Source organism: Manis javanica, chromosome 3, assembly GCF_040802235.1.
Source record: "Manis javanica isolate MJ-LG chromosome 3, MJ_LKY, whole genome shotgun sequence".
Taxonomy (NCBI): domain Eukaryota; kingdom Metazoa; phylum Chordata; class Mammalia; order Pholidota; family Manidae; genus Manis; species Manis javanica.
The window spans coordinates 148,278,605-148,350,693 of NC_133158.1; the positions used below are offsets into that span (position 1 = coordinate 148,278,605).

The 72,089-nt window shown below is 38.5% G+C and overlaps 1 protein-coding gene and 1 long non-coding RNA gene across 2 annotated transcripts; both read left to right on the forward strand.

The window, feature by feature from the left end:
* The first annotated feature begins 332 nt into the window (after nucleotides 1–332).
* Nucleotides 333–44,914, forward strand: LOC108409422 (uncharacterized). Its single transcript, XR_001856214.3, has 3 exons — nucleotides 333–568; nucleotides 41,059–41,140; nucleotides 43,780–44,914. It is a non-coding gene; the product is annotated as an uncharacterized lncRNA (long non-coding RNA).
* Nucleotides 44,915–50,677: 5,763 nt separating this feature from the next.
* STRIT1 (small transmembrane regulator of ion transport 1) lies at nucleotides 50,678–53,696 on the forward strand. Its single transcript, XM_037008305.2, has 3 exons — nucleotides 50,678–50,817; nucleotides 53,373–53,468; nucleotides 53,568–53,696. Exons 1-2 carry the CDS (start codon nucleotides 50,805–50,807, stop codon nucleotides 53,462–53,464), a joined length of 105 nt encoding a protein of 34 aa, XP_036864200.1. The 5' UTR covers nucleotides 50,678–50,804; the 3' UTR covers nucleotides 53,465–53,468; nucleotides 53,568–53,696.
* The last annotated feature ends 18,393 nt before the right edge of the window (nucleotides 53,697–72,089 follow it).

The window sequence follows — 72,089 nt, forward strand, 5'->3', positions numbered from 1 at the left end:
GGCCACTCCGCTGCTCTCCCCTCTCCAGCCCCAGTTCACTTCTCTTGTCCCCTATGGGGGGTAGAGCAGCAAGTTGGGGCTTAGCAGACATGGTCCAGGGAGTGAACTGCTCTCCAGTTTCTTGCAGACACTCCATCTTAATAAAAGGCTTCCCTTGCAACCGCCTCACTTGACTTCGGAGAGTAAATAATGCCTGACTCCTTGGGCACTGCATTCTCCCAAAGGACAGGCTTCTTCCCACTTCATGTCTAATGTGACAGGGAGGTGGCATGCCTTTGAGGTCAAGTTGGTTCTGGGAACAGCCTGTGAGCCTGCATGCCCGGCTACAGGCTCCAACTGAGGGCTGATGATATCAGATCTCTAACCAAGAAACATCCTTTAGTGCCTTTGTTCTTGGTCTGAGCCTCTGCCACAAGTCTGGGACACCAGGAAAAAATGCCTCTTTACTTTCTGTTGCACAGCCATTTGCTCTGCTCTCTGTCAAAGAACTCAAATCAAGACCCCTCGTGGTTCAAGGTGAGAAATGCAGTCAAGAATCCCACTGATATTGCCAGCACATAATTCAGAGGTATGGATTTCAGTTTTAATGAGTAAATGTGTCCAATTTTCTCTACAATTTCTGTATTTGTATAAAAAGCTAAATTTTGCCTTAGTACATTGTTTCTGTGTTTTTAACTCTGAAGAGAAATTTCCAAGAAATAAGATTTTCAGCATAAATTTAGTTTGTTGTAAATAATGACTGGTAATTTAACATTTGTTTGTTTTAATTAATTACTCAAAGATTCTGTAGCCAGGAGAACTGAGAGCTGTTCAAGGAGATCCAGTTGGATCAGTCAATGGCCGAGGAGGGCTAGGTTCTAAGGCTACTGACACAGGGGGGCTTTCTACCACACTGGGGCTCACAGATTTCGTACTGTAAGTGCTAAAACCTGCACAAATCATCCTGAGGCCTGAACCCCAAATTTGGTGGTTTAATTGCATGGCAAGTCTACCCACATTAAGTGCAAGGCAGCAGGTAACATTCCTTGAAGTTTATGTGATGGTCTGTTAATTATTTTGGTGCAAGTGTCTACATGGAACATATGAGCCCATTGTCAATACTTTTGCAATGATGTAAGATTCCTGCAGTGATGCAGAAATACAGAAATGATGGCTCCAGTGAATTTCAATGGAAAATATACATGCTTTTAGTGGTGGCCAGCCAAGTGCCATCACTACTCATAGACAGAGAGAAGATTGTTTCCAATCTTCTGCACACATGGATTTAATTGCAGGCTCCATTTCTATGTGTACACCGTTGAGGAACTTGTGAGGGCAGACACTTGTGTATTGAATGACCAAACACAGGTTTTAAAAACGTTTTAATATCTGGCTTCATTAACTTTTAGCCGACACATAAATAAGTTCTTTTTTGGATTAAAAGTGGGTGGGGGACATAGTCAAAAAGATTGATGGGAGGGAGCAATATTCCTAATTGCCTCTTCATGGAGTATAAGCAATAATTTTGTTAAAGGCCTCTCTCTGAAAAGAGGGAAGGATGGTATTCATTCACTTCTCAGACATTTCAGGGACCCAGAGATGCCTGGTGTCACGGTGGCTCTCATTTCCCAAATCTCCAAAGCGGAGCATAAATAGAATCAAGAAGCCTCGTGGTCATGGAGGTAAACAAGGCTGCTGATCTTGAAGTAGAAGCAGCCCGGTACAGGTCAGCCAGCAAATGGGTGAAGAATAAGTGAAAGATCCTAGACAGATGCTTGGAAACCAACCATTTAGGGATGCAGTGACCGGCCATCTTGATGTCTGAACTTCAAAAATTACCCTAATTCTTCCTCAGAGAGACACCCAGATTACGGATGGCCTCCATAGCTCCTCCTTCGCTTCGTGTGGGCGATGCCCCAGCCTCCACAGCTGTAGATGGTTCTTTCTCCCAGTGTGTGCGTTTGTCAGGCGCTGTCTTCCGCAGCCATCACGCCGTGTCTTCTAAAGAAAGACCAGAGTCCTACCCAGCACAGGGCAGGGCCTGGTCCTTCAGAGGGACCTGTGTTAGTCGGCTCGGGCTGCCATCACAGAACTCCACTGGTGGCTTCAACAACAGGCCTTACATTTCTTACAGTCCTGGAGGCTAGAAGTCCACAGTGGACTGAATGTTTGTGTCCCCACCAAATTTGTATGTTGAAACCTTGATTCCAATGTGATGGTATTAGAAGCTGGGGCCTTTTGAAGGTAACAGGGTCATGAGGATGGAGGCCTCATGTATGGGGTGAGCACCCTTACAGGAGGCCAGAAAGCTAGCTCCACTGTGTGAGGATGTAATAGGAAGCTGGCAGTCTGCAAACACCCTGGGAAAGGCCTGCACCCAACTTTGCGGGCACCCTGCACTCAGTCTTCCAGCCCCCAGGGATACATTCCTGTTCTTTATAAGCCACCCAGTCCATGGTACTCAATTCTAACAGCCCACACTGAAGATGAAGTCAGAGCTCCAGGTGTGCAAACTCAGTCCTGGTGAGAGCTCTTCCCCTGGCTTGCGGGCGATGCCTGCTTGCTGTGTACTGACGTGGCCTGCCCTTTGTGTGCAGAGGGGAGCGTGCAAGGAAGGAGGCGCCCCGTGTCTCTGCCTCTTCTCATAAGGTTAGTAATCCTACTGGGCTAGGGCTCCACCCTTATGGCCTCCTTTAACCTTAATTACCTCCTTATAGGTCCTGTCTCCAAATATAGTCACACTGGCAGATTAGGGCTTCAACATATGAACACTGGAGATAGACAGCTCAGGACCCATGTGGAACTTCCATGTGAATTGATGTCTGCCCTTGCTCTGTGGGGCTGATAACTTCGTCTCTCATCTGACTTAACGCATTCTGGGATTCACCTCCCAGACTTTTACAACAGGCTTTATCCACACATCAGCTTTAGCCCCTCACCTGCCTCCTTCCTGCACACACTGCCTCCTCTGTGGTCTCAGATCCCCCTACTATGCTAGGACTGAGAAAGATTTAATCTCTACTCTTGCAATTCACAACAGACTAGAAAATTCACAATTCAAAATTCACAAAATTCAATATTCATACTCTAACAAGAAAACCCCAAAGTGTTTTATTACACAGTAGACTTTGATAGCAAAATATTTGTGAATAAATCTTACCCCTTTGGAAACTTTAAACCTCCTCCTGTTGGGGGCGATGCATTTATTCATTCCTACATTCATGCAGCAGTCATGTATGTTCTTCACAGAGAGAGTTTAAGTGCCTGTGGAGGGCCAACCAGGTGAGAAAGGAAAGTCAGGCAGGGGTCAGGTAATGAAGGCCTGGTGTTCCGTGCTGAAGACTTTGTTCTGCTGGTAACGGCGGAGGCACGGGCGGAGGGAGTGTTTCCTGTGACTCTGGAGTTGCTGAGCCCACGTGAGGGCGAGGGAGGGCTCTGGAATGACTCTGGGCTTCTGGCTGGTGAGCCTGAGGGCCTTTCTCTGAGAAGGGGAATGCAGAAGCCAGAGCAGGTCTCTGGGACGGGTGACAGTTTGCTCTTGGAGCGTGGAAGTTGAGAGGCCCTGGGGACATGCAGGTGGGGGGTCTGAGGGTCTGTGTCTCCACTGAGCCTGGGGGCTCGAGAAACTCACTCTTCCTTCTTGCCCTCTGCCTCTTCAGTACTGACTCCTGTCTGAGAACCTTTCTCCTTCCAACCAGCTGGTTGTCAGGCCGTCTCTGGACTCCTTCCCTCCTGAGGGCCTTGGGGGACTCCTCCCCTGCAGAGTCATTTTTATTCACCAGATCCATTTTGGCTTTGGCCTCCAAGTGTGACTATATTGTCACAATTTCTGTTGTCCTGCCCAGATTACCAGGCCCTCTCCTTCTACGTGCCCATGGGGGACTCAGCTGTCCTGTCCCAAGCCGTTTCTGCTTCAGGATGGACAGCCAGCTGCATCTCTTCACCCCCTAATGGTACCTTTGATAAAACACTGCGGAGCCCCTTAGCTCTTCCAGATACAGACCCTCTCTGGGGACATTTAGGCCCTGAGAAAGCAGGGAGAGAACACAAGGATGCTGCCATCACAAAGCCTTTTTGGAAAGTAGACCCAGCAGGACAAATAAATACATGATAAAGAATCAAGCCTCAGGAGCTCTGGGCCCTTTCCCAGAGCGAAGAGTACAGAAACCAGGCCAGGTCTTTGAAATGCATTATTGGCCTATTCATCATTTTGTCAGACTGGGACCAGAGACTCCCTTATTTCAGACTGGTGGAAACATAAACTGGAAGGCCCTGTGTTAGAATTGCAATATTAACAATAACAACAGTAATAGTTAATATTTATTACAGTTATTATGTGCCAGGCATTAAGCATATTCCATATATTACCTTATTTTATCCTCACAATGAGGCTATGAGGCACACACTGTCCTCATTCCTGTTTTACAGGATGAAGACACGGTGCTTAGGCACATACTCCTATGTGCCTCTCACAGCTTAGTGGTGGTGGAACTGGACTCCAAGCCTGGCTGCTCAGCTCGGGTGTTGCTTGTGTAGTGGGACGAATAGTGTCGCCCCAGAATTCATGTCTACTTGGAACCTCAGAATGTGACATAATTTGGAAAAGAGGTCTTGGCAGATTTTAGTAGTTAAGGTTCAGTCACACTAGGTTTGGATGGGCCCTAAACCCAGTAACTGGTCTCCTTACAACACAGCTGGGTGTAGACATGAAAGTCCACAGAGGGGAAGGCCATGTGAAGATCGAGACAGATGGGAGTGATGCGTCTACAAGCCAAGGAATGTGAAGGATCGTTGCAACCACCCAACTCTAGGATGATTCTCCCTTCGAGCCTCAGGAAGGAACCAGTCCTGCTGCCACCTTGGTTTCGGACGTCCGGCCTTCACAACTGTGAACTGTGAGACCGTACCTTCTTGCTGTTTTAAGCCACCCGATTTGTGGTACTTTACTATATAATACCCCTAGGACATTAATACACCATACTATGGCTGAATGGTTAATTTCCCAAATCATTTCCTAATACTCAAAAAGATCTGGTTTTCCAGATACTAGCCATCTTTCTCCATTTCAAATGTCATGGATGTCTTGATTTCACAAAGCTTATTTTAATACAGCCTCATTTCCTCCCTCATGCAAATCCCCTGGTTTAGTTATGTGTAAGTGTGCCATCTAGCGGCATGAAGCGAGAAGTGCATGCTATTTTTGGAAATGGCCAAGTGTATGATTTATATAGTCTCTATATGCTCCCTGAAGAATATTAGACAGAAAATCCTGCAGTAGAACTTCCCTAAATACCTGTTGTAGTGACATGGAGTCATTTAAGTCATTTATCAAAATCTTATCAAGGTTTTAAAAGGTAAAATTAAAACATTTATTTTAAGTCAGACTTAAGGCAGAAAAGAGCTTTTTCTGTATTTTTTCATTTGTCTGTACAATTCAGAGTTTATGAAGTAGCTTGCATTAACTCTTCTGTGAATATTTTATAGTCTTGTTGTAAGTTAAAGACCACACAGTTTTTCTTTTCTTTTTTTTATCAGAGCAATGCTGTGAGATGGATATTTTTATCTTATTTGTAGAGATGGAGAAATTGAGCCAGAGCAACTTGCTCCAAATTACATAAAGAATAATATCGCCAAAAATTAACCCAAGACTATTATACTGTTTTGGCCACTGAGCTGCTATACTTTAGTCACATAATGCTGCTAGTTTAAATAGTGAGTGCTTGTTGCACTGTTGGTCAAAATTGCCCAGTCCTTGATGAGGAGCATACTATCTCCACTAAAGTATTGTTCACATGGGAAAAAGGTCAAATGTGTTTTACACTTATTGGCAGAAAATACTTCTACAGAAAATGTAGGTCATGCTGTTTTACTTTCCTGGAAAAAAAAAATTAAAGATGGTTCTAGAGCTTCAATAGTAAAGGCCCACTTCCTAAATACATTCTTAGAATAAGAATTTAGAAGAAAAGAATAGAAATGATGAAAATACCCATTTATATTTGTGGTTTAGATTGAGTGGGTGACAAAGTACTCCTATTTCTATTGGTGTATGAGTACCTCGATTAGTTACATCTTTCAGGGAATTGTTATTTGGGTATATCTTGTAAAAAGGGAGGTGGAAGACTCTATTTGAATGTTTCCATTGGTTAAAAACAATTCTAAAATGTATCATTGAGGTATTTTAGAATTTAGAATTTCCAGAAATTTCTGAATAAAATGAATTGGGGAAAAATTGTTTTAGTATTTAGAGCTCTTTCTTTTAGGATAAGTTAACATTTTGCTGAACTATGACACATACTCATACAAAGTTGACATAAACCAGCTAGTTGGAGCCAAGAGAATATTAATCTTCTTATGCTGTTGGCTTCCTCAAAATCTTAGTGTTCTCTCCTTGAAATGTGAATTTCCTCCAATTTCAAGAAACAGCAAGTTTAAGAGGGCCTCTGAGAAACTTATCTTCCCACCAGCAAGGGGAATGAATATTTTTAAATGATGAATCTGCTTTAGCTGTATTAGACTTATGTAGGAAACTGGGATTAGGACGTTGGAGGAGGTGAGGGGTATCTACTCATTACAGTAGTTGAAATGATTAATATTGACCTTTATGCCAGGATCTGAACATGTTTCCTTGATTGTTTAAAAGTTAATTCCATCTCCAGGAAGATATAATTGAATTTTTTAATAGTGCTGAAACTGCCTGGCCAAAAACTAAACTCCCCCCTGCCCCATTTTCTTACGTGTTCTTGTCAAAAATATAAGATACCTGTTCTGCTCAATTGGTATGCCTTTCAAATGGTGAGATGAAATGCATTTTACTAGTTACTTTGTTTTTTTAAACAAAAAGTTGGTTTCTTTGTAGAAATTGGTAAGATGGTTCTAAAATTCAAATGGAATTACAAAATAACTAGATTAGCCAAAACAGTCTTGAAAAAGAACAAGTTTGGAAGACTCACACTTCCCAATTTCAAACCTACAGCAAAATGATGGTAATCAAGACCGTGTAGTACTGGCACAAGGACAGATATACAGAAAACTGGAAAAGAATTGAGATTTCTAGAAAGAACCCATATATTAATGGAGCTTTGAGAAAGGTACCAAGGCCATTCAATGTAGAAATAAAAGTCTTTTCAATAAATGGTGGTGGGACAACTGGAGAGCCACAAGCAAAATAATGAAGTCAGACCCTTACTTCACATCACACAAAAAAGTTAACTCAAAATGGATTAGAGACCTAAACAGAAGAGCTAAAACTTCAAAACTCTTAGGAGAAGAAAACATAAGCTCCCAAAGAAAAACAGATAAATAGGGCTTTATCAAAATTAAAACTTCTGTGCTTCAAAGGATACCAAGAATATGAAAAAAACCCTCCAGAATGGAAGGAAGTACTACAATTTGTGTAGCTGGTAAGCAGCTAGTAGCCAGAATATATAAAGAATCCTTAAAATTCAACAATAAAAAATAACCTAATTTTAAAATGGCAAAGGATCTGAATAGACATTTCTCCAAGGAAGATATATAAATGGTCAGTAAGCACGTGAAAAGATGGTCAATATTATTAGTTATTATGAAAATTCTAATGAAAATCATGAGATACCACTTTATACCCATTAGGATGGCTAGAATCAAAGTCAGATAATAACAAGTGTTGATGAGGATGTGGAGAAATTAAAACCATCATACAAAGCTGGTGGGAATGTAAGATGGTGAAATCACTTTGAAAAACAGTCTAGCAGTTCCCCAAATGATTTAATATAGAGTTATCATATGACCCAGAGCTTCCACTCCCATGTATATACCCAAAAAAAATTAAAACATAATCTAGAGAAAAATTTGTACGTGAATGTCCTTTGAAGTATTATCCTTAATAGTCAAAGGTGGAAACAGCCCAGATAGCCATCAACTGCTGAATGAATAAAATGTGATACATGCATATAATGAAATATTATTCATTTATAGAAAGGAATGAAGTACTAATGCATGTTCTAACAGATATGAATGTTGAAAACATTATGATAAGTGAATGAAACAGTCACAAGAGATCCCATATCATATGACACCACTTATATATAATGTCTAGAACAGGGAATCTACAGAAGCAGAAAATAGATTAGTGGTTGTCTAGGTCTGGGAGTGAACTGGCAGGTAGGAGGTGATAGTTGAAGGGTGTGGGGTTTCCTGTAGAAGTGATGAAAAGGTTCTAAAATTGACTGTGCTGATGGTTGCACATATCTAATATACTAAAAACCATTAATTATACACTTTAAATGGGTGAATTGTATGTTATGTGAACTATTATCTCTAAGCTGTTTAGAAAAATACAGTGATATTAGTAATTTTAGTAATTTAATTAGCTCTCATTTCTCTAAGATTTAATGTTGTTATAGGGAGAATATTTTACAGTGTTAAGAGGCACAGTCACATTTAGCCTACATAAATAGGATAATTTTTCTACATGGAAATAGAATGATAGTGGATTGTGCTACATCCAACACTGCCTTTTTGTAATGATAAGTGAAATATTTCACCAAATCTCCCCGGGCTGCTCCTCCTGGCAGCTCCCTTGGCACCTCACGCCTGGAATGCTACAACTCTTCCTCTGCTCTCCCCCACCTCTTCTAAGCTTTCTTCCCTGAAGCCCTACCTGGAGCCCAGATAAGACCTTTAGAGGCCCAGGGACTGAGGATGTGATGGTCACATACTCCTTATCTCTCTTCTTACATAATTCAACATGAAGTATCACTCATCTGTAAAAGATACAAGTCACATCTAGGTTGAAACACACTTTGGTTTGCAAAATCCTAGATAAACTTGGCAAAGTTTAATATTTTTCCTTTTGTGGGGGACCCTGCTTTGCTTATATCCTGTAATACTTAATTTTCTTCTTAGATCATGCACCTGAGTTTGCCATGCTGATCTTCCTCAAAATTAATATAAGGGGCCTCATTCCACCTCACTCTTCTCCTCCACCCTCAGCCTCACCTGACAAATGTTCCTTCTTTCTCCATGACAAACTCATGCATTTGTCTCCTCTGAAATGGCTACTGACTCTCTCTGATGAGCCCCTAACCAGCAGTTCTCTAAGGCCCAGCCCAAATCATGCCTCCTCCAAGGACAGAAACACTTTTTTAAACCCCACTTTTCTTGACTCATGTACAATGAATAACATGTGTTTTATTTTTGTTTATTAGTAACTGAAAATCTGAAAAAGCCAGGTAGCTTTCTATAACACAATTCAAGTCTCTTTTTAAGTACTTCATTTTAGAGGCCTTATGATCTGAAGGATATAGACATTGGAAATATTTCTTGGTAAAACAAAATTAAAAAATCAAGAAAGATTTTCTTGAACAACTTTCCCTGGATGATGCATGGACTGTTAAAGCAGTATTTTTTAGACTGATTACACTTGGCAGAGTTTTCTTTGGGGAATATTTTAGACTCATGTACAAGGAATAATTTTTACACTGAAACTCGCATCTAACTTATTTGATGTTTCTATTTTCTCAGAGATGTTAGCAAACATAAAAATGAAAAAATATTGGTGTATATCAAAAAGAATATTTTTGATCTAGCATTTTTACTAGAAACACATCATTGCTTTATAATACAGAAAGCCAATTATTTTACATTCACAACAGAATTGTTTAAATCACATAGCATCAAGAAAAGCACTCAAAAAGAATAAAAATGATTGACAAAAGACTCAGATTGCTCTTATACTATACATTCTAGCTTAGAAATTTTCTGATTTTGCAGAAAGGCTGTTTCCTTTCATTCCTTCTTCCCAGAGATATAGGATGTTTTTGGTGGGAGGGACCAGTTACTTATGAAATTTTTATGGGATATTCCTGCCCCTCTAGTTCTTTCTTTATGACTGGATTTCAGTTTCTGCTACAGACATGTTACATGATGATGGGAATTGATCATTCATTATGGCTGTGAAAGGAAAAAAAAAAAGAAAGCTTAATCTGTCTTTGTGCTTAGTATGGTAAAAATAGTAGGTACTGAACTAGTTCCCAATGGAGGTGCCACTTAACCCAATGCTGCAAAGTCTCTAATCTACTTTAATATCACTCCTGTAGATAATGTGAAATTAACATGTGCTAGTTAATTCAAGTTCTAAAACTAGATTTTCCCTGAGAATCCACACTGCATGGGTAATCTGCTACTAGAATATCTGCCTTGGGGAGTCTGGGGAAAAAGAGGGTGGAGTAGGAAGGTGAGGTGGAGACCTCCTCCCACACACACACCAAGGGAGCAGCTACAGCAAATACAACTGACCCTGAACATGACCTGAGACTGCAGAACCTGGTAAAGAAAGAAAACCACACAAAGCAGGGTGAAGTGTCGGAGCCATGATGACTTGGGATCCCAGCCTTTCCCCCATCCCACCCCACAAGTGGGAGAGGAAAAGAGATGGGAGGGTATGCACACCTGGCCCTGGAGATCTGCTCTGGGAACATGAGTCCATGTTGCACTAGGCTCTGGTGATTAATGGGGCTGGGTACCAGGAAGAGTTGGAGCACTCTGGGAGGCTGACACTCCACACAGTTGCAGAGGACAGGCACGCTGGTTGGGTGCTTGTGGGAGCCGTAGATGCGCCAGCCCCTTCACTGGCTGCTCAGCCCTGCAGTGTGCTTCTCTATGTATCTGCCCACCTGCCTGGATGGTCTGCTTGGCTCAGCAGTGGTCAGACTTTGCTGTCTGGCAGGTGGAGGGAGGATTTCCCAGCTTTTCTGGCCCTCTCTCAGCCCAACTGGGGAGGCGGTTACTGGAGCCAACTCCAAATGCTCCTTCCTTCTTGTTAGCAGCCCAGCCCTGCACAAAGATCTCCTGTGTGCCTGCCCTGCCCACCCCGTTAGCCCATCAGTAGTGCTGCCATTGCTTTAGGGCAAGGAGAGGGTGGCCCCACCCACAGCATCCCAGCAGAAGCTCTGATGCATGGCTCACAAAGTACAAAGAGGGAGCTGTCAGCCTCTGCTGACAGAGACCAGCCAACAGGCAGAAAGGTAGCCCCACCCACAGCCCACCAAACAGCAATTGGGGCTCCACTGCAAAGGAGAACCAGGCCCTGGTGAGCAAAGAGTCTTGTGCTTCTGGGCACCACAGGGTGCCTTCCTCATATAGCCATTACTTTCTAAACCAGGAGGTGTAGTGTATCTATGTAATACAAAGGAAGAAACCCAGAAACCCAGACAAAATACATTCCAACCAAAAGAACAGGATATGACACCAGAAAGAGGGCTAAATGAAGTAAAGATTCCCAATCTTCTTGATAAAGATTTCAAAGTAACAGTCATAAAGTTTCTCACTGACCTGTGGAGAAGAATTGATGATCTCAGGGAGGACTTCAACAAAGAGACAGAAGATTTCAAAAAGTGCCACTCAGAGCTGAAGAATACAGTAACTGAAATGAAAGAATACAATGGAGGGAATGAATAATAGATGGCTACAAGCAGACAATCAATGAGATGGAAATTAGAGAACAGCAACACAACAAGGCTGAGAATAGAGAAAACAACAATTTCCAAAAAAGAGAGGATGCTAATAGAGCCATGAGACAACTGCAAATGACATTATTCACATAATAGGGGCACCAGAAGGAGAGGAGAGAGACAAAGGAGTAGAAAGTCTCTTTGAAGATATAATGGCTGTAAACTTCCCCAATGTGGGGAAAGCAGACAACCCCTAACAAAGGAACCCCAGGAAGACAACACCAAGGCATACAGTACTTAAAATGGTAAAGATTAAAGATAAAGAGAGAATTTTAAAAGCAGCAAGAGAGAGGTAGACAGTTACCTATAAGGGAAACCCCATCAGGTCATTGGTAGTTTTCTCATCAGAAACTTAATAACCCAGAAAAGAGTGGCATGAAATATTTAATGCATTGAAATGGAAGAATCTATAACCAAGTATCCTCTACCCAGCAAGGTTATTATTCAGAATTGAAGGAGAGAGAAACATTTCTCAAATAAGTGAAAGTTAAAAGAATTCACCACCACTAAACTGGCCTTAAGGATATGTTGAAAGGTCTTCTATAGATGGAAATGTTCTTAAGCCTAAATATTTTACACCAGTGAAAATAAACCCACAGTAAAGGTGGTAGACCAAGTCCTTACTAAGCAAGTATGAAGTTCAAATCAAAAGTAGTAAAATCAGCTGTGCTTGAAATCAGTCAAGGGGTACATAAAAAATGTAGATTATGACATCTAATACATAAAGCATGGAGGTGGAAGAAGAATAAAAAATAAGTACTTTTAGGTTGTGTTTGAAATAGACAGTAAAGAGAACCTGGTGTGGGGACACTAGTTAGAGTCTCTGGGGTCTTATAGGCTATTTGTAAGGACTATGTCTTTTCCTCTCAGAGAAATTAGGAGCCAGCACAGGGTTTTGAGTAGAGAAGTGATATAACCTGATTTATATTAGGATCATTCTGATGGTTGGCTTGAAAGTAGTCTTGACGACTGGGCTGGAAGCAGTTTCACTGGCTAGGAGGCTCCTGCGGGAATCCAAGAGAGAGGGATGCTAGTCACCCAGGCAGTGGGGATGTGGGGAGCTGTGTCACAGTTAGGGCTGATTAGGTTCGCTGATGGGTTGGACAGGAGGTATGCGGAAGCAGAGGAACCAGCAGTGGTTCCCAAGACTTTTAGCCTACGGATCTGGAAAGTGAAATTGCCATCAGCCAAAAAATAGAAGACTATGGATGGAGAAGTTTTGAAGGAAATAAAGTAAGTGTGGGAGTGTCTTGAAATATATAAACTGCTATAAAAATGTCAGCCAACAGAGTTTGCATGTTTATAAAGTCTATGTAATTCAGCATGTGCTTAGTGTAGAGTGTTGCTTTTTGCCCAACTTCCTCTTATTTAAATTTCCCAGTTTCTAATGATCACGCCACACACCATGCCAGAAATCTGCTTTCATTGTCGTCTGAATGCTACCTGTCTGCCCTCAGCCTCCCACCCTGCCCAGGTCCAACAAGGTGCTGAGGTAAAAATTCTTTCAAAGATGGAATCACAGGGTTTGCACTTGTTGACTGGCAAGGAAGCTTGCTGTCTGCTTGCTTATGAAATCACTTTAAAAGCAAAATGTGGTTTCTGTCACCAGTTTGCCTCCAGTGGTCATCAGTAACATGAGAAGTTTATTGAGGCTGGGTTTCCCTGGGTCTGATATGCCAGGCTCTCATTCAGGTTTAAGATTTCTCTATCTTAGAGTCTTTACAGCAAAATCTATTGGTGCCCAAAAGATAAATGATATGTCCCATATCAGTGTACTGTGCTGAGCTGGGATGCACCCTGAAGCTACTAAGAAGGGGAAAATGAAACTCTTCGAAACACCATATACTTGTTTACTTTGAAAATAAATAGCATGCTTTCTTTCTGGGTATGATGATATAATAGGGACCAGATTCAATCTCCAACATAAAAAAAGATGATCAGACAAAACATATGAAACAAAGTCTTCTGTGCATTACTAAGAGGCAGTACAGGATGGTGATCCTTGAGAAAAGGACAATCAGATCAGTCAGATACGCTCTGCAACTGACCTAACCGGCTGCCCGAAGGCATTTCTAGGTTGCAAAGCTGAGAAGTCTGGCTGCACTGCAAACACAGAAATCAGAATTCTGGGAGAATAGGTGCCTAGATTTACGGGACAGAGCACTGGAGGAGAGAGCTACACACAGAGCTCCTGACACAATCAGATGGGGCTTCTCTAGGCTTTGTCTGAGTCCCAATCTGCACCTCCATGAGAAGAAACCCCCACAGGTGAGGAAGAAACCCTCAGAGAGCATAATTCAGACACTTCCCAGAGGGCACGCTGGGCTGGGAATAGTACATATTCCCACCAGTGGGGTGGCCTTGTAAAGCCTGGGTATTGAGTAGACTTTGAAGAAGGGTGTTAGCACTGACTGACAGTTTCTCCTGATCTATCCTGATGAACTTTAAAAGCAAGTTTCAAAAGGGTAAAACTGATCCTAATTAACTACATGCTAGAGTTAAGTCCAATACTCCTTAAAGTGATACAACAAGCCTCAGTACCCCCAAAATGTAAATGCACAATATCTAGCATCCAATACAAATTACCAGGTCTATTAGTTTCCTAGGGCTGCTGTAACAAGGAGCAGAAACCAGGTGGCTTGAAACAACAGAAATGGATCCCTTCACAGTACTGGAGGCTAGAAGTATGAACTCAGGGTGTCACAGCAGCATGCTTCCTCTGAACTGTGGGTAGACTCTCCCTTGCCTCTCCCCAGCTTCTGGCGGCCATCAGTCCTTGGTGTTCCCTGGCTGACAGCTGCGCCCCTCCAGTCTCTGCCTCTGCTGTCCTGGGATGTCCCCTTGTGTGTCTCTGTCTACTCCTCTTCTTATAAAGACAACAGTCATATTGGTTAAAGGTCCATGCTCCTCCCGTAGGACATCTTAACTAGTAATATTAGCAACAACCCATGTTCTGAGGTACCGGGAACTTCAGCATATCTTTTCAGGGGACAAAATTCATCCCACAACACCAGGCACACAGAGGAGCTGGAAAATATGACCCATAACCAGGAGAAAAATAAATCAGTAGAAACAGAGTAGGAACTACTGAGATGATGGGATCAACAGACACAGATGCTACAACTATAATAAAAATGCTCCATATGCTCCATTCTGGATAGTTTTTAGGACAATATATTCTTTTGGATTAGTTTTATATAATTCCATTTAATCTCTGTCATAGCATTAAGGAGAGAGGTAAGTATGGTAAATCATAAAGTAATCTCTAAAAAACTCTGTCAATGTGAGTTATGGAAATTTTCAGAACTACTTTCTCATCTCTAAAGTGGGAATAGTAATACTTCACAGATAAGTTGTGATGATTAAATGAAATTTTTGGAAATAACTTGGTATATAATTACATAAATAAATAGTAGCAATTATTATTGCTAATACTGAAAGCTGAGGGAATGACCAGAGCAATCACAGGTCATATGGACGTATGATGGATGAGGGTGAACACAGTCAGTGTAAGAAGAGATTTGATTTATGGATTTAGTAAGAACTTTGCTAATTCAGATAAGTTGGGATAAGGAAAAAGTCAAATCTAACTGGGTGAGCAGTCTTAATCAGAATATTTTTGAAGAAATGGATTTTGATTACCTTTAAGTACATGCAGTCATTGGAACCAGGCTATAAAGTTTTGCCTTGTAGATATCCTTAAGGGATTGGCTTTAATGGTTACATAAAAGGATCTTTCATTAGCATAACAAGGCTTTCAGTTGCCATAAAGTGATTTTTTCCATAAACAGTTTGTTTTCTTTAGCGGTTTCTGGAACCATCTGACTAGAACAGCCATGAGGCAATTCTTTCATGGTCCCCAGCACCAGCTGAGCATTGCAGGCTTGGCCATCAGGGCACCTGTGTCCTTGGGAGCCTTTCCATGAGTGCCTAGTTTCTGGTGTCAATTGCTTCTTTCCAGTTTCCCAGTCTGTGGTGGTAGCTGCTTCCTGCAGTTACTAAACTCTGGGTTATTTGGGTGTGCTCTCTTTCGCTCTTCCAGTGTTCCAACAACCATCTAACCAAGTTCCTGAATCAAATCCCCTCTGTTTTAAACACCCAGCACATGTTATCTTGACTGGATCCCAGCTGATACCATTCACCAGGAGAAACAGCTGGTACCAATGAGAGAGATGCCAAAGACAGCCGAGGGTCGGTAACTAGCAAAAAGCGATGGGACTGTCTGGGAGAAAGTAATTAGACGGTGGATTTCTAGGACAATCAACTAGCTCAGCTGATGACTGCGCTTTGGCAGGGGGCATTATCATATCACCCCGGCCAGCGTTTCCTGCTCCCCAGCTGAGCAGCCTTGCAGAAGTCTCATCCACTATTTAGGATGGGGGTTTTCAGTTTGCAAAATGTGAGGATTAGTCTAGGTGAATTCTCTGCTTCCCTTCAGCTGTTGGTTTCTCTTGGACTAGCTGACAGTTTTGCTGAGGGCCAGTTCAGAAAAGCTATCATGTTTTGTTCCAGGTGCTAAGTGAAGATATGATTAGGAAAGCAGGATGATCTGAACTTATGGCAGCGCTGCCTCCTGGACAGGTAACAGAAAGGTTCTGTAAAGTTCCTGTCAGGTTCAGATGAGACGAGTGAGCCAGGGGAAGCAGCCCGTGTCAGACTTGGGAAAAAGCACTGCCACACTGTAAGGAACACAGCACAGAGCAGCAGGTGACATGTCAGTATATTGTGTTTGAATGGTGGTTGTCCAAAAAATGTGAGAGCAAAATGACATTATAACCAGAAAGCTAAGTAAGTTGCTGGGATGGTAGAAAAGTAGACACTGGGCTGGTCTCCTGAATGTGGTGTCATTAAAATGACTATGTGTTTGTCTTCCCATGTGTAAAACATAATGCCTTTTCCAAATAAGTGGCACAGGAAGGAATAAGGTCTATTTGTTTAACATTCTTCACAGAACCAGTCTTTTTAGAGTCTGTTGTTTCAAGAGGCAGCTCCATCTCCTTGATTTTAATGTAATTAATGTGGGAAGAAGAGGGTTTGCACATGTTCCTGGGAATTGCTGGGGAAGTGCATGCATCCTAGGCTGCGGTGGGCTTCTGTTTTATATTGTGATGTGAGGTAACCCAAGCAAAGCCTTATATCCTCAGCAGGTAAAGACGATGTTTTAGGAACTGAAGAGATCTGGGACTCTGGAAAACATCATTTGCAATTAGCTGGAAGGTGGCCCAGCTGCCTGGCTTTCAGGTGGTCAGTTAATATGAAAAAGCATCTGCTGGATATTGAACACCTGTGACAGTGATCATATCCTGGGTATTGGTCAACAGAAAATTAAGTCATTTCAGTGTGGGTTAGATGTTGCTGGTATTTAACTTCCATGGGCCTGATTATTTTTCTGGTCTTGACATAAGCATTCAGAGGACTTGAAACTGTTCTTTCAAGGCTGCATGTGAGTAAGGCTGAAGGAGCTGCCACCCGTCTTCAGCCTGCATCACCTCCTGAGCCAACCCACCCCTAAACCATGGCTGTCAGCTGCTCACAAGTGATTCCCCAGGTGGCTGTAGCTTGGAGCGGAGGGAACCAGAGTGGTAGACACAGGGGATCGGAGCTACCTGCTCAAGAAGCTTGCTTCTGCCCTTGGATCTCCCTCATTTCTGACCCCAGAGATACCATTTCCATCTTGTGTTGAAATGCTGCCATGCCCACTGAGCATTATGACTCAGTGGGTCTGACAGGACCAAGCCCATGCTGAGCAGGTCCGCATGCACAGTCACTTAGTGCCCCAGAGCTAAGTGCTCATTCTCTCCCAGAGGTCAGGAGCAAATGAGGTATTTTTCAAAAGGTGTCTAGTTCTCCCCTGCATGGCCCTGCTCTGGAGCCCTGGGCCTGCGCCATCTTCTTCCACTGCGGCTCCGCACAGCATCTCCCCACCACCAGCACTTCTAACACCTAAGGTCTGGTGCTCAGAGGCCCAGGTGGCAGGGCTACTTGTGCTACCACAGACTGATTCTTGTCCTCTAGTGATTAGAAGAGGAAAGAACATCTGTGGCAATTAGTGGCCACACACCACGTACCTGAGGCTGTATTAACCTTCTCTAGAAAAATATATATCTGGCATTTGGGGCTATTTTCTGGTTGACTTTTCAACAGTCCATTCTAGAATCCATCTGGTTTCTGCATGGGCCAGACTGGGGAATTAAATGAACATAGGATGGTGACCACCACCCCTGCATCCTTTAGATCCTTAGGGCGGCATTGATTCTTGCCATCCCCCCACATCTGGGATGTGATATTTTTTGAAATTTGAGGGTGGACAGTTTTAGAGGCTTCAATTTGACCTCCCCACCATGATAGACCTTATTTCACAGGCTGAGGCCCCCATGTGGACACTACACCCTCTGGCTCAGGGATTGATTAAGCATGCAGATCCCATTCATAAATTCAGGAACCAGGTAAATGCTCACTTGGTGAGTTTTCAGACTCAGTGGACTTCATCTGTTCCACCAGAACCCCCTCACCCAAGGGGAGGTCCATGTTGACACTTCAGCTACCTGGGCATCAGCGTTATCTCAGACCCTATGTCTGACAGGCTCCCTTTCTGCCTAAGCTGGGCAGAAGGCACAGCCTGCAAAGACCTATCAGGAAATGCTTCACACAAAACCAAACCAAATCACATGAGTTGCCACAAATCGGGAATATATAGCAAATGTTGAAAGAATGGCACTGAAAATCTCGGCTGCAAGAACCAGAAGGAGAACACTGGTGCTGAAGACCTAAGGCCCCTAAATACAGCATATTCCTGGAGTGGATTCTCTGGGGATTTATATGTAAAAAGAAATCTGCTAATTATCAGTAGAAGTACATTGTCATTTTATTCATAAAAAATATCTCTACCCCCTCAAAAGAATCTCAGACATTTCTACAAAATCAAAACAAATAACTCATTGGAACTTAATCATATTGAACTGACAAGCACAGATCCAGGGGAAACAGAGTTATGAGCAAATGATGAAGTGTCAGCTTCAGTTCACTTTCACCCTGAAGTGTGTGTTGCCCTTGACAGTTTTAATAACTATTTCTAAGTTGTAGAGCTTTGTGCTGTTTGGCTCTTAGTTAAATTGGCTCCCTGTGAAGGGAATATATGCTAATGCTCATGTTCCAAATGCTTTCAAAGCAGCCTAGTGGTATTATGTCTCATGTTCGTTTATATTCGATAATTATAAATGTTGATGTGTTTCTTCTAATATGTATTCACCACATATGTTGCTTTCTGAAAGACTAAAGCAGTGGCTCTTTATTGGAAATGGCATTAATAGCGTTTTCTAACCTGCATATTGATACGCACCTTTGGGTGATACATATAACCAGTGTTTGCAGACATATGTGTACACTGTACCCATTTTGAGGTCCATATGCAGAATAGAAGACCCACTTGTATTTCCAAACAGACTGCTTTCAAAACTCTCAGGACTCTCAGCTTTGGCTTCAGCAGAGCAGAATGTGCTCAACAGAAGCTGGGCCTGTTGCTCTTGACTGTCTTTCATGGTAATGAGGGTCACCGGTGTTGGAAGGAATGTCAAAAGTCATCAGGTGACAGGAAGATCCCAATCCTTTCACCAGGTTTATCCGGTTCACGTGGGGAGCTTAAAAATGCATATGCCTCTGTCCTTATGTGGGTCTAGTAAATCAGAATATCTGAAAGAAGGCCTTGAAAAACATCAGCCAGATCTGGGAATTGCTGATCTGGTCCAACCACCTCCATGATGTTGTTAAGTCTTCATATGTCGAGTCAGAAGTAAGTAGTTCCTGTTAAAACTCATTATCTTTAGTTAACATTTGGTTGTTGAGCTATTTGTGAATGTTCCCGCATGGATAGACCAGAACCATTGATTTTTATCTGCCAGGATATCATGTCCTGTTATCTCAGAATCCTCCCACAGAGCCTTCTTGTGCAAAACCACAGCATGACGTAGTTTGGGTCACATGAATTAATGCACTAGATTTCAGATATTTTTGTTTTCAGGCAAAGAGGGGAAAAATAAATAAATGTCATTCAGGAGAGAAGGACCAGGTCTTATTTTTCTTATGCCTAAACATCAGTTAGATCTGTGTGGTGGAGGGGAACCAAGGGGAGCCGAGGTACTCAGAGACTAATGCATCCTAGTTTCACGACAAACTGGAACCATCTCTGTTTATCCTTAACATTGTGCACAATCACCAAATAACTTTAACCAGTTGCCTTTATGTGTAGAGAAAGCATAAAGCTGCTTTACTCTTGTTCTATGTAGTACAATTTGGGGGTACCCTGAGGAGATTGTCCACGTTGCCTAGATCGTCTTCTCCCAACCCATTTGACTAAACAGAAGGAGCCTCTGGCTTCTTCCCTACACATTTTGGTCTTTTTAGGTTTCTGTTGTTAGTGTAGGGATATAGGTAGGTTTGTATCCTTGAAGGACATGCATTTCCCCGGGTCCATTCCACCCTATTTTTATTTATAACAAATTATTAGAGACATTAAAAAAAAGTTCATCTTATTCCCTATTTAAGTCTTCTCATGCTTTCTCAAAATATGTGAAACATGATACTCCAAACAAAGTGACTCTGAGCTCAACGTTTCAAATGTGCTGGGGTAACCCAGGGAGTGTTGTCTCCTCCCTGGGCTGGAGGCCCCAGGCTCTCCCAGGAGTGGAAGAAAGTCTTCTTTCCTGCACTGTAGCTGGGGCCTGGCAGAAGGAAGGGCCGCACTTACCTAGAACCCTAAGTGCTTACATGACTTGGCGTAGGTATATTTTACATGCATGATACCCTTGCTCCTGGGCCTGCACTAAGCTACACATTAAAAAGGTTTTTATTGCCCCTGAGTCCTGAAGTGCAGGCCCTTTACCTGACTCTGTGGACGTGTTTTGTCTTTTTCTCCATTTTCTTAGGTCCTGATCTTTTTGTTCTTCTTTTCTTTTCCCAGGTCCACCTCCCCTGTGGCATCTGACCAATCCCTACTGATGACTTAGCTCTTCTGGGTGGTAGGCAAGAGAGAAAGGAAACATTTGGAAGAGGAGGAGAGGTTAGGAATGGGCAGAGGAAAGATTTTGACATGGGTCACTGTTTTAAGACCCATCTCAAGTGCCACCTCCTCCCCAAAGTCTTCTGGGATGATGATGCCACTCCTCACAGCTCTGGTGTACTTGCACCTTTCCCACAGTACAAGTCCAACAGAAAGCTAAACTGAAATTCTATAAATGACTGACATTTATCCCATTTCTGAATGAATGCCAACAATTAAAAGCTATGTTGGACTTTGGCTCCCAGCTTCATCATGTAGCATTTAATAATACTCGCACTCCACAACCCCTACCCCAGCCCTCCTGTACTGGCTACAAATTTGTTTTTTCCTGTCAATCATGTGGATATTATCCCTATGGCATGTGCACTAGGTAATAGAGATGGGATGGATTGAAGTTAGAAAGGTGTAGATTATATAGCTAACTGTGATGTCCTTAACTTTGTAATGCCTTTCTTTACTCTGAATCTTTGCAATTCAAATTGAATTAAAGGTAAGACACTGGACTCATTAATACTGAAATATTGGGCTCATTTTGTCCACAAATAGTAAAACTGAGCTCATTTAGGAAGTCATGCTTGCAATTTTCTGCAGTTAAAAACTATCAGCAACAATGCTGAGATATCAACTGTAGGGGTTCTCTGTTATCCAGTGTTACTACCAGAATGAACTGAGGATTTGCAATCTGCGCACTAGAGGGTGTAATACACCAAAAGCAGCTTTCTCAAGGAGAGCTGGGCAGAATCAAGTGCAACAAATCTGACCGAGATTTCAGGAGGCTAGCTGCCAGACTTGCTAGGGCAGAGCCATCTTTTCATAGATCAAAGAATTATTTACTAGGCAAGTCAATAAATCAGAACAGTTTTTAAATTGTTTCTCTAACTTAAACATAAATGTTCACTGGAGGAAGACAGAAAACTAATAGAAATACCTTAAAATATAAAGAACAGTTTAATTCACTTATAGTATCCACATCTGGAACCAAACATGATTAATAACAGGTTTAACCACAAGAACTTGCTGAGAGCTGAACACTCTTAAGCAGCAAAACTACAATTTCATAAGGTTTAACTTAATATTTTAGTGTCTATTTTTCCTATGCATATATAATGATAATAACTTGCTCATCACTTGGTATTATATAGAGACTGTGTATTATTAGCATACACGTATGAATAAATTACTTACTAATTTACATGTCGGCTTTGCATATTATGTGGATTAAAGATTATTGTCAAAGTTTTGAAAAATAATTTTAAGGGAAATGAATTCTCAGTTCAAAGTTTATTTGAAATCACCATTTTCCTTTGCTGTGATTTTTTTTTTCTAGCTGCTGAAGAGCAATAAAAAGGTAACGGTCAATAGGTGTCAGTGGAGTGACCGCTCTTGTATTAAGCATTGTGTGGAACAGAGAATAAAAAGCAATGGTTTTTGATTTCAAGGAGTTCCGAATCTAGCTGGGGAAATGAGATTAATAGTATTACAGGAAAGAATGAAAATACCAGTGCATGGCCGGCTAATGTTGTTGTAGACCCTAAGTGCTGGAGAAGCTCAGGAAAGAAAGGAATAAGGATTCGTTGAAGTTTTCCAACAGGCTTCCTGGAAGAAGCAGTATTTAGAATGCAGATTTAGGAAGGCAGGGGTGGTACCTAACTTTCTCATTACTGCACATCCAGGCTCCAGTGTTAGGCCTGGAATGCACTTGACTTTAAAAAAATGTCCGTGCCTCTACCCTCTATCCTTTGTATATAAGGACCGTGATACTGTCCTCTGGACAAAGGATGTGTCATTGAAAATATTTTCCAGTACTACCAAAGGAGGCCGTTCACTTTTGTATGGGATTTTCCTTTTATTAGAAAGGTAGTTAGGTTCTAGAACTCTGTCTTGAGCCACAGGTAAGAGTGAAGGTCATTTGACTCTTGTTGCAGTTGAACATTTAACCTTGTCTTCTTAAGCATGGATGAGCTGATCTGCCATAGAATTTAATACATAAAGTATGTTCAACAAAAATGTATCATGTCTGGAAATGATAAAGAAATTAGTGAAATATTGGAATATTTCACTAATACTCTCATATTTCCTTATCTAAAGATTTCCTTTTCTTGAGTGATCCAGAATAAAAGCAAAAAGCAATAAGAGAATTTTTAAGGGTTGGGAAGATGTATGGTTATGGATTTTTCACTCTATATTTTCTTAAAAAATCCTAACACAAAATCCTGTTCTGAATGAAATGGGGAAGCTAGAATGAAAATTACAATGCAGGGCTAGCCAGACATCCAAAATACCTTATAGATTTCAAAACTACATTCTGGTTTTAATTTTTTCATGGTATATGAGCAGTGCTGGCTTTAGGCCATGCAGCCTCTTAAGTTGGAAACCTCCTGCCAGGCAGAACTGCTGGAAGTTATTAGAGCCACCAGTTTCATCAATACATGGGTCTCCTGGACTATATTCTTTGCATGGGCCTGGGGCCTAGATAAAGCACTTATATTGGATGCATTTAAATTTTGTGACCCAGTAACCACATTTCCCAACTTTAAGGGCCATACAAAAGCATAACCAGCTTTATCCAAGATACAAAATCTGGCTGGTTTACTGTGTTGTACACAAAACACTAACATAGCTTAAACATTTAAACATTAATATTAACCAGTACATTAGGAACCGCAATCTCCTACTAGATTAAATGTTAATGAATGGTAGTGATGGTAGAAAACAAGAACACAATGCAATTTCCTGAAATGTTAATGGAGCTGAGGAATATAGTTGTTGCAGGAGGAACACTGCTTGGAGAGTTGAGTTCTTATGTGCAATGGCTACTAATGAGCTCTTTGTCCTTTGGTGGGTTCCTGTTTTTTATTTTTTTTGCCTCACTTTCCTTATCTGTTAAATGGGTAGGTTGAACTAGGCAATCTGAGATCTTTTGTTGCTTTTCTTATAATAGCTTGCTCAATATATTTTAGGTGTATTGCTGAAACCATCTGTGTACATCAGCCTTGAAAAAAGGGTAGGCTTCCGGTTGAGGAAAAATGTACAATACATATTTCATCCACATTTTCACCCAGAAACAGTGCTACTAAAAATGAATCAAATTTCTAATATTGTGTACCTTTTGCTTAAACATATTTGATGGTTTTCTTCTTGTCAGCTTGGTTTTACTGAATGCAACTGAGAAACATAATGGACCTGTCTTGTCTGTATTACATCTTGTTAATTTGGAAAAAATCTCAGGGAATTTGGTGGAGAGGCTGGTGTGAGCCATTTTAGGTGTGAGATGCAGTGAAAGCTGAAATAGGAAAAGGGGAGTTTATATTTTACATTTTGTTTGGATTAGATGTTTGGAAATCGGACTTTGCAGTAGCCAAAACTCTGTAATAGGGGGAAACAAAGTGCTATCGCTAAGCTAATGTCCCCATGCATTCACATTACCTTTCTACCATCACATATTTCTAGTTTTGGCCTGAGTAACTACTAGCACAGAGAATTCTTCATTTGATGTCTGTTTATCAGAGTGATGTCACATTTCTCTGACCAGGAGCCATTGTTAGACACAAGTTTCTTGACTTAAGGATCATGGTGTGTACGATATATGCATATATGTGGGTGAGAGAATCTAAATACATAAAGTAATAGCAGACTTCATCAGATGTCAGTTATTTCAGAATTGTATTGTATCTACTTCTGTTCTTACCGCACTTATACCCTAGATTTTGGTTTTGGTCTTGGTGATTTTTCTTCTTTGGATTTACCTGACTAGACAAGCATGAAATGAATTTCTCATTGCATTTTACTAATGTCAGGAATTCTTGCAGCTCAGTGTCCCTGATTAGTAACAGTCTACACTCTAGGGACTGGTAGAGGCTGCTTCATCCAGTGCCCAGGACCCTTTCATTCCACCAGCTGCCCTGAGTATTCATGCTGCCAGTCCACAGCTGAGTCCTTCCCCAGGCACTGCTCTTGGTCAAAGGGGCTGATCTTGCCCCAGGAGCCATCTCCTCCCAAGGGCAGACCACATCCAAAGAACAGTCAGTGTGGAGGTACAAAGACCTGGTCCCCTTGCCTCAAGTTTGCACCACCCTGAAGGCTGCCCCAGCTCCATGGCTTCCATAGTATTCGCTGCAGCTGACTAAGACCTTGGTCACAACCACATCACAGTTCAACCTTTCTCTCTACCTAGTCCCACATCTCTTTCTGTTTACTGGGACTGTTGCTCAGAGGCCCCAGCAAGCCTTCTGCATGCTCATCTTAGACTCAAAGTCTGTTTCCCTGGCTGACCAAAGACAGGACCATTCTCCCATTTAATGGTGTGAGCTTCCCCTATGTCCACATTGAAGAGGAACTCTTCTGGAAAAGTTGATATTGGCTGTCTGAAATCTTAACACAGTAAATTCACATTAAATTTCACTCTATTATGTAGCAGCTTTTATTTTTTTAAATAAATGGGTATGGTTTTATGATTGCGGAGTAAAAATGAAAGTATCCTTAAAACCTCTTCCCCTCTTTTGATATATTGGAGCAGTCCTTTAAAAATTACAAGATACTGCTCAGTATGATAGTCATTGCCTCTTTTAATAGTATATCTATATGATTTATCCATTAATCTTTCTTGTCTTCATTAGAATGAAAAATTAAAATATTTGATATTGGTTTCATAAGAAATCATTAATGTTGATAAACACATATGTAACTGGATTATTTTTCTTGTGAGTCATTGTTGTGACTCAAACCACAACCATAAGAAATAATGAACATTTCAAAGAGATAGCTTAAACTGGTGCTAATTAGTACTAGTCCATATGCCCATGCCTTGTACTTTGTATGAAAAGTCCATTTTTCTAAATGTTTAGGAGGGTTTCTTTTTGGATCACAATTGAACTTAGTAACTTTCATCTGCCTTTTAACCAAGCCCAAAGAGATATTCAGCTGATATTGTTGATACCTGCCTCTTAAAGAAAATACTGTTTTTTCTAGGATTATGATCTCTTGCTACATTTAAAATTAGCCAACAAAACAAAGTGGACTTTATGTCAGTGTGACACTGAGAAATTTCAACTGATATATATATCTACCATCTCTCTATATAAATAACATATCGAAATTCTTTTTCTCTATTCCTAAGTAGAGGAATTCATAACTTTGTAATATCTTTTATGAAACAAAATCATGACTCTTCAGTACTAAAATCAAGATGCATTTAAAAATTTTAGGCTGAAGATCCTAAAATTGTGCATGGAATGCAATATCTGAAATTTTTCCGTTTAGTTAATTCCAAGCCCAAGGTGTTCACAGCCCAGCATAGTCCACATAATGGATGCCTTCCTTTATCAGATGCCAGCTCTCTGTATGTGGATACTGTGAAAGTCACGGAGTTGTTCAAGTTGGAGCAAGGAAACACCGTATTGTTAGCATCCACTATGAAGGCATTTCCAGTTTAAAAAGCCTGGTGCTGCCCTTATGGAGCTAGCAGAGACCATTATGGCTATGGGCATGTGAAACAGAGCCAGCTGTTCAAATAGCGTGTGAAACACATCTACTATTTACAGAGTGAGAGAGTAGTCTTGTAAAAGACTTACACTGGGCTTCCATAAGGTGTTTTGGAACCACCCATGTCTCTGCTTGAGTGTCAAAGATGAAGAGGACTCTGGGTAGAAGTTTCAGAAAATAATTTCTGGTTTGTCCTGTCTCTGTCTGGATTGATCAGTTCTTTTTTCTGGGGCTAATTCTGGCTCTTTTAAGTTCCATTTCTGTCTCTTAAAGCCAGTGAAGGAAACTGGGTATTAAAAACAAATTGCACTAATGCTGATGTTTAAGGGAATAAAATGCCCTTCAAAATATGTAAATTATAATTCATTATATAAATGTATAAATGGAGAATCATGTAAGTATTTGTCAGAGTTATGAGGTATTACAAATGCATTATTAATATTTGAGGCAAGGGGTGTGGGCTATGTCTGCCATCCTGATGAAACCTGTCTGGTATGTATACAAACTGAGTTGGTCATCATTGTTTTAGGGCCTTTTACCTTTTTGCTTCAGAAAAGGTTTTGGGTCAGAAAAAAGAGTGATTGCTTACAGTCAAATAACTTAGGTAAATTCTTGTTTAAATTGGTTTCTTCACTGTAGAACTTCTTAGAGTCTTTTACATGAACATGTATTATGAGCATTCAAGAAAGGGATATCATATGTAACACTTTGTAAATTACTTGATCACAAAATCTTTTTTTACACAAAACCAAATCAGAAACAAAAAGGAATAGTCACAATGGAGACCACAGAAATACAAAGAATTATTAACGAATTCTATGAAAAATTATATGGCAATAAACTGGACAACCTAGAAGAAATGAACAAGTTCCTAGAAAAGTACAACCTTCCAAGGTCGACCCAGGATGAAACAGAAAACCTGAGCACACCAATTACCAGTAACAAAAATTGTATTGGTAATAAAAATACTCCCCAAAAATCAAGCAGGATCAGAGGCTTCACAGCTGAATTATACCAAACATTAAAGAAAAGTTAATACCCATCCTTCTGAAAGCATTCCAAAAAGTAGAAGAGGAGGGAATACTTTCAAATCATTCTATGAAACCAGCATCACTCTAATCCCAAAACCAGGCAAAGACACCAAAAAAAAGAAAGAAAATTGCAGACCAATATCCCTGGTGAACATAGATGTAAAAATCTTCCACAAAATATTAGCAAACCAAATTAAAAAATACATCAAAAGGAACATCCATCATGACCAAGTGGAATTTATTCCAGGGATACAAGGGTAGTATCATATTCATAAATCAGTCAACATCATACACCACATTAACAAAAAGAAGAATAAAAACCACATGATCATCTCAATAAATGCTGAGAAAGCATTTGACAATATTCAACGTCCATTCATGATAAAAACTCTCAACAAAATGGGTATAGAGCAAACATACATCAACATAATAAGGGCCATATATGACAAACTCACAGCTAGCATCATATTCAATGGTGAAAAGCTGAAAGCTTTTCCTCTAAGATTAGGAGAAAGACACGGATATCCACCCTCACCACTTTATTCAACACAGCACTAGAGGTCCTAGCCATGACAATCAGACAAGACAAAAAGAGAAAAGGCATCCAAAAGGTAAGGAAGAAGTTAAATTGTCACTATTTGCAGATGACATTACATTATACAGAAAACACTAAAGACTCCACCAAAAAATCTATTAGAACTTATAACTGAATTCAGCAAAGCTGCAGGATACAAAATTAATACAAAGAAATCTGCTTTGTTCCTCTATACTATCAATGATATAGCAGAAAGAGAAATAAGGAAAACAGCTCCTTTCACAATTGTCAAAAAGAATAAAACACCTAGGAATAAATCTAACCAAATAGGTAAAAGATCTGTACTCTTAAAACTATATGGCATTCATGATAGAAATGAAAGAAGACACAAATAAATGGAAATCTATTCCATGCTCATGGCTAGGAAGAATTAATATCATCAAAACGGCCATCCTTCCCAAAGCAATTTACAGACTCAGTGCAATTCCTATCAAAACACCAAAAGCATTTTTCAATGAAGCAGAGCAAATAATCCTAAAATTCATATGGAACCACAAAACACCCTGAATAGCCAAAACAACTGGGAAAGAAGAACAAAGCTGGTGGCATTATGCCCCTGACTTCAAGCTATCCTACACAGCTATAATAATCAAAACAGTATGGTACCAGCACAAGAACATACCCAAAGACCCATGGAACAGAATAGAAATCCCAGATATAAACCTATGCACATATGATCAATTAATATATGATAAAAGGACCTTGAATGCACAATGGGGAAAAGACAGTCTTTTCAATACTGGTATTGGGAAAAATGGACATCTACATGCAAGAGAATTAAACTGGATTATTGTTTAATTCCACACACAAAAGTAAATCCAAAATGGACTAAGGACCTAGATATAAGACATGAAACCATAAAACTTTTAGAAGAAAAAACATAAGCAAAGATATCTTGAATGTAAGCATGAGCAATTTTTTCCTTGACACCTCTCCTCTGGCAAGGAAAACAAAAATAAAAAATGAACACATGGGACTACATCAAACTAAAAATATTCTGTGCAGCAAAGGATACCATTAATGGAACAAAAAAGCAACCTACAGTATGGGAAAATATATTCATTAATGATTCATCTGATAAGGGGTTAACATCCAAAATATATAAAGAACTGATATGCCTCAACACACCAAAAAAATCAAATAATATGATTAAAACAATGGGCAGAGGACCTGAACAGACTTTTCTCCAAAGGAGAAATATGAATGGCTAACAGGCACATGAAAAGATTGTCCACATCACTAATCATCAGGGAAATACAAATTAAAACCACAATAAGCTATCACCTCACACCAGTTAGAATGACCACTATCCAAAAGACAAAAAATAACAAGTGTTGGAGAGGATGTGGAGAAAAGGGAAGACTGTTGGTAGGATGGTAAATTGGTGCAGCCACTGTGGATATAGTGTGGAGGTTCCTCAGAAAACTAAAAATAGAAATATCATTTGACCCAGTAATTCCACTTCTAGGAATTTACTCCCCAACAACCAAATCCCTGATTCAAAAAGATACATGCACTCCTATGTTTATTGCTACATTTTTACAAAAATAGGCAAGAAAATGGAAGCAACCAAAGTGTCCATCCATAGATGAATGGATAAAGAAGAAGTACATATACACAGCAGAATGTTATACAGTCACATAAAAGAAAGAAATCCTGCTATTTGTGACTACATGAATGGACCTAGAGGGTATTGTGCTAAGTGAAAGACACCAGGCAGAGAAAGACAAATACCACATGATTTCACTAATTTGTGGAATATAAAGACAAAACAAAACAAAATAAACAAAATAGTAGTAGACTCATAGACACTAAGAAGTTACTGGTAGTTACCATGGGGGAGGATGTGGGGGTGGGGAAGGTGAGGGGGATATAAGGGCACAAAAATTTTCAGTCACAATATAAGTTGGTCATAGGGATGTTAGTACAGCATGAGAATACAGCCAATGATTCTGCAACATTTTTCTATGTTGACAGTAACTGGGCTAGATTTAATAATATGGGTAACTAGTGACCCTCTGAAACTAGCAGTTGAAACTAATATAAGATTGTATATCAGCTATGTTTCAATAAAAAATAAAAAAGAAGTCAGTCACAAAATAAAATTGTTTATTTTTCTGTGTGCACAATTCAATTAGTATCTATTAGAAAGAGGGATTTGTGGATCAGCTTTGGAAATTCTGACCTATTGTTTTGTCTTTGAATATAATATTTTTAAAAGCTGTTCTAGCTTTGTAAAATGAATTAGAAACTTTGGTGTTTTTTTCTTCCAATGCTTTGAAAAGTTGCTATAATAATGCAAATAATTCGTATCTCTTTCAATTCCTTCTGGCAAAATGGCCCAGACAGCAAGTCTTCTCACATTTAAGGATTGGTGAGAATTATTTGTTGAGCAACACATTTTCTTGTTCTCCTTTTTTAAAAAACACTTTGTTAAGCAACATAATTTTTTGCATGTTTGATTTCCTAACCAGCAAACAAGCAATTCAAGGGACACAAGAAGATAAAAGATTAATGATGGTATGAGTAAACTGGGCATTCTGGAACTACCCTTGTTCGTCATGGAGGCATGCTGACCTTTAGTGGCCTCAGCAGTCCACATGGAGGCAGGGGTGTGTTAGGTCACAGAAACCTCCCAGCAGCCAGGTGCCTGATATCACCTTCTGTGCTGGGAGAGTGTAGGTGTGTCTGTATCAGTTCTCAGGGGCCTGTACTAAAAAAATGCAAATCTATTTTATTTAAACCATGTTTCCAAGACCTATCTTCTGAGTTCCAGATTTTAATGTTTTTGAGTACCACTTTGCAGCACCAAGGTATCTAACTGTAGCTCTGGGAGTGAGGGGGCATTCCCCCCATCACCCCCAAGAACAGGTTCCCTATGAATCCAGTGAACCCAAAGTAAGACAACGGGAAGGACAGTTTGGGTTAAGGGTTTTTTTCCCTTACAGCTTGCTTGGGTTTGCTAGCCAGGCCCTGCACTGTCCACTCTTATGGCTGCAGCGCATGCTCCTCCCCCTGCCTGCCCCTTCTGGCTGGAACTCCATGGGTGGGTCCATGGTGATTGATGGGCACCAGACCAATTAGGTACAAGGAATGGAGGGGAGGAGAGAATGGCTGTTTTCTCTCCCCACTTTGCCCCAGATTGACCAGAGGCTCTGCTGCTGTAAACATCCATTTGGTATGTAAATGAACTAAGGCCAGGTGGGAAATACTGGGAATTCTGGGTGAAAACTTCCCTTTACCCTACAATAATATTTATAAAATATCTTATACATAATCTAGTTTTTAATTTCTTACTGTGCTGTCACACCTACTCAAGGTCTTGATGAAACAGGCCTGGTTATGGTTTACTATAATATGGTTATTGATCAACATTTATGCTTTTCTATTTATTGAAATCACTGTTGAAAATCTATGCTGTTGAAATAAAGTTTTAGGCCCAAGATGGAGACACTCCTTCCCAGGGTGTCACATCAGCAAAGCAAACTTTTGGATCCTGTAAATGCAGTGCTTGACCAGAAACACAGTATATCCAGACAGCCAGTCTCTAAACACCAACCTAACGCTGGGCTAGGTATTTACTTCCTTGTTCATTATCTTTCTAAACTAGGTCATGCAACCCCGGCCAGGCAGGGCCTGTTTCCCCGTTGCTGCTTCTGTAAACTCCACTCCTGCCCAATATCCACGGCAGATCCCGCACTGCCTGTAAGGAACTGCACTCCCCACCCTGGATTGCTTTCCCTTGGATAAAGGACATCAAGCTTGTTACTAAATTGTTCTTGTTTTGTCATTTGACAATGCTTTTGCAACAAATGATCTATTTCATCATCTTTTTAAAATCCTACTTCTCAATAGACTCTGAACACTAAAGTCATGTCTTTTCCATCTTTCCATCCCATGTCACCAGCACAGCACCTTACTCAAGGTGGACATTTACAAAATATGGTGAAGTCATGTCTGTAGATCAGTGTTGTCTTTCTTTTTAGCCTCATCCTGCACATGTTAGTGTGATATAATAAGAAGTATATATTTGGTTTTTTCTGGTGTCTTGCAAGAGATCCTAAAATCCTTGGAACTACCTGAGTGATGGGGTGAGGGGAGCATCTTAAGTTATTCATAACAGACCCCTTTCAACTATACCGAATTTATGCTAATGAGGTGACTCTTGAGGGTGGGGCTGGTTGCCAGGGGACTCAACCTTGTGATTAGAAGGTTGGAACTTTCAACCCCACCCCTTAATCTCCTGGGAGGGGAAAGTGGGGGAGCGGGGCTGAAGATTGAGTTAATCACCAATGGCCAATGCTTTAATCAACTATGCCTGCGTATGAAGTAATGAAGCCTCCATAAAAATCCTCAACAACAGAGTTCAGAGAGCTTCTAGGCTGATGAATTACACAATGTGCTGAGAGGATGGTGCACCCAGAGGGCGTGCAATCCTGGGTGCTGCCCGACACTTTGCTCTGTGCATCTCTTCCTTCTGGCTGTTCCTGAGTTACATGCTTTATAATAAACCCGAGATAGCAAATGAACTGTTTTCCTGAGTTTTTGAGCCAGTCTAGGAAGTTATCGGACCTGAGGAGGGGGTCGTGGGAATCTCTATTTATAGGCAGTCGGTTAGAAGTACAGAAAGCCCAGACTTGAAATTGGTGTCTGAAGTAGAGGTAGTCTTATGGAACTGAACTTTTAACCCATGGGGTCTGCACTAATTCTGGGTAGTGTCAGAACTGAATTGTAGGTCACAAGAGTTGGAGAATTGGTTGATGTGGGAAAACCCACACACATTTGGTGTCAAAGGTATTCTGTGAGTAGAAACAGACCTAGTATTAGTAATAGCTGTCATTTACCATGCCAGTTATTTTGCCAATGCTCACTATATATTGTTTCTATTTCCAGTGATCTTTTAAGATAATACCGTTTGCACCATTTTACAAATGAGAAAACCAAGACTTAAATACTTATCAAGGGTTATTTTGTTAATAAATTGGGTTTTCAGTTGTCTTTGACACCCATTCCCTGCCTCCTCTCCCCTACCTGCCCATACTAGGCTACTACTAGATGCTTCTATAACCACATACAATCTATCATGGTCAATTTATTCAGTAAATATATACTGAGTGACTCCTGTGGTGCCATTATTCTGCAGGATGTTGTGTGTGAGAACATACTGGAGAATAATAATAAAAGGAGCAAATACTCATTTAATCCTCACAAAATAGGTATTTATTGTTCTCCTTTCACAGAGGAGGGCAATGAGGCACAGGGTGGCTATGTAATTGTCCAAGACTTCCCAGCTAATGACTGGCAAAGCCAGGATATCTGACTCCACAGTTCAACTGCTTCTTCTAAATCCCTTATTCAGTGTGTTTGCAGTCTAATTTGGAAACAAAACAAACATACATGATACATTTCATAAAGCCCATACACATTTGAAAGAATGTGTTAAAAACTTCATATGCAAGAGATTCAAGATAGAAAAATATCTTCATGGATCTCACATGCTGTTTTCATGAGCTGCTATTCATTCAGTAGCTAATAAAGATCAGTTCAGTTCCTTGACTTAACTACAAATTCTTCAGTGACTTTTTAACATCATCTTCTGATTGAAATTCTCTAAATAAAAGACATTCCCATCATTACCATTCCTACCACTACTGATCTCAAAAAGACGAAGACCAAGACGGTCACATTTGAGCCTCTGGATACAATACAATATCTTTGGTGAAATGCAGTTGGCTCATTTAGACATAGTTCTGCTCAAAATAACCTAGATGGGCTGAATGGAATTTATTGCATTACTAATGTTCTAAAGGCAGATTTCCTAGAAATAACTCACCCATTAAACTCTACTTTAACAAGAGGCTACTTGATAGCATAGAATGAACTGGAATGCTTTATAGCTAGAGATTTCCAAACCATAAATACTTCCATCCCTGGGTAAATGGGTTAGAAATATTTATGAGGCACTCTGCATTTTTATCACCTCTGCAATGGAATACAGCAATTTCATCATGACCACATTCTACCTCTGCCCTAACTCTATGCTGGTGATGCACTCCTTAGCATATCATAGTGACTCCTTAGTGAGGGGTACTTTGACATTCAGAGAGGAATAAAGGGGAATATATTGCATAGAAGTTTTTGAAACTGGTTATTTTTTAACAATATTCTCTCCTTTGCTAAACTAATTCCAATAGTTAATTTCAGAACAATGTCAGTGTAGGCTTTTGAAAAGATGGTTGCCTAGTAATTTAATTTAATTCCTGAGATGGTATTACAAATTTATTTTTCTTTCTCATAGAGAAGAATGTTCACCTGGGCCTGGAAAATTCCAGATTACTGATATCTGGGATAGGGTGCAAGACTTACCATTTTTAAGTTAGCTTTGTTTTTCTTTCCCCCTGTTTTTTTTTGAGAAGGAAGCATATGGAAGTGACTGCTTTAAAGGTATCTCTTTAAAGATGTCAAAAGGTCAGATTTAAAACTTGAACACATTATGCTCTTGATTATGGTCTCTGTCTCTCTTCCTTGTTAGAAGAGTATTCAGAGAAAGCTGATATTCGATTTTATATTACTTTTATAAGAATGATAATTTTGTTTTTGTGTAAATGTTGCATGCTTTTAATTTTAAAATTTAAACAATTCAAAAATGCACAGAGAAGAAACCTTAAAAAATGAATTAGGAAAGACACATAGGTTACATTAGCTAATATAGGTAAGAGTTCAAAAAGTCTAAAATATGAAAAATACATTAAGTAGCATATACACTTATTTTAAATTATTTAATTTTAGAAACAGTGTGTAAAAATCTGGTTAGTCAACCATCAAATTTAATTCTACATTCATAATGAATGAGACATACATTGTTAAAAATAAAATTTGTAGATGACCTTATATTAAATGTTAGTTTCAGATTTTTCTAGTTCCTATTTTTTTAAGGAGATATTCTTTGTATTAATTAAAATTATTTATTGTTGTTAAGCATCCATGAGCAAAGTATTTTGTTAACCACAATGATAAGTAAGACATGGTGACAGAGACTGGGTAGGGACTCATCAAAGCTATTCCTGTTTCTTAGACACATGGCTAGACTACCTTTCTTGGTCTCCCTTAGCATTAGGTATACACATGTGACTGAATTCTGACCAGTGGTATGTGGGTAGATTGACACACATCACCTTTATGGAGAGCCTAGAAGGTCTTCCTTGTATTTTTGAAGAGGCTCTTTTTAATTTCCTTCTTTCTAGTGGAAGATTTGAAGGCCTGGGGTTATTAGCAGGGGCCACTGGATGGATAAACCCTAGTTCCCTGAATGTCCATAAGGAGCAGAGCCCCCCATCACCAGCCCCGCTGGTTTCTGACAGAGGCAATAAGCTTTGGTGTGTAGAGTCACAGAGACAGTAGAGCTGTTTGTTTTTTACAGCTCTTTTCTTATCCTAAGCTAAGATTTCTCAGCCTTCTACTATTGATTTATTGGACCAGATAACTCTGCTGTGGGGCTATGTTGTAGGATGTTAGCAGCATCTCTGGCCTTTACTCACTGGATGCCAATAGTACCAATCATCATAATAAAAAATGTCTCCAGATATTCCAAATTTCCCTTTGGGGGAAAAACTGCCCCTGGCTGAGGACCACTGGCCCAGTACAGTAATATGCTTCTTGTTCTTAAAAGTTTTACACAGTCTCCTTCTTTTTTATCTAATGAATTTCTGAAAAATCTCTTTGGAATCAAATGTCTGAAAGGTGAACCATGCATTTACATGTTATAAACAGCTTTGTTAAACAAAAAAATGGAAAAGAAGATTAAATCCTTTAATTGCCATTGCATTTAGCAACACCTTATGAAGACGTTGAAGCAATTTTTACATCTTTTTAAACTTCATATTTTTCCTTCACAGTCAAACCCACACTTGACCAGCTGAAGTCCAAATGAACTGTGAACTGCAGTTAATGAGTTATCAAATAAGGCACATAGAATGACTTCGATTTGTGTAACAATTTTACAAGGCCTGGGCTTTTTGTTTCTATAAGGTGCATTGCAATTTTCCATTTTCCACTCATTTTTATGAATTAGGGAAAATATTAAAATAATTGAATAAATATCTCTGTATAGACAAAAATGGCTGGATAGCCAAAATGCAACTGGTGACATTTAAAAAGATTTGCTATGGGAATTGAATGATGTATGTATTTGTCCCTGATGTACAAAAGTCTGATTTTACTTTGATATTCTTTAATCTTAACCCATTTTCCCTATGCCTAATTTCTCTCTGTTCATTACCACTTTTCCATCTCAAATTCTGGACTAGCCGTATGGTGTTTGGACTACTTACCTGGCTTCAACATCGGCATCCTCGTCTCAGTACCTAGCATCTGATCTTTCACACCAGACACCTTGGATGTTTAAGGCAGTTTGCTCTCCTCCGCCCAAGACAAACACTTGCCTGGGCTCACCTTCTGTTGGCCCCTGCTTGTTAGAGAGGCATAGAGGGTTGGTTGGATGCTTGATAATCCAAAAATAAAGAGGGCAGAGTCCTTGCTCTTTTAGGAGCATGTAACCAGTGGTGGAGGTAGGTGCAGACAAAAATCATCCTTGGAAGAATTCCATGAAAAGAAGGATATGATGGAGCTACTATAAATTCAAGCTGAGACAATGGGGTTGAAGTGTATTAATTCCAAATGCATCCTGGTGGAGATAGTTAAAAGAAATTCTCTACAAGAGCCAGCAGCACATAGCTGATGGAGGGCCTTATTTAAACTCCAGCCACGGGCATGGTCTCCCTTAATCATAACTGATTGGAGCACAAGAAAGCATTGCAATTAAAATTCATATTTCTGAGCTCTTGGGAATGATTAATTTTGCTGAGTTGTTGAATTCAGTAGTTCATCCTTGGTTTAATCATCTGATATTAGTACAGCAGAGTGATTAAAAACCAAAGACCCTTGAGTCAGACCACCTGTGTTAGGATTTCAGCTCTGCCCTGTGCCTCCTGTATGACTTTTGCCACATAATTTAACCTCCTTAGCCTTGGCTTTCTTATCTATAAAACTGGGATAAGAAACTGTATTTGATAGGGTTTTGTGAGAATTAAATGGGTTAATGCATGTCATGTGTCTAGAATAATGCCTGACACCTAATAAGGCTCTTGTTAATTGTCATATTTTATCAGTATTTATTTGTCATACCTTATAGAATTCATTTATTCTTTCCAGCAATGTATAATAGGCACTGATGATTTTATTTTTGTAAAAATCACTTTTGTAATTATGATGCTTTGTTTTATATAGTAACTCAGTCCCAATAAATCCCTCCATCTTTTTATTCTGTTATTAACATGTTACTAGATTTGTCATTTTCATATGATTTCTAGAGATGCCTTAAAAATCATTCTAGAGTTCTGAAGAGGGAAAAGCCTTTGATGGACTATCTTTCTTTCCTTTAGTTAAAAAATTTTTTACTCTATTACTGCAGACTCTGGCTGTTCATTTTATTTCCTTCCTATGCTGTTAAATTTTCCTGATTTTTAAAAAATAAGAATAAATGCACCTCTTACAAAACACACAAATCCCTCAAATTCCTCTGCTGATAACATACTTTTCTCATGTTTTCCTTGGTCATGTGCAGTTTTGATTTCCCTCAGCACCTTGAGTGTGAGGGATGGATGGCAATGCCTGGAATCTTATGACCTAGGTTAAGAGGCCGCAGGAGGCATGAGCAGACATGAGTCACCATCAAGCAATTGTATTGCAACTACCTGCACCACCTCACTGTGCAGTAGCCCCTTGGCAGTCAACTTCATGTGGGCAACGTAAATGTCATTCTTCTCCCCTGGCATAAAATAACCACATTTTTAGAAAATATTTTTTGGAGAAGAGATAGGATTTAGAGATTAGAATTATTTATCCCAGAGACAATTACTATGGAAGGCTTCAAGTTTATGAGGGGTTGTTATGCAGAGAATAGGAACCAGCTGTTCCCCATTTCTAAGGAATCCCGAAGAGAGGGCTACCCTTCAGCATGAAGTAATTAGGTTGGGTATGAAGAGGAATTCCTGATGGTGAGAGTGAAATGCTGCAAGGAACCTCTTAGAAGAATACCTTAAAATCTGAAAGAACTCCAAATATAGACCGAGTCTCCTGGAAAACTCTCCACATTTGAAATCTATAAACACTTTGTACTTTTATGAAATGTAAAATTATGTATCTACATTCCTCATCAGGCATCCCTAGCATCTTCAGTGATTGCATGTTCGTGGTGGTGTGTTTTGTATGCATTTCCTACAGATGGTATGAAATTCGTACTTTGTCTGTTCATATGGTTCTAGTGATGCAGTCTGGGGAAGTAGAGTCATGTTGGCTGTGAAGTCAACTATTCCTGGGCAGGCATCCCGGCTCTGCTATTTTGATTCTGAGATATCTCTCTCGATATTTAGTTTTCTATAATAAAGGAGAATAATTAAGGAATAAACCAGTCAGTATATCTGGGGCACAAATACAATGCTAGCACATATTAGTTAAGATACTTAAGAGTATATCATTTATATATGTATACATGCATTAAATAGGAGTACTTTGTAGGAAAGAACTCCAACATATGGGATACAAAATTCCCTGAGCAGACACATAAGTATATAGTATCTTACATTAAAATCTTTGTCCTACAAAAAGTGTCACTGCATGATTCATTTTAAAAGCAAAATACCACCTGGAAATTTAAAAATTCTCTCAAACAATTCATTGGTCAAAGAGAAGAATCAAAAGTAAACTGTCAGAATGTCTACAAAATGTCATTAATTAAAAATTATGTGTCCAACCCAGGGGATATAGTTAAAACTGTGTGTGGAAGAATAGTATATAATCTTAAATGTTTTCATGGGTGAACAAGAATAAATAAATTAAGTACCACATTTAAAAAATTAGACAAAGAACAAGGTGATATACCTAAGAAAAGTTGAAGAAAAGAACAACTAAATTAAAAGCAAAAATTAATGAAATATAAAACAGGAAAACCAGAAACCTGAAAAATAAATTCAAAGGCTGGTTCTCTGAAGAACTAGTTAAAAGGAGAAAAACACAATTATAGAAAATAAGAAATGATATGGGGAAATGACCACAGATACAGAGGAAAATGAAATAGTTGACTTATTTAACCAAATACTGACGTGAAGTGGAATAATTTTTTAGGGAAAGGTAAATTGCTTAAACCATCCTCAGAAGAAGGCCACTTACTATATTCAGAGACCATTTACTGCAAAAGAAACATAATAATATAATACTGTTAAAAGCACTAATGCTTTCTTAATGAAAGCATTGCTCTAACTGATGCAATTATAAATGTAGGGGGAAGAAAAGAGAGAGAGAGATTGGAAAAGAGGTAAAATTATTGTTTGTAGGGGATGATTTGTATATCCAAACCTAAGAAAATCAACTGAAAAATTCCTATTGACCATATGCAAGTTTGGTAAGTTGCTTGCATACAAATTCATATAAAAAAGTTTAGTGCGGAAAAATATATTTATGTAACAACCACTAAATATTTTTAAAAAGTAATAAACTTAAGAAGAAATGTGCAAGAAATCTTGACTAAATGGAAAAGCATCTTGTGTTCTTGAAAGGATGGATTGAATATTATAACATCTCACATATACCTAAATTAATCCCTATACTTAATTCAGCTTGATTAAAAATAACATCAGTTTTTCCTTTTCTTTTACTTTCATTTTTTGTTTTGGAATGAAGTTAAGTGATTTGAAAATTCAAGAAAAGATTTAACATTCCAGGATGGTAAAAATAATTCTGAAAATAGTAATAAAGGGGGACAAGATGTGGATTTTTTTTATTAAGGTATCATTGATATACAATCTTATGAAGGTTTCACATGAGCAACATTACGGTTACTACATTCACCCATATAATCAAGTTCCCTACCCCAACACCTCTTTGCAGTCACTGTCCATCAGCGTAGCGAGGTGCTATAGAGTCACTACTTCTCTTCTTTGTGCTGTACTGCCTTCCCTGTGACCCCCCTACATTACAAGATATGCGGATTTTTAAACATATTTTTAAACTGGTCTATTTAAAACATATTGTTCCTAGGGTGTGAAAAGACAGATCACTGATAAAAGCTAGCAAGTCAAGAAACAGACTCAATTCTATATCTCACCAGGAGTTTGGGTTGCATGGGTGTATGCACTTGTCAAAACTCTGCATACAGTTAAGATCTGTGCATTTAACTTCATAAAAAGTTTATGTTAAAAGAAAAGTCTATTGATATGTATTAGACTCTAGTTCAGTGACATTCATGCTGAAATATTCAGAGGGAAGTGTGCTGACATCACAATTTATTTTGAAACAAATCAGAAAATCAGAAAACTCAGAAAAATAAGATGGACTGGTGATGTCTGTGGGGGGGGTGCATATATGGGAAACTGTGTAATTATGTAAAATTATCTTAACATTGCTGTATGTTGAAATCTCTTAATAAAGTATTTGAAAAATAGATTAAAAGCACAGAGAAATACAATAAAGATAAAAGTGCAAATATTTAGGTTATAACTTTATAGAATTAAAAATTTTGCTCCTATTAGAATAGTTTCAGGAACCAGAATGCCAGGTCAGGGGAGCAAGGATTGGGTGTAGAGAACAGGGTTTCAGGTCACAGAAGGGTCACAAGTGCAGTCACTGTACCAGAGGGCATGTTGTGCAGGCCAAGGGTGTCTCTGTTCTTCAAGCATGGTGATTATTCACTCTTCTGAATTTTGTGTGTAGGTGTTCCTTTATATCTAAAAGCTTTAGGCTTTAGAATGATTTATTCAGGAGTTCTGAGTAATTTATAAAGTGCTATCATTTAACTATTTGTCTTTGGTGATTTGTTGCTACTCAACACTATATTTATACTTCACAAAGATGTGTGGAGTGGGTGTTGGAGGAGTATCATTATTCCGTTTTACTGTAAACAGGGTTTTGAAAAATTGGGGACTCAGCCCAGCTCCCAGCAGGAGTAACTTTGCCAGCACGTGGAGAGAACCAGCCAGCTCTCTCAGCCTTAAAGATGCACTTAGACTCTGATGGGTAAATTTGGGGCTTCTTTTATTTGGAGTGTGAGGGTGTGAGAGGGTGTATATGTTTTGGTGGTGAAAGGCAAATACTGGAAATTCAATTCCGCAGATTTGAGAGCTCTCAGGGAGTGGAGAGTGTTAAAGAAAACAGTTTATAGAATATGTTTACATCTGAATATATTTCTTCAGCATATATACTTTGTTAAACATATCATCTTTGATGTCACCCTTTTGTGTCTTGAAAAATTGCCATTTGAAATATGGAAATGCTATTGCATAGTTTCTGTGAAGAACCCTGTCTTTTGGTTTAAATTTACTTCATTGACAACATCGTGGGCTTTTTCAACCCTGTGCCCTCTTGTTTCCCCATCAGAAACAAGCACTGGAAAGCTTTCAAGGATGGAGGTCACCCAGCTCTTACACATCGTTCCCACTGGACATTATTTCCATGAGGTGTGAGTATATAATTAGAAGAGGGTCAGCAAATAAGATTTTAAGGAATATAATTATATAAGCAGAAAAGTAATTTCAGGCAAGTTTGTAAAATGTGGGTGTTTAGGAAAGGAGCAGTTCCAGCTGCTTTAAACCACATCCTCAGTTCCAGCTGCCTTAAAACCCTTTTCAGAAACTCACAAAGCTCTACCTCATGTGCATTTACTTAGCAACTCTGTGCTTGGTGCATTACATATCTTGCCACTTAATACTCACCACAACCCTAGAAATTAGGCCTTATCTCCATTTTATAGATAAAGAAACCGAGGCCAAGAGAGTTAAGTCATGTTAAAGCATGTTTTCAAAAAATAAAATAAGGGCTCTCAGGCAAATAGAAGAAGGACATGTATCAAATATTTTATTGAATTCCTTAACTAAGGAGGGAAAAAGATGTCATGATCAGTTCAAAGAGCATTTAAGAAGCTAGTGTATTTAACAGCAACTTAAATGTTAGAATGCGATTGCTGAGTTAAATACAGATCTGGTTAATGGCTAGCAGGCAACAGATATTTGGGGTTATCTGCTCCATTGGGTGGAAATTGTTTGCATCCCTACCAGACAAAAATATGCAATCTAGCAAGTGAATTCCCTAAGTATGTGAACTTTAATCAGTAATATAAATGAGATGAACTAAGTATAGGCCTCAACAATGCTTGAGTGACCATTGTCCCTACAAGATACTGAAAGGATCTGCTCCCACCTTTCTGTTTTATTTCCAGGTTGTGCATTTTTTCTGACTTGCCCTCAGGTGCCACAAATATTAGCAGAGCTGAGGTGCAAACCCCTGACTGCACAGCCCTGTATTCAACTCTTTGCTATGATTATAAGATGTTAGTTTTTTATTTTTATTTTTTATTTTAACAGTGTTGGAATCTATCAGATCTGTGCAGCCAATTCTCTCTCACAGCCAAGGCATCTCTGAAATACAAGGATTCTCTGGGTGGTGAAACCATCCAACTGGGTCAATAAATATTAATCTGAAGTAGTAACACCTTTTGTTTCTGCATTAGTGCAGATTTCTGAGGACAATTACAAACATGAGCACTGCTATGAAAACATAACACTGAAACATCACTTTATTTTTACCTCTGTCCTCATCTATATTAAAACATTTGAGAAACAAGAAAGACTTTGGCTGAAAGAATATTCTATAAACTGTGTGGCAAAGTCAGGACGCTGGTAGCAGTAGCTTGAAGTTGAGGGAATATCTCTTGGGATGAGAAGTGGATACACAGATGCCCACATTTGGGCACTCCTCTGCCAGACTTTTTTTTTTCAACTTCTTTTCAATGCTAGGGATAGGGGTCTCCAAACTGGGTTGCATAAAAAGGATGTCATATGCAATCACTGAACGTATCATGTTATGTGTCATATAAAATCACTGAACACATCATGTTATGTGTCATACATAATCACTGAACATGTCACCATGACACCATGTCACCGTGATGAGGTCATGGAGACCAGGAAAGCTGGTGGTCACCAGGAAGGTGCCAGACTCGGGGTCAGGGGGCTGACTCTGAAGGTAGAAAAGTCACCCCATCTTCCTATGCTTTAGTTTGATTTCTTCTATGTATGTGTGGATGGACTAGGTGGGAGGTTTCCAAACTGTTAAAGCACCACAACTAATAACAGATGAGAGAAACACTGGTTAAAGGGAGTAAGGAGAGAAAGCCCTATGGAAGGTCCTGCCTTCTTGCTACCGCATCTCTTCCTTCCCTTATGGAAAAATCCAGGGCTGGCTACAAAATTTGCAGGGCCCAAGCAAGGTGTAGCTTCAAAAATGCTATTAAAAAAAATAGCAAAAAAAGTGACATTAAATATGCTAAAATAGAAAGCTTCTTCCTTTAAAAATATTTGGTGACTTATAAAATGTAGCAGGTATAGTCATGATACATGGGTAATGACAAACTTACATATTGCAGAAAATATTTTTGGTGTCATTGTCTTATGTAATACAATGTATAAAAATAATTTTTTATCTTGATTGTTCCTAAGATGTTTCGTTGGCTCACTTTTCTGCAAGTTATATATAGTACATTGGCAAATTTATATTTTTGACAAATTCATTTTATAATTGAAAGTAATAGTAGTCACTCATTGCAAATGCAAGATAGCAATAAATTTTTGATAATTTTTAAGTTTAAGAAGATTTTTTTGCTGATATACCTGTTACTGGAGAGCTATTAAGACCATTTTCTAGGTGGTAAAATATTAGGATAAATTTCTGAAAATTTATATCAAAATGTAAATTTTAGTACATTTAGAGCTGATCATTCTTGTGTAACAATTTTTCTAGAAAAAGATTTAACCCTCCATACAAATCTGTCTTGTGTTAAGTCTGATTTTAATTTTAAATTTATACAATGGCATTTTGATATTTCTTCTGACATTTTCTGTAACTTGTGGAGGTCGTACAGGAAGTCAAAGGTAGCTTCATGATTTGTATATAATTCAAAATGTTTGTTATGCCTTCTATTGCTCTATTTTCAACTATAAGGAAAAAATTAAGTTAAACATTGTCTACTTAATACTTGCTCATCCAAAGTTTCATATGACAATAGTGTTATTTTCTAAGCCTGTGGATATTTTGTTTTGCAAGGTTGCAGCAGTTTTAAAACTAGACATTCTCTCGTTGGCTGCTGAAATGGTGCCTCTTCACCAGCAACTTCTGTCTAGGAATGCTGGCGGCTGTCACTACCACCATTCTGAGTCCGGGTCCCAGCCTGGCTCCACAACCCCGCTCCCCGCGGCTCTGGAATGTCGCAGCCTCTGATAGGCACTCAGGGCGCTCTGCTGTGCGTCCGCTGTTTGTAGTCATCGCAGCCTGAGCCTGCACCTGGACTGGCTGCCGCAGGACCATTACAGAGCGCGCTCACTGCCTCCAGGGCCCGCCTCTGCTTCTGTGCATGCTCCATCAACTCTGAAGAAACCGAAATTCAGAGATATAATTATTAAGAACTTCAAGAGACTGAAAGCAGGGGATCCTTCTCAGCATGAAGCCCTAAATAACTGTGCAGGTCATTTAGGAACTCAAGAAGCTGATTCTGGAAAGGACTCTCAGGATTCTGTAAATGCACATGACTTTGTGATTTCACTTAAGCGACTCTGTCAGACTCATCTTCCTGTATCATGAAAGCTATTTTTCTGATATATTTTTCAAGGAATCAATATTTAATGTTTGGGTAGATGAGAATAAGCCTACAAGACTAAGAATGACCAGTTGGAAATGGGAAAAGATGCCACAGAAGCCAAGAGAAGAAAGAATTTCAAGAAACATAAAGTAACCAGTAGAGTCAAGTGACACCAAGATGTCATCAGTAAGATCAGGATTGAAAAATTTCCAAATAGATATAACATGATATTAGAAATAATTTATTTCAAAGGAGAAATGCAGGCTGAAGCCAAATCAGAAGTGCATCGATAACAAGTGGAGTTGAAAAATGCTCTCCAGCAATCTCCCTTACGCTGTTGCCTGAGGATCAGTCACTATGGTCCCTCTAAGACGACCCTCAGGAATGACTGTGGGTGCATGGGCACACGTGTGTGGTGGGGTGGGCATCTGGTTCTTTGTAGATGTTGCTTTCATTGCTCTTCATCCCTACTTATCATGGTTTAATGATAATAACTACCATGTACTGGGAACCTACAACATGTTAGAGATATCCTGTTATCTCTAATTCTGTAACAGTCCTAATAAGGCATTCCTCTCATTTTGCAAATAAAGAAATATACTCTGAGTACATGTGACTTGCTTGAGTTCACACAGCTGTTACCAGAGCTGGCATTCAGGCTTGAGCCCAAGTGCCTGCCTCTCTGCTCTCAGTGCTGCTTTCTGTTCTGAGCCGCCCTGTCTGTTCTGAGACATGTGAGGAGTTCCAGGGAAAGTCACGTGGGCTATAATCCTTTGTTACCTCTTATTCACTAGTCTCAATATACTTCACATTTTGGACACCTCAGATTAGATAAACCTTGCTCAATACATTAGACTGCAATTTGCTGAATCCTTTGATTGGACTTAGAACAAATAAATTTCTCTACATAGCAGTTTCATCAACAAAAGTTGATAAAATGGGTAGGCATCCCACCCATCAAAGCCACATTCGTTGGACCCCTCAGAGATGCACCACCCTACTCTCAAGGTATCTTGCCCCATATACCCTCTTCTTGAGTATTCAAGCACTGCCCTGGTTTGCTTCCCTATTAACTCTTATCTGGATTATTACAATAGCCTCTTAACAAGTCTCTCTGCATCTTTCCTTGCTGCCAATCACAGTAGCCAGAATGAACTTTAAAATTGTAGGTCAGATCATGTTACTTATCTCTCACAAACCTTCCATGGCTCTGTTTTCTTCAGAGAAAAATACGGCATTCGAACAATGGCTGATAAAGCCCTCCTTACTCACTTGTCTGACCTCTTCCCTTCCTGCTCTCCTCCTTGCTTAACTGTGCTGGGACCACATTAAATCATTGCTTTTCTAAAATTGTGCTAGAAAAAGCCAGTTTTAGGATCAGCCTAATTACTAACTTTAATTGGCCCTACTTTTTTTTTCTCTTTTCATAGCACTTACCACCTTTCTGAATATAATTGGGTGGGTAGGGATCTCTGTTTGTTCATGTATCTCAAGTGCCTAGAATGGTGTCTAGCATATAGCAGGTGCTCAGTAAACACTTCTTTTAAAAACAGAACTTTTCAACTTTATTACTATTTGCCTGGCATTTCTCAAAGTCCTGTTAGGACTCCCTCCCCTTTTTTGCCTTGGGGGCCTGGAGGTGCTTCTCTAGAACTTTCTTGTTTTAAGAACTAATTGAATCTAAAAAAAATTGAGATATAATTCACATACCATAAAATTCACTGTTTTAAAATGTACAATTCAGTGGTTTAAGTATATTCACAAGATTGTGCAACCATCGCAAACTAATCAAGAGCATCTTCATCACTGTGCAGAAAGACTCCACACTGCTTAGCAGTCACTCCCCATGCCCACCTCCCCCAGCCCCTGGCAACCATAATCTACTTTCTGTCTCTATGGATTTGTCTGTTCTGGACATTTCATATCAATGGAATCACACAATACAATATGGCTTTTTTCATTTAGCGTAATTTTTTCAAGGTTCAACCATGTTGTACCACATACCAGAACTTCATTCCTTTTTATGGCTGAATAATATTTACATTGTATGAATATACAACATTTAGTTTATCCTTTAATCAGTTTTCACTTTTTCTCTATTATGAATAATGCTGCTATGAACATTTGTATACAAGTTTTGTCTGAACATCTGTTTTCAATTCTCTTGGGTAGACACATAAGAATAGAATTACTGTCTAATAAGGTAAAATTCTATATTTAACATTCTGAGGAATTGCAAAACTGTTTTTCAAAGTGGCTATACCATTTTACATCCTCCCAGCATTGTATGAGGGTTCTGATTTCTCCACATCTTTGACAACATTTGTTACTGGCTGTCTTTCTTATTATAGCCATCTTAGTGAGGGTGAAGTTGTATCTCATGGTTTTGATTTGCATTTTCCTAATGACTAATGATTTGAGTATATTTTCATGTGCTTATTGGTCACTTGTGTATCTTCTTTGGATAAATGTCTATTCAAATTCTTGGCTTGTTTCTACATTGGGTTGCCTTTTTATTGTTGAGTTTTAAGGGTTTTTAAAAATACTGTGGGTACTAAATGCTGATCAGTTATATGATTTGCAAAAAGGTTTTCCTATTCTGTAGATTGCCTTCTTAAAATCTTGATGAAGGCCAATTTATCTATATTTTCTTTGATTGCTTGTACTTTAGGTGTATCTAATAAACTATTGCCTGCTTTACCTTTATGTTTCTTCTGATTTTATAGTTTTAGCTCATATTTATATCTTTGATGCATGTTGAATTAATTTTTATATATGGTATGAGGTAGTGGTCCACCCTCATTTCTTTTGCATGTGGGAAACTATTTGTCCTAGTGTCATATGTTGAAAAGTCTATTCTTTTCCTAAGATATTGTCTTGGCACCTTTATGCCTGTACCACATATTCTTGATTACTGTAGCTTTGTAGTAAGTTTTGAAATCAGTAAGTGTGAATCCTCCAACTTTCTTTTTCCTCTTCAAGATTGTTTGGATTATCAAGGGCCCCTTGCAGTTCCAAATGAGTTTTAATATCATGTTTTCCATTTCTGCAAAAAAAAAAAGCCATTGGTATTTTGATTTGAATACACTGAATTTGTAGATTGCTTGGGTAGTATTGACATACCTAACCTTCTTGGTATTTCAGTCAACATGGACTGTCTTTCCATTAATTTGGATCTTCTTTAATTTCCTTCAGCAGTGTTAGTTAGTCTTCAATTACAATCCTTTAATCTTTGGTTGAATTTATTCCTAAGTATTTTCCTCCTTTCAATGCTATTGTAAATGTCATTACTTTTCTTAATTTTTGAACTAAACTGTTTACTGTGTAGAAATAGAACTGATTTTTCTGTGTTCATCTTGCAAGCTCACTGAATTTGATTATTAGCTCCAACAATTTTGGGGGAGCATTCTTTAGGATTTTCTCTCTATAGAATCATGTCATCTGCAAATAGAGATAATTTAATCTCTTCTTTTCCAATGAAAATAGATGCCTTTACTTGGTTTTCTTGCCTAATTCTCCTCGCTACAACCTCCAGTACAACACTGAATCATAGTGTGAGAGAGGACATCCTTGTTTTGTTCATGATGCCAGGGTGGAAGCCTCTATTCTTGCGCCATTAAGGAAGACAATAGCTATGGAATTTTTGTAGAATCACTTTATGAGGTTGAGGAAATTCCCTTTTATTTCTAATTGACTGTTTTTACCTTGAAATGGTGTTGGCTTTTGTGAAATGCCTTTTCTGTATCTTCTGAGATGATATGTGGGTTTTGTTTTTTATTTTATTAATATTGGGTATTACATTAATTGGTATTTCAATGTTGTGTTGACTTTGCATTCCTGGGATAAATCCACTCAGTCATGGCATGTATTTTTTATATGTTGCTGGATTTGGTTTTTCAGTTTACTGTTGAGAAATTTCCCACTTATATTCATTAGAGAAATTGGTCTATGGCTTTCTTTTTTAAAAATACCTTTGGTTTGTGTATTAGGATGTCACAGGTCTCATAGGATGAACTGAGAAGTTTCCCTCCTCTTCAATTTCTGGGAAGAGTTTTTAAAGTGTCAGTGTTAATCCTTCTTTAATTGTTTGACAGAATTCACTAGCAAAGCCATCAGTTTCTAGGTTTTTCTTTGCGGAACATCTCCTGATTATGACTTCCATCTCTTCACTTGTTACTCTTTAATTTCTATTAAAATTTTCTATTTATTTTTGAGTCAGTTTTGTAGTTTGTGCCTTTATAGGAATTTGTCCACTTAATCTACCATGTTCAAGTCTATCTACTATAATTCCAGACACTGATAGCTAATATGTGAAAGTGAAGAATTCTGATTTATTTTGAATAGTCAAATATTTGAATTTTTTTGTTTAAGTACCTTAGATGAATCTCATGTTACAAGAGCCAAATTTTCAAAGAAGTATATAAAATAGAAATATAAAATGCACCTGAATGGTATGCCCTAAGAGGAAAATGAGAAAATGGTCAAATATAGGCCCTTGGATTTATGAATTTAATGTGAAACAGTCTATTAATGAATAAAACAATTTTCCTGAATAAATATCATAAAAGTTTTTTAAAATTTATGGATAGGATACCGAGGAAATAAGATTCTAGATTGAACACTATTCTGATATTTGGGTAATACATATTCATTGAGTTAGTTTTGCTTTTTCCCCCCTCACTCTTTCTATAGAAAACTAAGAAAAATAAATGATAAGTTATAAAGTAAAATCTCTCCTCAAAAACCCACCTTGATACGATAATGTTAATAATAGCCAATTTCATATCAAAAAAGAGAGCTTAAGATAATTAAAATGGCAATAAGTAAACCTTTTCATGAATTCTATTTTCACCCATTTTAGGGAAATTATTTTACCCTACTATGTATGTTTGTTTGTTCTTTGGAGGGTAATTCACTGTTTCTTTTGAATATCTTTCTTTTTCTTGCCTTAAGATAGTGTTCATTTGAACCTATGCAATTAAAAATTTCAGTATTCAAATGAGCTTAATCACCATTTTTTTCTTTTCTCTACCTCTCTCTCTTTCTTGCCCTCAATTAACCTTTGTTCAATATGTAACTATTTAATATTGAAAAAAATACTTGACTTTACCAGGGACTTTGTTATATAGATAGTTCATATTCTGTTTTCTTACCTGGTATAGCCAGGCTTTTTTTTTTCAATAGTAAATTGTACATAGGGAAATAAAGAGAGCAATAACAATTTGGCTTAAATGACAAGTGTGCAATAAACTTAACAGCTTTTGGTGGCACACTCTAATCTATAAGTATATGACTTGCGGTCGAAAATAACATGTTCTTCTTTCTTATGTGGGTGGTAGCATGCTGAATTAATATAACAGCAAGGAGTTCAGTGTGGGTGAAGAATCAGTGCAAATGGGAAAGTAGAGAGATGAGGCCTTTTATGTGTCTTAACCAGGAGTTCATACCTTTCTTTATTCTCTAGGAGATCCATTGGTGGATTTTGATCAGTGATGAGACATGGTCATTTGCAGGGAAACATCACTCTTGGAGTGCTATGGGGATGCAATCGGACAGACAAGTCTTATCTTATAGAGGAGGACACTGTTATTGTTTGGTGGATTTTTTGGGAAGTTGGCCACAGGGTCATTTTGCAAAACTTTTCCACACAGATCCCCAAATTAAAGTTATTCCAAAAAACTGAGAATATAGAGCATAGTCTACATCATGATACATAAATTAGGTTGGACTTTAGAAATGGAGTGTCCTATTTTTATAATTGCTAATAAAAGCAACAAGCTTGTGACTGAGTTCTGAAAATTCTAGGTAATACCATAGCCTTAATTGTTTTAATTTCTAGTACATTTATATGAAAATTTTCTGTTTTTGGAATGGTTCATAGGCAGGGACACCATTTAATTTATTGTATCTTTTGTATGCTGTTAGGTAGTAAAGAACTGTCTTCATTTCACGTAGCTTCTTCAGTTCATATTTAGGATGCTTGTTCTATGGGTAGGAATTCCTATCCTCATTTTAAAGTTGAAGAGACTGATGCCCAGCTTGAGCAATTTGGCCTTCATTACAGAAATAGCAGAGTTGGAATTTGAAGTCAAGTCTCTCCAACTCAGGGTCCTTTCTTTCCAACATATCACCCTCCCTCTTTCTTAGAACTTGTCTAACTGTGATGGTATTTTCCCTCTGTATACCCCCTTCACCATATATTTTCTTCATGTTTTTGTCTGAAGGCATTGGGTGAATTAAAAATCTGCTGTCTCTGGGTTGCAATAACACAGCTTGGTTAATTATTTAGGTCATGTAGCCCCTTGTTTCCTCCATAAAGAAGAGCCAGAGTTCTTTCTGATGCCTTACATCACCCTGCAGACAATTGGCAGCCAAGAGAGGGGCAGCTGCCACACTCTTCAGATCTCTCGCTATTTAAAGTTCGAAGAGACACTGGATAACAATAACGAAGAGGTAAGCGTGGCCCTAAACACCTCACCCAACAACAGTAAGAATGGCTGAAAAAGGTAAGTTTGAGGCCTCACACCCTCTTGGCAAAAAAGGCCCAGGCTCCTTCCTTGTTTTCTTTTATGTTCCCCAGCATTTGGTGCTTCTCAGTTATTCTGAAGAATGTGATATCTCTGGCAAGAGAGCATTAATCAATAGTGTGGCTGCAAAAAATGCATTAGATGTACAATTTATGGACCGTGTCTAATGTGTTATGAATTATTTTGAAAGGATCAAACAAACAAAAGAGAATTTGTTCAAACTTGTTTTGAAAGATGAGTTAGAAGTCAATTATTCTCCAGTATTGTACTAAATTTGAGATATTGTGGTGTGCTGGACCAATGAGAACTAAGGATATTTGGATTTTGTGTCAGATCTGTTACTAAATGACCCTGTGAGTTTGGGGAAGTTCTTCTACCTCTCTGAACCTGTTTTCTGACTCTTAAATGAAAATAAACAAAATGGTTTAAGTCATCTCTAATGTGTTTTGTATCTGAATTTCTTTTTTTTCTGGTTTTAAAACATTTTTTATATTTAAGAAAAATGATTGACTCTAATATGACAGAGTGGGCTGAATACATACTGTGTCCAAGAAACAGTTTTTAAAGGCTTACAGGCATTGTCGCTTTTATCCTGACAGCAGTATTATGAGATATGCAGTATTGTCATCATTTCCATCTTATTGGTAAGGAAACTGAGGCATAGCACAGTTTAGAGAGTTGCCTGCAATTACTCTAGAGAGTGACAGCACCAGGTTTTGAACCCAGACAGTCTTAAGGGCACAGGGTCTTCAAAAATACTTACAGGTGTCACTCTTTGGACATGCTGAGAAATGGATAGAGTTAAGCATTTTGAAATAACACTTCATATTTAAAAAGAGGTTTTGTGCTTATTTGTGTTATTAATATTAGTGACATATACAAAGTATGATGTGTTTCTCTATATTCCTATTTCAAAACAATGCTACAGATTATGATAAATCTTAAAATATGAGTGTTGAAAGAGCACCAATGTGATATATGAGTGCTAAAATGCACAGTCAACTGTATTGTTTTGCAAGGAATAATAAATAAGGAGATATATACTTTTAGGGCTTTATTATATGTAAACTTTAGAACTGTATTAAAATATGCTTGTATAAATGTTTACAAATGCTCAATTAAAATATCAGTACTAATTTTTAAGTTCTCTGATATTGGGAAAAATACTAAGTCACATATATGAATAGTTCAAAGGAAATTACTGCTATGTCTTTCCACTATAATGGCACCTTAATTCATAAAAAGACTCTCATCCAAATGAGAGTGAAGGGCATATCATAATGTTCACCTTATCCTTAAAGCAATACCATATGGCAGATAAAGAGAAGGGGGTTTTTGTCATTTAGTGAATGCTTTGTTCAAAGTCACAGTAGATGGAGGCAGAAGGAAAGCCCATTGAATTTGCACGAGTTAAGAGAGACTCCAACATTTTGGAAACAGAGATTTAAACTATTAAAATTCATTTTTGTCTTCAGAAAGTTTGCTTTTATAAGAAAGTCTTCTAATTTTAGAAGTGCCTCATTTCCTGATGATTTTATTTTAATAGCATAAAAAAACTTCACATTTTAAAATGATGGGAATTTTAATAGGAATGAAATTGCTAAGAATATGCACTCTCTTTGTTAGATAATGGCATAAAATATAATTGTACTTTTCAATTAAGAATATAACTGAGTCCTTAACATGGGGACATTAATTCTATAAGAAGTTTTTCTGTGCTTTTCTTGAGTCTTTGTGCTTGATGTGTGTGTGTGTGTGTGTGTGTGTGTGAAAGAACAAGATTGAGATGCAGTAAATATTTTAAAAAGGTACTTTCATAAATTGCTTTTTACATGTAAGGGTACAAATAGGATCCATAGGAGGAATATAATATTAATGTCTTTTATGCGCATGTTGAATCAGTGTTGGTTGCTGTATTAAACAAGTTTAAAAAATAAAATCTCTTTTCTCTAGACAAGAATGATTGTATGAGGTATAATGCTTTCCTTTCTTTATGATATTTAAAATTAAAGTCAGCTATCATGGCTTAGGACAATTTTCAACACCTCTCCCTCTGTTAAGATTACTTAGTTTAGTAGGAATTACCTCAGAGTCATTTTCAGTTGTTTCTCTGTAAACAGCTGCTCTCTGTGTTATTGAACAAATGCATGAATGTGTTCTGTATACACTAAACACACACACAAGGTGGTTAGGGTTTACAAAGCCTTTGCACCTAGGACTTATCATTTGATCCTCACAATAACTCTGGGAGTTACATTTCACAAGTTTCATCGTCTCTATTTTACAAATACAGAAGTTCAAGCTCATTACTGCCCAAGGTCACGTAACTGTTAAAAACTGGTTTGAACACAGGTCTTCCATTCTAAATCCCTAGGTTTGTAGAAAAGAAAATAATGGTCATGTTTTATGGGTCTAACAACAGAGTGTATTTTTTTCTCTTAATGTTACCAGATTCTTTTTATACTCTTGATTCAGAAGATTTAATGCCAAAATGGCCTACCTAATCTGTTTTCTTTTGTTTTATTTTCTTGCAGAGTTTATATCATCACGCCTTGTAGTCCCTATTCTCCTCTTGATTGGCTGGATCGTGGGCTGCATAGTAATGGTTTATGTTGTCTTCTCTTAGGAAGGTAAAATTTTCAATACTTGAATATGTTTATTCATAAAGAGCACACATTACACCAGAAATAATCTTTTCTGTTTTACTAATGGAGTATTTTACCGTGCAGGCAAGAAGACTACAGATTGAATCATTTAGAAGAATTAAGAAAAGCATGAACATGACAGACTAAATGTTTCTCATGTAAATGACAGCGATGTTTGACATCACTTTATAAACTCTGATTTGTAAACTGGTACTTTGGTGTGCATGAGGATCTTTTCAGGAACTTATTTAAAATTCTGGGTGCAAATAAGAACTATCAGAAAATATAGATGAAATTTTCTATAACTTGGGAATAGGAAAATGTTCCTAACCATGACTAAAAACACATAAGCAACAGGGAAAAAGTCTGCTAAATTAAATTACATTGAATTTTTTTATCTCTATCCCTTGCTCCCCCCCACAAAAAACTGTAGAAAAAATAAGCTAGAGACAAGAAAAGTTAGTTCACAGAAAACAAAATGTATATGTAGACCTGGCCCTAGCCTCTTGCTCATAACAAGAGAACTGTGATTAAAACTGCCCTGAAGAGTCATTGCTCGCCTATCAGGAGGGAAAAAATGAAGATATTGGACAATGTATGTGTTGGTAAGGCTACAGGCAAGTAAGCACTCTCACATACTGTCTTCAGAAATTCAAAATGGCATGACACTTCCAGGGGTGTTAGCAGTCAGTATCTACCAAATTACATATGCACTTAACTTTTGACCCAGCTATCCTTCTTTTAAGAATATTGTGATTTCCACAGATACCCTGGTACAAACACAAAATGGCATATGCACAAGTGTATTAATTATGGCACAATTTGTTATAGCAGAACCCTGGAAACAAGCCAAATGTCCATTGGAGACTGCCTGAGTGAACTGTGGTCTATCTACCTACTGGCGTACTTAGGCAGCTGTAAACAGGAGTGAAGGGGGCCTCTGTACACTGATGTGACATCATCTCCAGGTCAAAGTGTTAAGTGAAAATCCAGGCACAGGAAAATATATGCCACCTTTCATATAAAAAAGGAAAGTCTATATCAATATACTTGTTCTTATTTCAAGGACTCAATATTCTTTTCTCCAGCACTTTAAGACAGACTATAACATTTTTAAACAGAAATAGAAATGAATTTTTCTAAAATCAGTATTTTATTTTCATGTTTCCACATCCAACCTGATCATTTTCTCAGAGAACAAAGAAAGCTTCGTGCAGTGGAAAGAACAGTGGAAGTCAGATTGTTTCATCCTAACTTGGGAGTTCTTTGAGAAGTTAATCTCTCTAACCTTAGTTTTCTCAGTTATAAGAGGAATAATAATATTTTTATGGGATTGTTGTGAGGGATGCAGTGTCTTCTAAATCTGCCTAATCTGAATCAACTGAGTCATTTGTTAAAAGTACAGATTCTCAAGCTCTTTTTCTGGAAAGTTTATTTAAGTAGGTCTAGAGAAGGCCTATTAATTTCTCAGGTGATTTTTATTATCACAGAAATTTGGAAAACATACCTATAATGTGCATGTATGTATTAGTCTGTGATACATATAAACACTGATCCATGACAGCTTATATTGGTAAATCCCAACTATTTTTCTGTTTATTGCTGTAACAAAATGTTAGCCTTTTATCACAGTATGTTATGTAATGTTACATTATATTTTTACACTACACAAAGTATAATGAATATGTAATATTATCTATCCACTGATATTTTCATATATGTGAGTTTTATTTTTTCCATTAAACTGAAGCCCCTTATGGGTGAATCTATTTCTCATCTTTCTGACTCATAGACTATAGTTCAAAAGAGACAACCAATAAATCTGTATCAAATGAGTAATTAATTATTTCCTCTTCACATATTCTTGAAAATACATTGTTGATGTTCTAACTTTGAACTTTGAATGTGTCACTGGAATAATTTCAGTTAGGTTGGAATTACCAAAGAAGTGATTAGGTGATCTGGGAACAATAGTTCCACCAGGTGATGGCATCAGATTCCACAAGGCATAGAATCTTACATGTTTTTAAATTTCTAAAATCTTCAGTTTACATAATATCAAAGCACAGATTAATTATTTGAGAAGAAGATTATGATGAGTTAACTGTTCTTACAATTTTTGACCGCATTAATGCCTAGTCTTACAGCAACATATGGGGCACTCTGTGCCCCTCAACCTCCCCAGGACACGTGCCAATGCCAGAACTGAGAAAAACTGCTTTCGCTATCCTTACTAGGACATAAAACAAAAACTTCTTGAAGAAAGCTTTTTATTACTCTCTCTGCCTGGGAAAAGAGATAAATTCCAGTGAGTCCTGAAATGACTAAGGAAACTCTTCATGAGCTGGTAAAGCCTGGTGAGCTGAGCAATTTCCCAGAGGGCAGACTCATGGGGGAGAGATTCCTGGGCCCAGATGTAATGGTTATAAGTAATATCCATCTAAAGGTCATGTAATAAAATAAAATTGCTTTTATTTTTTGAAGAAAGTATTCTCAATTTTTATTTATTTTATTATTATTATTATGTATTTATTATCCCTTAGTTTTGCTTTTTGTGTTTTTCAGACATATCTTCCCTCTTTTCCTCTCTTTTCTTTCTTCTTTGGACAAACAGAATAGCTTCTCTCAAAACATAAATATACATTAGCCTAAGATCCCTTTAGAGGAAAGAAAAGAACACCAGAAGCAGAATAATATTATGAGTTGGAAATTTCCTAGAGAATGAGATGGTTGAATGCTTTAGTTTTATTCCACTCTCTTTTGAAAGTGATTTCTTGGTTTGCAAAAGTGAGATGAGCATGCAATTTCTTATAAATTGCTTGAATAAATCATGAGCAGGCACAGGGCTGTTTTTTTTTTTTTTTTGAAGCACAGGAGTATTCCAGGGTTTAAGACTTTGGCTATTATCCTAGATTTAAGCCCATTTTCAGTCATTTCCTTAGGCTGTGTATATATGCCCTTATAAATTCAAAATTCCAAATGACACAAGTATGTATCTGACAAAGTTCTTTTTGGAGCTTATGCCTATGAATATTACCGGAAATAGGATACTGATTGGAATCTCGATAATGAATGAAATGGGGTCATGGAGAAGCCATTTTGAGTTGTGAGTTACCTGCCCTGCAAATTGCTTCAGAAGTGGAGAGTAAATGGAAATAGGCCTTTTAGTGGTGTGAATACGGATGGGCTCAAAGCCACTGCACAGGCATCTTGCTTGTTTTCTCTCATCCCTAGCATGTTATGGTATACTCAGGTGGGATGCATTTTGATTTAGAAAATGCAGTCCCTTATTCTAATAAACCTGCAGGTAATTTCACCAGGATGTTATAGACATTGGGCGTATTCCTCATTTAGCTTGCTCAAGGTAGAAACTTGCTTTGGAGCCTATTGGGGATAGTTGGATAGATTGCTTTAGAGTCAGAATATGATTGCCTCTTCAAGAATATGGCCAGATTCACCCAATTTGGTTTTTCCCTTTGCTTTCTGCCCTTGTCTTTTTATTTAATATTCTCTCACTTCTCTTCCGCTTCTCATATGTATGTTGTTACATGTAATCAACAATTCTTTTCTTGGTCTCAGTAGACTGCAGGGAGCAATAGGATCACCTTAATAACAGTAATGCAAACTTCCCTCATCTTCTCTTCCTCCTGATGAGGAACCAAGGAGGGTCTCATGAGGAGTTATAAGATGTCTGTTCCCTCTAGGCCCTCCTTCTCCTCTGCAGGGTGGCCCTGCAGATGGTCTCCCTTCGCGCCCCATCTCTCCCGTCGCGGCCTCATGCACCGTGTGGTGGTCTGTGGTCAGTTGCTGCCTGTGGGGTTCTAAAGCGCAGCTGCCCAGCAGCCATGTGCCTCAGAGCTTGACTGAATAGCTGTTCCTATTCTTATTCTCAGCCACCCCCTCCTTCCCCAGGACTCAGGCAGACAAACAGGGCGGGCCGGACAGACTCAAGTGGCACCTGACCCGCTGACTCCACAATCGCTGTGTCAAGCTCCTCAAGCCTGGCTCCATCTTTGTCAAAGACGGGTTCCTGCAGGAGGCCCTCGGGTTTATGCAAGCAGGCTTTCAGTTGATTTGCCCCATCGTGATACCAAACCTGCCGAGAACTGTTTGGATCCCACTGCCAGTCAGGCTAACATCTGGATTTTCAGAGTCTTTTGATAAAAATAAGGGGGGCCAGTGATAATTTAAAACAAAATACTAGTCTCAACCCACCCAACTGATTTCAAAACCAGTGGATTCATCTACAGCGTGAAGAGCCCTGCTTTAGAATTCAGTTGTCATGCAATAAAACGGATATGGGAGCTGCGAAAGTCTCACTGGGGGTTGTCTGGTGCATGTCTCTAGAAATTGATGATTTAAAAAATTTTCGAGTTTAGAGACTGCTTCACAGTTGTGGGATTTAAATATGATGCAACAATACCCCCAAAAGTAATCCTTTAGAAGACTTTTCTTCTTTTAAATCCACATCTACATAAATTCACTTCAGAGAAAAAATAAATCAATGGGCATTTCAGTGGTGACTCTCATCCAGGAATTGAGAGGCATAAAACAGCAGTAGCAGCAACAACTCATTAATCTTTGTACCTTTATGGCCACAGATAGTGACAAGGAAAACTTATGAGAAGAAAAGTGGTGGTTTGTGTAAACATGTCAGGTAATAGAAGCGAAGTAGAGTCAAAGCAGAAAGCAAGGCTTTGTGATGCATTATCTCAAGGAAAGCAGACCTGGGTCAAGTGTGGGGCACAGCTCAGTGTTACATTTTCAAACTGTATCTGAGTTTCTTTTGATGTCACATTAAGATATTTAGCTACTGGGAAGTGTTTGAAACTCATTCCCTGAGATAATTTTACTTAACAGTTATCAACTAAAATTGCTTTTTGTAGGACAAGGCCACGCGAGGTAGTGATGATGTTGGAGGAGCATCCCAAGCCTGTTAAAGGTCTGGGAACTCATCTTTGTCACAAGAAAGAACTCAGAGACAAAGAGCATTAAGCCAAGCAATAAGAAGCCTTTATTTAAAGTGAAAGTAACCACCACCCACTCAGACAGGAGTGTGGGCAACCTCAAAGGAGTGAGGAGACACAGAAAGTGTGCTAGGGTTTGGGTTTTTATAGGGCCTTTAAATATAGGTTGGTATGCATGTGATTAATATTTGCTTTGAGGTTTTGTCTTAAAAATAGTGTTGTCTAGATGACTGATGATTTGTATCTTGGCATTTTTTATTCATCAAAGTTGACATTTTGGTTCGCTTACGCCCCAGAGGTCTGTTCTTTGTCCTGGGTACAATATTACCTAATTGATTAATGTGACTGGAAGAAGAAAAAATAGCACGTTAAGGAATAAACTAGGTTTTTGTTTGTAGGCAAAAATATTTTATAGTGGCATGATGCTTATGCTATGTCCCTGTCTCTACTTCAGTGAAAGTGTTAGTGTTCTGCTGATGAATCCTCTTAGTCTAAGAAAACAGTAAAGGAAGTTTGACTCAATACTCAGCCCTAGAAAAACTGTTGGAATTCCTCTGCTCTTGGGATAGGTGGTGCTTGAGTTAGAGACCGACTATCGGAAAAGGATTATAAGACTGTAAAGGCTCAGTAATCATCAATCCTGTTGCAGTTAATCAGACTGATTTCTGACAAAACTACTTGATATATCGTGTTTTTTTCTTCCTTGTATGTCTGCCCATCCATTGGTTGATAAAAGATCATAAGAGAGGTTTGTTTTTTCTAGCAAGTTGAGAAATGTTTTCATACAACCAGACCAGAAAGTATTTACTGCTTTCTAGTAATCCACTACTGTCGCTAGTGCTCCCTCTAAGTTCTATCTAAAGGAATTTTAATCACTTAGTAGAGAAAATAAAGTCTGTGTAGGATGTGTGTGTGATGTGAAAAATAAATTTGGCAAATAAGCTTCCTTCTTTTTATAACTATTTTGCATCTCTGGGCATTTTTTTACTCTAATAGTTCTCAAAATTTGGTCTCTGGGTAAGTAGAGTCAGCCTCACTTGGAAACCTGTTAGGCATGCATATACTTGGACTTTAGGGCTATTGAATCAAAAGCTCTGGGGCTGGGGCCCAGCCACTGGTGTTTTAGAAGTCCTCTAGGTGATGCTGATACATACGTGCTCACATCTGAGAATCACTGTCTCCAAGCCATCTTCTAACTCTTCCTAAAATATCTCAGCTTGAGAACATATCAATAAAAACCTGACACAGTCTGTTTTTTGAAATTGATGAATTTCTTTCTAAAAGATTACAGAAAAGGTTTTGCTATCTTCCTGAATCTAGCTCTAATTTAGTTGTGGTGAACACCATGTTAGTACATTCATTGATAATTCAGGGGTCACAAATTCACATTCTTTTGGGGACAGCAAGGTAGCATAGGCAAGGGATGCAAAACCAACACAGGAAGATAGAGGATCATGACAACTGTGTGAACAAAAGGAGAACTTACTCAAATTCATTGAAATTCTTATTTAAAAGAATATTTCTGGTAAAACGGAACATGTCTGTCTACACGTCTACAACTTTTGGTTTACTCTGTAGTCAGTAAGACTTAGTCTACTTAAGTCTTGTCTTGCCAGTGGGTTTCAGCCTCGGACAAGTTCACTATGGATTCAATGTGACCAAAGAAATGACAGTAGAATGTTCTTGGGGTAAAAGAGTTATACCCAATTTTATTTCCATGGTGGCAGGTCAGTCACTAGAATCCCATCACTCAGAGCGAGTCTGCATGCAGCAAGCCGGCTCTGCCTCTGGACCCCTCTGCCTGCACAGCCATCCCTCTGGGCCCCTCTGCCTTCACAGCTGTCCCACACAGCAGTCCTCTGGGCCTCTCTGTCCACACAGCCATCCTTTGCGCCCCTCTGCCTGCACAGTCGTCCTCTGGGCCTCTGTCCTCAGTGCTGCCACCACTCCAGCCTCTGCTCTGCTCTCCTGCAGCCTTTCAGCTATGCCACCTATTGCACAGAGCACTTGGCAGAACTCTTTATATAGTCATTAATGACGTATTGCCTGTGTAGTGAGTGAGCCCACCAGGGCCAGGTGAGAATCTTAACCACAGGAACTTTCATTTTATCCACAAGTCTAGTCTCAAGAAAAAGGATTTGTAAATAGTGACTTTAGTTTTGATTGCTGTTGGAATTACATATTTTTAGATATATGGACCTCAGAATTAATAAAAGAAAATAAAAATGTATACTGTAGTGAAGTTTTTGATTTGAGTTAGACTTTAGGAAACCAAAGTGAGGTCTATAACAAGGTTTAAACACTTATGCAGGCTTTGAGATCTTCTTATAACTTGATTTCCTCTCCTCATCTGATTTCACTTAGCATTAAGTTAAGAAATATATGCAAGAGCTAAATACAAGACAGCTGACACTTGAAAGAAATCAAAGCATGGAGAGGCAGAGAAACTAACATAAGATACATATTTTTTTGATCTAAGATCACCATTGAACAAGACTCTTGGGCTTTTGGATAAAAGTTAATATAAGTAAAGCAAGTGTTACTGATTTCCTTTCATCTAATGAAAATTTAGAAAAGGAAATGATATTTCTGTTTCTTTTTTTTCCCTTCCAAGAGAATAATACATTGGCTTTCCTGTTAGCACATTTCCCCCTCACCTTCACTTTAGCACTTGAAAAGTAGACATTTATTTCTTTTTAGCTTAATGAATATATTTATTTTGTTGGGCTTCTGGAAACTATATTATAAAACTAAGTAAAATTCAGATTTAGGCTTTCTGTTATTGTTTTCTTTCAAACAAAATTATATACATGTTTTTAAACTCGTATGTTTAAGTTCTAATCACAGTGAAATTCTCTGCATCCCGGTATTCTCAAACATGAAGTAGATAAAATTCTGAAAGTTCACCTAAGAAATCGGCCAGTTGTAGAGCTGAAATCTGAGTCATTCCTTTCTGAAACTTATCTTTCTTCCTCTGTTCTCATTTTTAACCAAAACATGGATCATACATTCAAATGCCTGCGGGGCCAGGGAAAGAATACAGCTAGTCGAGTGGAGACTATGGTGATTTGGAAATAGATGCCCCGTCTGAAAGCAGGAAGCTGCTATCAGCTGGAACAGATGTTTGGTATGTAAGAACTGAAGACTAATGTTACCAAATCTTCCAATTTTCAAGAGAAACTGAAAATATCTCATGTTAAAATGTGATTAAATGTGAAATCTCTGTATGTAAAATGACGTCTATTAATCTTAAAAAATGGCATTTGGGCCAGACACAATGTTCTATGGTTATGTCCTCAGAGCTAGCACTTAATCACCTCTTTCTCTGGTGGCTACGGGGATGATGGGTGCAGGATGGAGCCTTTCTCTGAAGTATTGGTCCATGAGCCAGAGCTCCCTGAAAAATATTTTTCAAAGGTTACAGTCCTGGTACCCACTGTCAGGTGGCTCTTGCACAAAGGGCCTGGCTGGTAGGGCGTCCCTTGCAGAGATTGAACTCATACAGCTAAGTCTTCAATAAACCCTTGTATGGACATTAGAAAGGTGACCAACTCTCCCAGTTTCTGTATCTATGGCATGGGAGAAAATATAGACAAACCATCTATCTGATAAAGGATTAATATCCAAAATATATAGGGACTCCTACAATTTTAGCAACAAAACCAAATAACCCAATTAAAAAGTGGGCAAAGGAACTGAATAAACATTTCTCCAAAGAAGATATACAAATGCCTAACAGGAATATGGAAAGGTGTTCAACATAACTAATCAACAGGAAAATGTAAATCAAAATCACAGTGAGATATCACCTCACATCTCTTAGGATGCCTATTTAAAAAGCATATATATATATATATATATATATGTTTGGCAAGGCTGTGAAGAAGAGGGAACCCGTGGATACTATTGGTGGGAATGTGAGCTAATACAGCCACTATAGAAAACAGTATAGAGCTTCCTTAAAAAATTAGAAATAGAACTACCCTGTGTTCAGCAATCCCACTTCTGGGCATATATCTGAAGGAAATGAAATCACTAAGAGAGATACCTGCACTCCCATATCATCACAGCATTATCGCAATAGTCAAGATATAGAAGTAACTTAAATATCCATGGACAGAGGAATGGATAAAGAAGATGGGGTATATACATACCATAAAATATTAGTCTTTTAAAAGAAGAAAATCCTGTCACTTGTGACAACATGGATGAACTGGAGGGTGTTATGCTAAGTAAAATAAGTCAGACACAGAAGGACAAATGCTACATGGTAATACTTATATGAAGAATCTATAATAGACAAACTCGTAGAAGTAGAGAGTAGAATGGTGGTTGCCAGGGACTAGGGAAAGCTTATAAAGTTTTGGTTATGCAAGATGAATAAGCCCTAGAAATCTACTGTGCAACACAGTCCCTATAGTAAACAATTCTGTACTGTATAGTTAAAAGTTTTCTAAGAGGGTAGATCTCATGTTAAATGTTCTTATCACATACAAGAAAACTAATAAATAAAGAGGACATGATGGATATGTTTATGGCACAGGTTGTGGTGAAGATTTTATGGATGCATACTTATCACCAAATTCATCAAGTTGTAGGTATTAAGTATATACAGCCTTTTGTGTGTCAATCATACCTCAATAAAATGGTTTGGAATCATGTAATTATACAAAGTTGCAATATTCACTTATTTTGACCTATAAAAATGGCAACTTCTTAAGGTATTATATCACAAATTTTGAAAACAATTATTAAACCTAAATAATAAAGTTTTATTTAAAGGCAAAAAATATATATATATGTACTTGACCAGAAACAATTTATATGGAACTGTTAGGGATTCTGATACCATTTGAAGATTGTTCCATATTTTAGGGATTTGGATGTGTCCGGTTAAATTCAATTTAATAACAACAATTTAGTCTACTATGTGCCAGATACAGTTCTAGGTGCTTGGAATAGATCAGTGCATAAAATGTCTTTTTTATTAAAAGATTCCTACTTTCGTGAAGGGCAATTTACATTGTAATCCAGAGAAATGGACTATTTGGATTCCATCAGTTTTTCTACTGTGTCCTTTCTCTGTTCCAGAATCCGACGCAGGATACGGCATGGAACCAAGTTGTCACATCTCCTTAGACCCCAATCTGACATTTTCTCGATTTTGCCTTTGTGTTTTATGACCTGGCCACTTTTGAGGAGCACTGATCAGGTGTTTTGTACACTCTCTTTCAATTTGATTGTGTGATACTTTTTCCTAATCGTACCTAGATTATAGATTTGGGAGATGAATACTGCAGAGATGATGTGCCTTTCTCAACACATTCTATGGGAGGGACATGACATCAACACATTACCAGTGATGCAACTGTGACCACATGGTTGAGGGTGTCTAGGTTTCTCCACTGTAAAGTTAATGTTTCATTCCTTCCATGTACTGTTCCTTAAAAGGCAATCTCGAGCAGTACACTCAACAGATGAGGAATTAAGCTTCACCTTCTGAAGGGAAGAATATCAAAGAATTTGTGGATATAGGATAAAAATCTCTACAGTAATTAATAAATATTTGGGGAGAGATGCTTTGCAGGTATGCAGATATCCTGTTTCTACTTAACATTTAGCATTAATTGGTGGATCTTGCCTGTAGAAGTTATTACTGTGGTATTATAATGGCGATTTTCCACTTCCCTCCTTACTTCCACATTTATTAACTGGAAATTCTTTTGCAAGGGGGGTTTATCTCTTCTCACCACTGTATTTATGTATTTTATTATTTATTTATATTAATATGGACTTATAGGTTCCCCCCCCCTTTGGATTCCCAATACCATTGTTATTTTGTTGCTCAAATTGTTCCTGTTTTAGCCATTGAAAAGTCTTTCAACCTTGCTCTGATGCCCTTTTGAAGTGTCCTAATTTTTTAGAGCACTTCCTTCCTCTCTGATTCTCTAAAATGCTGCAGACTCATCCTGCATTTTCTGTGACCAGCCAGCCATAGAAATAGCCATGTCCCCAAGGAGCCCTGGTACCTTGTGCCGGAGAAGAATTATCTAGAAACCAGGATCTGGGCACTAGGTGGACTCACTACTACTGGGATATCACAGATTCTTGACCCTCTTAGCAGGCAGGGCAAGAAATGGTGGTGTATTGTATTACTAACCCAAGTGGATGAGTTTCCTACACTGCTGTAACAAATTACCACAAACTAAAAAAACAATTCATCATCTTACAGCTGTGGAGGAACTGAAATGGATTTCAGTGGGCTAAGATCAGGATGTTGGCAGGGTTGTGGTACTTCTGGAGGCTGTAGGAGAGAATTCATTTCCCTGCTTTTTCCATCTTCTAGAGACTCCTGCATTTCTTAGCTCATGGCCCCTTCTTCCATATTCAAATTCAGCCTTATAGTATCTTCAAAACCACGTTGCATCACTGTGATACTCTGTTTTTGTTGTCACATCTCCTCCTCTGACTCTTTAAAGGACTGCTGTGATTATATTGAACTCACTCAGATAATTCAAACTAATTTGCCATCTCAAGGTTCTAAACTTCAATCACATCCACAAAATCCCCTTTGCCACATAAGGTAACACATCACAGTTTCCAAGGATTAGAGTGAGGACATCTTTGTGAAGGGATCATTCTCCCACCTATCACAGCACATATACACAGGAACTACATTTTTTATGTATCTACCTGTCTGCATATATACTAAAATAAACATGAGATCATACAGGCATCTGGATCTATTTTGATGATAGAACCAATTTGATTTCCAGTTAGACTGGATGCAAGGCATGAAAGAAAGAGAGGAGTCCAGGTATGACTTATGGTTTTGACCTGAGCAATTGGAAAAGAGGAAGGCTGTGGGCAAAGTAGCTCTTGCCAGAAAGATCAATAATTTAGTTTTGGGAATGGTGAGTTTTAGATTTCATGAGACATACAAGTGGAGCTGTTGACTAGGAATATGTGTTTGGAATTTTAGAGGGAGGACGGAGCTGGAGATATAAATTTTGGAACTATGAGCACATATATAGCATATAATGCATGAATGAGGTTACCAAAGATGGGAGTGCGGGTAAACAAGAGGTCCAAGGTCTAAGTCCTGGCACGTTCCAACATTAAGAGATTTTAGGAAGGAGGAAAGTGAAGGAGGGTGTATGTTCAAAAAGGTGGACTTTAGCCGCATAGAAAGTTTGTTTTTTGATGGATATGTAATTTTAAAATGCACACTGAATACTGGTAGGAAGAATACAAGGTATTTAAAAAAAGTAGGATATCATTTTATTATATCAAATAAAATATCTCCCTCAGTCTCAGTTGAAATTAGTACTTCCATGGTTGTTGCTCACAGAAAAAAACAGTGAAAATATCACCAGACTTATACTCATTATTTATCCAAATAGCTAGGCTCAAGGGTTCAACTAAGATTTATTCTAACCCATTAATACCAAAAGCATGAGTTACTGTAGAACTTCACTTTGACCTGGTCTCAGTATCACACACAGTCTTGCTCTTTTGTCCAGACTTTTGGATTGCAAGGAGTCTTAGAAGAACTAAAACACAGGGCAGTCAGTTCCCCAATTTCTTGGACCTACAAGGCAATCAAGGCTGATTTCAGCTGTTCTGTGAGGCAGATAGTCAGGGAGGAACCACTCTTCAAAAGGTAATTGCTTCAAGTGCTATAAGTTCTCTGAAACTCAGAACATGTCCTACAGAACTGTAGAGATATCCTTATTAACAATCTTTTCCTCCAATTCTCACAGCACTAATTATGTGTATGGAAACATAAACAAAAGGTATTAAGGGCAAGATTACAACAAATAATCCTTTCCACCTCAGTATAAAAATATCCATTCAGGGGTAGAGAAAAGCAGAGTCAAAATAATTGCTGATTACAAAATGAGTCATAATATTGGTCCATTGACTGGAGATGTAAATGTAATTTCCTCTTAAACTATCCCATGGGTTGCAATTTAGCAGTATTAGGCTATGATAACCATATGAGTTTATCTAGGTACTTTCCTATTTAATTTAGCAACTATCTCAAGAGGAGTGGGCTGTGGGGAATCAGCATGAATACAGATTGCTAACAGATGAAGCTTGGGCAGAATCTTGCCTCAACTGGCATTTAAGGTTCCCCAAACTACCAAGTCAGATAGTGGTTACTGGGTCCACTTTAAGCCCAAGGGGATGTCAAATATCTTCCAGGCATTTGTAAGTTTGGTGTGTGTGTGTGTGTGTGTGTGCGTGTGTGTGTGTGCATGTATATCATATGGGAACTCAAAGGAACTCAGATGATTCCTTAATATTGGCCAGCACATACATGATTCTAGTAGAAATTATTCTGCCATGAGCGATCAAGTGAGTGGTGTTGATGCACCTAACAGAGCGTTCTGTAACATTTAGCAAAAGTAAAAACTGCTTTCCAAGTCTGTTTTTCTTGAACCAGAAGACTGTAAAACCACTTAAGAATATAAGACTTTCCATACCATCTGACATCCTACAGTGAAGTGACAATGCCTCTGCAACTGATGAGTAGGTTTTAAAATAGAATGAAGCTTTTATAAATCTCTAAGTCATTAAGCTGCATCTCTTTTTGTTTAATTTGGAAATAAAGGTTTATGGCTCAAGCTAAATGTATTCCTAATGGTACATTAAAAGTCTATGGACATATAAAGGTCTATTGTGTGGGACATTTCTGTTTAATACCAAAAGTGTTTGTAAGTAGACATTGAGAACTGACTGGTGGTTGCCACAGTGGGGCAGAAGGGTAATTTAGGTGAATGGGATAAAGAAGCACAAAATCTCAAGTATAATATAAATTAATCACATGGATGAAAATACAGCATAGAGAATATAGTCAGTAATTCTGTAATATCTCTCTGCATTGACAGTAGTAACCACACTAGTTTAGGTGAGCTCTTTTTAATGTAAATAACTCTCAAATCATTATGTTGTGTACTTGAAACCAATATAATACTACATATCAACTATACTTCAATTCTTTAAAAAGTGTCTATGAAATGCTAATGACAATTATTTTCAAATAAGTTGATATATGCATGATGCTATGGCTATCTGCCCTTGAAAAATGTGGGAGAATGCTGTATTTGTTTGCAAATGTATGAAAATACAGAGGCCATCACTGGTTCTGTGCCCTGAAGCATGTGTGTGTAGATGTAACCTAGAGATTTCACTTTCCTTTAATGAGCTGGTTGAGTGTATGAAACTGTGTGGGGTGTTATTGAAGAATCTATTTTTATTTTTGCCCGTATTTTTAGCTTGAGGTAACTAGGTTGAAAAAAATGAACCAGTAGACCAAATAGAATAATTATGAATCCAAATGAGGTTTTGATGTAGATTTTTTGTGAATAGTTTCATGGGACGTTAATCATTGTTGCATGGCAAAAGGGCTTCATGATTGAATAAGTGTGGGAAAAGCTGAGCTTAGTAAAGTTGAATAGATTTCTTTATTGAGAGATTACTCAGAATTTTTTATATGATAATATACCTTTTGAATCTCTAAGAAAGGGGCATATATGAATACACACATATATATATATGAATATATGTGTGTGTGTATATATATATGTATATATATATACTTTAAAATCTTTGTGCTTCCCAGTTCTGGCATTTAGTTGCACATTTAGATGGCTGTGATTTTATCCTAGTTACTTAACTTCCCTGGACTTATTTTCTTCCTTTCTTAAATTAAGAGACTGAACCAGATGACCTTTCAGCGCTTTTGCAGCTCAAAGAACTCAAGTTTCTGCTTTGTGGTGGGATCTCATTAACCTTGTAGACATCAACCACAAAATGTATACTAAATATATATTTATGATACTTAATGATACATTATGGATCTACAAACCATGAATTTACATAAACCCTCTTTCAGCTGTAAATCAGCTTTTTAAAATAGCAAATGGTTACTGAGATTACTTCTTCCACTATTTGGCTCAAAACAATTCATATACAGTACTTTAACTGGTATTCCTAATTCTTTTTTCCAGGATTTGGGGTGAGTCTGTGGCAAGAAGTCCTCTTTGTTTTAGGTTACCATCATAAAGCAGCTCTGTCTTCTGATTCAAACGCCTGAGGTTCCTGGCCCTTCCCTTAGCCATCATGAGCTCCGTTCTCTTTGACTCCCTAGACCACCCCATAGCATGCCCCGTGGCCTTGTCGAAAGTGGATTCAAATCCTTGGTGGGTCTCCGAATAATTTGCCTTCCCAGGGATTTCTGGTTCCAGGACAAAGACTGAACAATGTCTTTCCCTTTGAAGTCCAAAGACAAGATAGGGTCTGAATTCATTTAGGCACAGTTCTCTCAGTGTGGACCGATATCTCAGTGGCTCATATTACCATGTAAGCCCCCTGTTTGGATGCCATAGCATTACCTTCTAGGGTGATAAGTGTTTATTTTATTGTCATTTTATTGGTTCAGCCACAAGATGGCATTCTTTTTGTACATTTTTCCCTTTGGCTCAACCATCTCCTGGGACATCAGTATCTTTGAGGCACTCTTCATTCTGTACAGTTTATGGCAACAACTAATCAAGATGAAACAGATGACTATTTTCTTGCCAGTATCAACTAAAATGAATGAGCTGTTTCAGTTGAGAGGAACGTTATCCATTAAGCATAATGTTTTAGTTTACTTTCAGTATCTGCTTCAAAAATAAAGTTCAGAAGAATCTCACACCAAAAAACCACAACTTTTTTTAGAAGAATAGGCAAGAATTGAAAAAGATCCTCGATAATATCATCTGTCTAGTAAAACTTAACATTTTAAAGAAAAATGGTGTGAATATAATGATGGCATTGATTCTCCTCTTTTGGAAAAAACATGTAATATATATATTTATGTCCTGGAGAGTACCAGCTTGTGGTCGACCAAGCAGTATGGATGCTTAGCAGATGACTGTGATATTGCTCCAAACATTCTGCTTCCTTCTCAGTGGGAGCCAAGAATATGGTCTAGTTTATAACTTCTGGTTCCTTCTTTTCAATATGCATCCCTACCCATTCCCTAAGGAAAACAACAAATGAATACAATCAAAAGCAAATATTTCTTCTTCTGCTCTTTGTTGGGTCAATTCGTGATAACTAGAAAAGAATTATCAGTTTTTTAAATAAAAAGGAAAACTACAGTAATAAAATGAATTTCTTCTATATTGCCCACACACTAAATTGTCTGGGCCAATCTGTGGGGGTAATTATGACTTCCTAACCTTCTCAGAATAGCCTGCGTATGTTCCACTTTGTCCCAGAACAATACCCTCATCTGCTGGCATGCTGGCTTGCTATTTCATCAGGAAGGCATGCTTGGCTTCTCATAGGATTGAATGCAATGATTCCTTCCTGGGAGTAATGACCCCTAAGGGTGTCCTAGAAATGGGCAACCTGTGGCTTGATCTGAGTGGTGTGATGTTTCTTGGAGCTAATCCATCATTCTTTGTTCCCATGTAATGTTCAGCTACTTGTAGTTTCCTTGCTTACTCTTCTCAATACCTCTTCCTTCATGTGTACACAGAACAGCTATCTTGGGCCACCTTCCTAGTGTATAAGTTGAATAGGACAGAGTAAGATGGGTGAGCAAGTTGCAGGATACCTTAGAGGCAAGGCTAACTTGTGCAAAACTGTGAAGTAGTTGAACAGGGAAAAAGACAAGGAAGAGAAGGCTTTTTAAAAAGTCCTTTCCAGAATTGCCTCCTGCCATTTCCTCCAAATTTTAAGACACTCTCCATGCACACACATACACTCACATCCCATTCTTTGCTCTATCTTGGCCTCTTCCGAATTCCCTTTATGTTCTCTGCTGACAAGCAATCCTTCCTACATTTTAATTTTTTTTCTCCATGAGATCCACTGATAATAACAAAAGGTATGCTCTCTCTCTCTCTATTATTTGTCTCCTCTACAGTACTCAAAACCAAAAACCTTAAGAACTATATAGAAGTAGAGAAAAAAAGTTATAATAGAAGAATTGTTAGTGTAGAAGTCAGTGCTTTGTGATAAGAGGCCCAGATTTGATGAGACAAAGAATCACTCTTAAAAGTAAAGCATTGCAGTGGCAGTCACACAAATTTGCTGCTATGAATTTTACTTAGAATTTTCTGTCAATACCATTTTTTTTGGATCTGGAAAAAGCAGACAAATCATTTTATTAAATAATGACCTAAATAAAAATTTACACTCTCTTTTCTTCCGATATTACATATATGTGAATGCATTTTGCCTTGAAACGTCCCTTTGTTAACATCAGAATGCTTCATAATAAGCATCTTATTTTAAGGGCATTTAGATGTGAGAGCTTTGAAGAGGTCCCAATTTGTGGTATTGATAGACCTGTTATGACTTTTTAGACTCTTAACTGTTTTCCAAGATTTAATTATTTTGCTCAGATCTTTGGCTCGTTAGCCAAGTATGTTTGGTAAGGTTTTATGTTACATCTGCTGACCAAATAAGCTGGTTTCTTTATTGCAAACATATTAATACAGGTTTCCACAGCAAGAGGAGGGCCAGCAGTCCCCCATGGCACCTCTCTGTCACTGCTGTGAGCTGCTGCAGGGAACAGGCAGTGCCTGAGGTCATTATAAAGGCAGCATTTCTCCCGTGGCCAGAGTCCAAAGGACACTGTGCCTCTCACAAGAAGGCTGGACAGGACCCAGGGAGAGGCAAATGCAAGATCAAGGGGTTAGGAAAACCTCCACAAAGATGGGCTAAGAATGAGGTTTGGGAAGGTCAGGGCTACAGGTTGATAAAGAGCCTGTAACAGTTGCCTGATAGACAGAAGTTTGTGTATTAAATTTCTGAATGGAGAGCAAGGTGGCTGTTCCATGACACATAAGAAAAACATTTAAAGATAAGTTATAGACATAGAATGAGCCTTCATCTCAACCCTATTTGCTAAAGATCCTCTTATGGTAGATTCTGAAAAGATATTGCAGCTGTTGCCTTTAGGAGTTAGTCACCTTAAACTGGAGCTAGAGACTATGAGAGCACTTCAAGGCTATGTAGCATAAGGTAAGAATTTAGATCCCAGCATCTCAGACTCCACACTGGTTCCAGATAGGAATATTATTTTTTAGCTGAGAAATAGGGCCTTTTGGCAGATAAAGCTCATGCTCATGAGCTGATAAAATGATCCCAGTGTATTCTCAGTTGCCTTCCCAGGTGACATGAACAGCTGTTACAAAATCCCAGACCTTGATTCATGCCAGACCACAGGCCACTGAGCCCAGAAAACAAAACCATGACTCATGGTGAACATTCACTGCCCCTGAGGGGGATACTGTCTCCATCCCTCTCCCTGTGTCCCCCTCCCCCACTGTGTCTGCCACACACACACACACACACACACACACACACACACACACACACACACACACACACACACTGTGCTATGAGAACTTGGACTCAGTTACCTGGCTGCCCATGTCCTGGTGGAGAGGCCACCTCCACCTGTCCTTGACAGATTCCAAAGATGCTTTACGATCCTCTCCATTTCCCAACACCAGGCAAAGGAATCTGTACCCTGTAAGGAGAGTACATGCTCTAAAATAACCTGGTTTAACCTCCTTTGCCTGATTTTCTTGGGCCCCTGTGTTTGGGGAAGATACCTATTTTGAATCTG